The sequence below is a fragment of the Hoplias malabaricus genome, chromosome 17 (assembly GCF_029633855.1).
Source record: "Hoplias malabaricus isolate fHopMal1 chromosome 17, fHopMal1.hap1, whole genome shotgun sequence".
NCBI lineage: Eukaryota > Metazoa > Chordata > Actinopteri > Characiformes > Erythrinidae > Hoplias > Hoplias malabaricus.
This window is the reverse complement of record NC_089816.1, coordinates 10,699,946-10,772,034: the sequence shown is the minus strand read 5'-3', so window position 1 is coordinate 10,772,034 and position 72,089 is coordinate 10,699,946. Positions and strand designations below refer to the sequence as shown.

Below are 72,089 nucleotides of genomic sequence, written 5' to 3'. Positions count from 1 at the left end.
AAATACCAAATCTTACCTAGTGTCCCTTTAATCTAATGAGATTTTCTTACAGATAAATCTGTAACACTCTGGAGCACAACTTGAGTGATGAACTTTTGAAATTATAGCAGTGATGTTCTCCACAGATACCAAGTACAACATTACTCTCGTTCATTGAAACAGTCTGAAATGTAACAAGTAATAAGGGCTTTTATAGGTTCTAGAGGCATGTTAAGAGCTATAACATCAACAGGGGCTAGGTTTGACTGAATTTCTGATGTGTAAATGACAAGCATTATTTTGGAGCTCTCATTTCACAGACATCTTCAGATGCTTCAGTCATTTCCTTGTGTGTGTGCTAATGACAGGCTAATGAGAAGTGTGTGTGAGAGATAGAAGACTGTATTTACATAGTGAGATGTTATGCTGTATGTGGCAGCACTGGCCTGATGACTCATCAAGTGCTGCGTGAATTTTTGGACTCTTTTTTTTTTTTTTTTGCAGAACACAGCTTTTTTCTGACTTCCTGCCTGCTACATCTGCTCGTAATGCCCTTTGGGAATGCAGCTGGGCTGTGGCCTACACAGAACAATATAGATGACATGCAAGGAGAAAATATATATCACATTACTGTTGGAACACAACCTTCTGTCTTTATTTTAGATACTTTTTGTAATTTTTCACTTATCATTTATATCATTTAAATTTACCAGTCATTTGGTATATTCTGTATGCATTTCATGATAAATGGATCGATAGAAATGCTTCAAACAAGAATAAAGTCACTACATAGAATTACAGTATTCATAAAGAGCATTTTTCTTTCAATCTCTTCCTGACAATGGTACACAAGGATCCCAGATCCCAATCTGAACAAGCATCAGTGTGATGTGCTGGAAAAACACCAGATCCATGGAGGCCTCACCCCGCAACTTTACAGGACTTAGTGCTGCTAATGTTTTAGTGTCAAATACCACGTGACACCTTCAGAGGTATCGTAGAGTCCATGCCTTTACAAGACATAGCTGTTCCCAGTCCCTTAAGAGCTTCAAAGGCACTTTGCTCGCACAGCTGAGGATGAAGTCGGCAGCCTGTTTACTGAGCATCTCTGTGTATTTCTAAAAATATATATACACAATCAGGCAAAGCTCTGTCTGATTCACATACCAGCACAACACACACCTTACACGTCACCATATCAGTGACACTGTAGCCCTGAGAATGATGCAACACCAATATAATGCCTGCTCTGTGGTGGTCTTATAAGGGTCCTGACCACTGAAAAACAGGGTGAAAGGTGGCTAATTGTGCAGAGTTGAAGACAACAACAGGTGGACTACAGTTTGTAATTCTGGAACTACGAGGTGCATCTATATGGTCACTGGAAATGATAAAATGGAAAATGAGTGTAGAAATGAGGAGGTCAGATTAATGCTTTGGTTGATTAGTATATGTAGTCATATGTGTGTGTGTGTGTGTGTGTGTGTGTGTGTGTGGATGTGTTCCAGTCACAAGTGTCATTAGGCAAGGTTTGACTTGACTTTCCTTCCGTTTGTGTAGTTACTCTACTTAATGAAATTATGATTAAAAAGTTAATAATTTATACTTAATTGATGTTTTGACTGGAAATCATTTACAAGGCAGTGGGGTTTTTCTTTTCTTTTTTTTTTTTTTGGTACATTTCAGACATTACTGATTTCCCAAGTTATTATTCTAGACTAGACCCAATGTAAAGTGTAAAGTAGATTTGGAAAACACAAGTCCAGTTGTGCCAAAAATGCTTACAGTGATAAAAGAAAATAAATAAATAAAAAATACATGACACAGCATAACTGCATGAATAGCATGTAAGCCACACTCCGGTTACACATATCACAGAGTGGTTCATCAGAGGACCAGCTCAGATGTCCTCAGAATCTCCCAGATCTTCTGTGGGCTTTATGAGACGTGTGTAATATGGGCTGCAATAAGAGCACTGAGTCTACATTATGGCAGCTCTCAGCGCACAGCAGGCTTTTCTAATGAGTGTATTCCCTCGCTGCAGGGTGGACAAGAGAGTCTCCGATTCAGCAGAGTTCTCTTAGCTTGCAGCTTCTTCTGGCTGACTTCTGGCTCTCTCTCTCTCTCTCTCTCTCTCTCTCTCTCTCTCTCTCTCTCTCTCTCTCTCTCTCTCTCACCACTCAGATCTGTTTGATAGCATTTAGCAGGACAAGCAGATGTCAACTGGCACTGACCTTGCCAATTATCGCAACAACAGAGAGTTAATGACAGAATTCCTATTCACTGCTGCTGAGGAACCTTAAGTCTCCAACACCACTTCATCCCATGTCTGTACATTTTATCAATCTTGTGTCATACCAAATATGTTAATGTAGCTAGTTCAACATACTATTACACATAAGCTAGTTTACACTAAAATTAAGGAGGTGGAAAATATGTGATGTTGTTAACAAAACAGAATCATAGCAAACATTATTAAATAGCAGTAAACTGTGGCTACTATAGCTAAACCTTCAGTTAAAAATGAAGGAAATACATTCTACAATAATGCTAATTTCTGCTAGCACTATTATGAGTTTCTGGTGCTAGGTCAGCACTAAGCTAAAAAATAGAAGAGCTGGCTTGGCAAAATCTATAAATACTACTGAGGATTGGACAATTTTCTGTTTAAGAATTTAACCGTTTTGTTATCAACAAAATCCTGACTAAGCATGAGAGTAATAGTGCAATATTTATATTATATAAGTGCTTTTATTTTGTTTAAAATCAAAATACCTGATGTCTGCTTAAAAATAAATAATTGTTTTTATTTAATTTAATTATATTTTTTACAAAAAATGCTTTATTAATAAAATAATTAAAAAAATAATAATTAATACTTACCTGTCAGGTATTTGTGCAGTTTATGAAGTTACACTAAACTGTTTTTTGTTCACAGGTTCTATATATTATGTCTATTTATTATAATTATACACATACTTTGGTGTTAAAGGCAACATCTACAGTTGTGGGAAACTCTCATTTGTTTACATTCAGAAGCTGTTTCTAATCACTGTTTGAATTTCCACATAAATCATTTGTTACTGGAGTTGTTTAGCATTGTATCACTTTGGGTCTATGTATACTTTCATGCAAAAATAAGTCAATATTACCCATCTATGGAACAGAAATAGAGCAATAACCTCATGTTGGTTCATGGTTCATGCTTTTAATATTGGGAGGTCTGTTCATTGTCTTAAAATCCCCCATATTCCATATTGTTTTTCTGCCATAAGCCTAGCTTATAAGTCTGAAACCTTTTTTTTTTTTTTTTAAACCATGTATAGACAGTGGGTCTTCAAAAACACATTAGACTGGTTTTGAGCACACAAACAGACCGGAGAGCAGCAAGTGAGAGGAAACACTCAGAATTTAAAGAATATGAAAAGTGTTTTTTCATCAGTATTGTGGACATCACCTTTAAGTGCCACACCTGATGCACACAGAAAACATTCTGTGGCATGATTCATCAAGATAATGCAATGTACTGTCATATCGTCCATTTTTACAGAGGTCAGAATGATTTATTCACAGCTATTTCTGATTTCAAGGTCATAATCATGCTGGTAGATATTCTCCATGGTCTTTCCAAGGGTGTTAGAATTACACACACAAAATTCTGCATAAGAGCAATTTCTTTTCCATCCAGCTTTTTCAGTGACTGCTTTGTCCTTTCGATAAACGATGTTCCCAAAAGGTGCCAGTGATTTTATATTCCCTCTCAAAGAAACACTACTCACGCGTACCTCAGCTGCTTTGCAAAATACTGTATGTGCAGCTAAAATTACAAAAGGAGATATTTTTTAATAGAATAGCTCGAAGATAATGCATACTGATAAAAAAAAATTCTTAGTTTTTATCTCTGCTTTTTGCTAACAATTTTGTCCTTCTGGCCTCTATTTATGGAGGTTTCCAGCATACACATGAGTGGTTTATAGACGAGTTTGAAGTGGTCATTATGCAGAGCATGTCAGACAGCTAGGGGGAGAGAACCTACCTCAAGTGTAGCTATTCAAGTATCTCAGAGTCATGAGTGATGGGGGAAAATGGAAAAATGAGATCGACTGTACATTAGGTGCAGCGTCTGTAGTAATGCGGTTACTGTGCTGACTGTGCAGTTGATCTACATCCCTACCCTCTCCTGAGGTTTGGGTAATGAACAAAAATGAGATTGTGGATATAAGTGCCTGTAATGAGTTTTCTCCAGTGGGTTGCTGGGCACATTCCATGATTGGGTGAGGAGCGTCAAGTGGAACCACTGCTCCTGCGCATTGAGCCGGGCCAGTTGAGGAGGTTGAAGAGGATGCCCCCTGGATGCCTCCCACTGGAGGCATACCAGACACGGCTAACTGTGCGTAGGCCCTAGGATAGACTCACTACCCTCTGGCGAGATTATTTCTCCCAGCTAGTCTGGGAAAGCCTCGGGATCCCCCGGGATGAGCTGGTGGAAGTTACGAGGGACGAAGATGCCTGGGTTTCTTTACTTTCCCTGTTACCACTGCAACCCTAAGATTGATTCAGCACAAACGAAGATGATGATGATGACAACAATGATGATAACTAAAAGTGTACTGAGAATATAATTGCTGTAATCATTTGTTGTTGAGGATTATGTGTAATTATTATTATTTATATTTTTTTTGTTAAATATATTCATGCTTTTTTAAAGCTGAAAAATAGGTTAGTAGTAGGATATAAACGCACACTTCCCGTTGTGTTTAAAAGGCTAAAAAATCAGAATGCTATTAAATCAATCACCCCTCCTTACTGTGGATGTGGGATTGGTGCTATCAGCTCCATTGTCATGGGTCAGCACAGGAGCATCTACTAATCAATGATGGTAATGCAGAGGTCATGCAATGTCTGAACTCAGCACACAGTCAAATTCATTACTCCTCCACTTCCAGCATGAATTACTGAACGTTGTCAAATAATTCTCAAGTGTATTTATGCATCACAGTGAAGGTCGTTTCAGATACCGCCAAAACAAGGAGTCAGCTGATTTTGGATAGTTTTTTTACTCTTGGTAAGAAAGTACTTATCAATATTTTAATGTTAGTGTTACAATAGTACATTATACTGTGAAACAAATTAAAGGAATACAAGATTGTATTTTTAAAAAAATTACAGCTTTTAAATCATTGTGATTCTTCACAGACATGTAACAGGGAGAACAGAGCCGCTGTTGTTGCTAGTCCATGCTCAGCCTTGCAGAAATAGAACTATTACCACATCCCTAGCCCCACTTACCTAGTGATTTTAAATGGAGCTATAGATTCTTTTTTTAACCACAACATTAGAACAATATATATATTTATGAAAATGATTATTTAATATTTAATTTAAAGACTCACTCCCATAAGATTCATTATTTCATTCATTCTCTGTAACCGCTTATCCAGTTCAGGTTTGCAGTGGGTCCAGAGCCTAGCTGGAATCACTGGGCACAAGGCAGGAATACACCCTGGAGGGGGCAACACACACACTCATACCTACGGACACTTTTGTGCCAATCCACCTACAAACGTGTGTTTTTGGACTGTGGGAGGAAACCGGAGCACCCGGAGGAAACCCATGCAGACACAGGGAGAACACACCACCTCCTCACAGACAGTCACCCGGTGTGGGAATTGAACACACAACCTCCAGGTCCCTGGAGCTGTGTGACTGCAACACTACTTGCTGCGCCACCGTGCCACCCTACTCTCTGGTCCAGTTTACACTCCACATCGCGGTTGTTCTACATGGGAGTGGCCCTGTTTAAAATATGTTCAGAGATTTCTCTGACACATTCAGTTATATAGGAGCCAGTGTAATGTCTGTTTCATAAAGAATCACTGGAGAACATGACTCATGGAGTCTAAAATTCATAGTGTGCTACTGAGATTTACAGATTTTCCTTTAGAATTTACAGATTTTGCTTTAGAGAATGAGTAAGGTTTATCCTTTTCTTGGAAATAATGCACAACTTAAGTTGGGCACCTGAGGGGGATGTAATTGTATTCTTCCTAGACCAATAACACACACCGACTAGTCTGATGCATTATTCATGGGTATTCTCCGTGCTGTAGTTCAAATTAGAGGTCATCTTCTGGCCGAGAGCGAGGGGGAATTACGCCGGCTCACGGGAATAAAAATGTGGCTGGGCTGGGCAACAGCGTCATAAAACTTTCATTGTATTTACAAATCCATCCACACACTCCTGTTCCCTGACAAGCTGTTTTTCACAGCCTTCCATCTCCACTTACCTGCTGTAATCCATTTCACCTTTTAACAGTTTCCAGGTGTGCTCAATGATGGGTGACTATTCTGGAGCAGTATCTCTCTAAAGAACCCAGCAGGTCCACCCCAGTGCCACGGGCACATAATTAGCAGAAGTGGAGTGCTCCTTCTTGCTTCTATAATATAGATGCATTCTGTGATATTTTCCTCCAAGGACACTACATTTATGAATATTTGTAGCTACTTCAAGACACACCTACTGTAGGAACAGACATGCAATTGCACAAACGCAGCTTGAATAGTGGAATGGAACTTGTGACAGTGGAATGTGGTTTTCGCTGGTGTGATGAAACATCATATTTCTGCAAAGAACTGGATGCAAGAACTGCATTTTTGGTCCAGATATAATCATTTGACATTAGCACCTAATCTCACTACTGCTCTTATGACAGAACTCTTTCAACATATACTTTTTCTAGATGTATAAATATATTCCTGCAACAAAGGGGGGAAAACCACCATACTAGCCATAATTACAGAACAAACTTTAGGCCATACAGTGTCTATTACGGCCGAATCATACTTTTGTCCGTATAATGAAAGTGTCAGGGGATATCATGTTCTTTCCTGTACATGTACATTAATAATATTGCTGTAAAAATATACATGTACTGTAACTTTCAGTCTGAAAGTACAGTCTTTTAACTGAAGGGCTGTGCTGTTAACCACTGCACTTCCTCCCTCTGGTCCGTACACATACGTGATCCTTATTTGATCTTCACATAAGTGAGCATACTTTAAGAGTGTTGCTCAATATGTGTACTTATGTGCACGTATGGTCTTCTGTTCTTCCTTGTTGTCATCTTTCACTGTCCAAGTTACATTGTGACATTCAAAAGAGCAAACATCAAGAACGATTAAAGCACTTGCTCCACCCACAATAATGATGTATCAGTTTTTGAATTGCACAGCATTAACCTATGGTCTTCTCCAAGCTTGATGTTTACATTACAAAGAGGGCTGGAGGGCTCCAACACTTCCACCCACTTAGATAAAGTCAACAAACTGTGCACTTGTGAAGCAGGCTTCACTCATAAAATGACAAACCAGTACAAATTGGTAAACTGTGCAAAATGCAAATAAGAACAGAATGCAATGATGTGCAAATCCTTAAAATCTTTATTTATTTATTTATTTATTTATTAAACATTAAAATATATATATATATATATATATATATATATATATATATATATATATATATATATATATATATATATATATATATGTGTGTGTGTGTGTGTGTGTGTGTTTTAATTTGATGCGATGCAAGTTTCAAAAAGCACATTCTGTTTTCCTTTACATTATGCACTGTGTTCCAACTATTGTGGAAATGGGCTTTGTATTAACAATGACAAGGAAAATAGGCTACATTTTCAACAATAAATAAATGCAAATAAAAAATGTAATAAAATAATAAAGTCTCACAAAACAAGAAATAGCCACAGTTCATGTGAAAATGTGTTTTGATGTCAGTACCAACCAAACAAATGGCTAGAGTGAAAAGGTCCTCTCACTATTGTTTTTGTATATTTCAGTGTCAAGTGACTGACCTAAACCTACATCAGCATTTATAAATGCTAATTCCAAGTGTCAGTTGTCCTAGCAGTGACAAAATAACTGACAAAAGCAGCCTGACACTTCTTAGAATAAGCCCTCAAAGCAGTTTATATAGATTGTCATGCAAGGCTTTTTGAAGGTCTTCGTGTGGCCTTACCAGCGATGCCCTTCAGTAAAGTGTTACCTCCAAAGGTCCATACAGACCCATTAAAATGCCATGACACACAACTATAAAACTCAAGGATGCTGTGAGCTGGAGGCAAAAAAAAATCTTTGTTGGATGAGGTATGCTAATGCAGTTGATCAGTCTTCCAAAATGAAGGAGATTGTATAAGTTGGACCCCTCGTGTGAATATGAAGAAATGTGGCTTTTAATGTGATTGCTAGGGGCAGCTGCGCTATCACTCAAGGTTAAGGGTTCTTGCAGAGAGGGAGCCGTGTACTGCATTATGTGAAAGCATTTGTATGGCGATGCCAAGCATGCATCATGGCTGGCTGTACTGGTCTGAGGATCACCTGTTAAAATTCATGAGACAGGCAGGCTTCTGCCTCCCCCACCCCCTTATGTAAGAGATTATTGCTAAGTACTTCCTGCAGTAAGCTAAAATCTACTCCCAATATAGTACATGCCACAACTGCTTCTCCATGGCTCCCAAAAAAATTGTCATTGGCGGGTGCGAGATCGGGCAGTGCTCCAAATGCCATTTTTACCTCACGTCAACTCCTTTCACTGGCTGGAATGTGCATGGCTTTATTTTAATTAACACATGCATCCTCTGCTAGCAATGAAGACTCTACTTAGAGTTGAAAATATACATCGTAGACTGTTACGCAGCTTCCTTTAATCCTCCAGCAGAAATCATCCTTCACTTATCAAATAAACCAATGTATTTTATTTAGTCAAGACAGCCGTCTCTCGACTGGTAAATGATGCGGTATTTTGAACTGGCAACAGTTTTGGGAGCTGCTTGCAACGCAATCGCCCAGCAGAGGCTTCACCATAGTTCCAGAGGAATTTGTAGGGAAAGCCATAATCTCATACTGTCTTCTTCTAATGCATCACTCGGCATGACCTACATGTACTCTCTCTAATCATACTGAGCCAGGATGAGACGCAGAGAATGTGATCTTTCACTCTAAGACAGGTGGATTTACCACGCACTTCACAAATGCAAGACATTTTTCCCAAAGATAGAAACACCACACTGCATTCTAAAAGGAGTAGTTCTACCAAGAATGCAAGCTGCAAGCACGCTCAATAATGGCTTGAATATCTGCACTACACAGCGAAAACTTTTGTAGACACTTGATTATCCAACACTTCTTCTGCAATAAATGGAATTATTAGCTAGTTCTTGTACCTTTGCTGCAGAATCAGCTTCTTCAGGAAAAATCTTTGACAACGATGAACTGTTTAGACTTTTTGAACATATCTGTGAGGATCTGATCACACAACTCAAAGTCATTCTCAAGGTATGAGCTCCATAACTCCATAGAACACAGTTCCACTGCACCAAATCTCAAAGATAGTGGATGTTTTACCTCACTAGGTGATGCTTAGCACTGCTCCAGATATGGATTATCTCTTAAAATATCCTCAGATATATCTCTTTTGACTAATGACATGAAAATTAAATATATAAATCAGCTACTGCAAATATAGTTTGTGGTAGATGCATGTTGGAATACTAGTGTCTCCTTAAAAATGAATACAATTGTCACTGTCCAATGAAAAATGTCATTTCCATTTTTATCAGCAGCTGCTCTTCACATGATAAATCGGCCAATTGAAAAGTTCTAAAATTAATTGGAATGAAATAATTTGGCATTGACATTCACTAAAAAAATTAATAATGTTTTTCCTTCTCCTGCTAAGTCACTGTTTTACAGATACACGTTTTTTTTGGACAGTAACAATTTGTAAATTACTTTTCATTTCTCTGTCTAGCTCTCAAGGCTGTCTGTCTGTTTGATAAGGCTGATTAGTATAAAAACAGATCTAAAGTGCAATTAATTAGTGCTGCAGAGAGGAAAAAATTACATTTTGAAGCAAAAAAAAAAAATAATAATAAAATACTGTGGTCTCTGTGCAGTGGTCCTGTGAGTCCCAGTCACAGGTGTGTTCATTCAGCATGTATGATGCAGAGAGAGAGTGTATTCTCCCGTTGCCATGAAGGTGAGCACTGATGGGGGCTGCGAATGGGAGTTTCAATGCCAGTCATTGCTTCTGCAAAATTGCAGCTCAGTTTCCAGAGAACTCAGCTTTAATGATGCAGCTTTGAGTCCAATTTTGCTTCAAATTTGTTCACTCATTTACATGCATGATTTGATAGGCTTCTATAAAGGTGAATTAACTGAACTGTAGTTTTGTCTTCTAACAGCACTGCTCACAACATTTTCGCTGTGATACATATTTGACCAAAAATGTGGCTCAAAAATGTCTTCAGAGTTAAAAAGACGTACCTTTGCTAAAGTTAATTCTGGGAAAGCTTTAGCCCAGGTGCTGGGACATTCCTGTGAGGATGTGATGGCCTTCAGCCTCTAGCACAGGAGTGCCCAGGTGTGTGTGTTTTCATGCAAAATTGAATGTCTGTGTTCACAGTATGTGCATGTTAAAGCAGCTGAATTCATGAAATATACATTTTTGTCCATTTACCATAGTCAGTCCATAAGTGAGCATGTTCAGCTTTTTGAATTTGTCGTCATGTCTGCTGGGGATTTGACCTTCTGAAGATAAAGAGCACTCTGTGTGCTACTCTAAAGAACTTGGTACATTTTAGTGAGTGAAGTGTGGGCTCAGGTCAGACTCCAAATGTTATTTGTCTGGGAAATATCTGAACATCTGAAAAACACTGATTTCCAACGACCATTCGCTTAAATGCCCTTCCCCATGCACTTCATCTCACACAGCTGACACCCAGCCGGACACCTGACACAAACATTCCAAAGCCGCAGGTTCTGCTCCACAAACTCACTTTTTATGAACTACTGGCTAACCGTAACAGCACAGTGCGGCTTTAATAAAAACCCATGGCCAGACAGGCACCATCTGAGACAACATAAAACCATCTCATAAAGCAAAGACAGGCAAAGCCAATGTGGCTGACATTCAAAATTGGTTGGCTCTCCCGTGGTGTTCTTTATTTGCTGCAATCAATGACACCGGCTTATTAATGAAAACAACACCTTTACTGTCATTTCTGTAACTGGATTATTCTGTCATCGCAAGAGTTTTCTCTCTGTTGCATTTCACAGCAGTCAATCTTTTGCTGTTACTATGCACCAAATAATCTTGGACTGCACTATTGAGTATCTAAGCAGTATGTTTTCCTTTGTGTTATTTGGATTTCTTTCATTTGCTTTTTCTCGCAAAGCAATAGCATATGCGCTGAAACACTTTTTTAAATTTCAATGTGAAATGGAAGGATTGAAAAGCTGCAGGCTGCATAAGAGGAGACATCATTATTGTCAGCACAAAACCTGACATAACGGACCTATAGAAGTGGTCCAGAGTTCAGTGAATAAAACTCCATTTACATTTCTTATGTAAAAGTCACTTCTTGTGTCATAGATCATGGTTCATTCATTCATCTTCTTCATCTAATTTATCCTTCAGGGTTACGGTGTGTGGAGCCTACCCATAATCATTGGGCACAAGACAAGGACAGGATACCTGTCCCTCACAGAGCATCACACGCTTGTGTTTTTCAGTTGTAGGATGATACCAGAGCACCTGGAGAAAACATACACAAACACTGGGACTGAACCCAGGACCCCAGGGCCCTGGAGCTGAGTGTCAGCAACACTTCCTGTTGCACCAGTGTGACATCCAGGCTTTGTTTAGACAGCCACAATAAAAAAACGTCTTCCTTATTAGCAGGATTTATTTGTCAATGGAAACACAAACACTACACACAGGGCTCCTGTTTCGCCTTTTACCTCACTTAAATCATGTTTAAGCCATGAGCTGTGCTGTAGCATTCATTTTCTCCATTAAAGCTTGTGTCTGATGCTAAAGTGCTCCCTCAAGCTTGTACTCAGCATATTATATGATTACATGCAAATCTTTACACATTAATCTCTCTCCCAATAACACAAAGAAGTACTAGCATTTTAACTTTATTTTGATGATTATTTTTTTTATCTCTAGACAGAACGGATATAAATATAATTCTGTTGTGTTGATCTTACACTGATTCTTTTACATTAAAATATCCATTACTGCGACCAATGGATTAAGCATAAAAAATATGATGAAATCCATTATTAAAAGCCTCAGTCTTAAGAAGGGAGAGTGTGATTAATCGTGATTAATCACAGCAAATTGTGCAACTAGATTTTTTTTAATCAATCAACAGCCCTGATAAATGTGTTTCATAAATATAACTACTGGAGAGTGAAAAGTAATTTTACAACTTCAAACAGTGTTTACACACGACCCCTCATTTTACCTTTTTACATTTCAAAAACTGGGAAATTTGTTTTCATGTGTTATAAGCACCTTAAACCTGTAATAGACAAAGTCCCCTTTATTAAGAGCTATCCTCGGTTGCAATCAGCCTAGACGCTGCTTAAGTGTCTTAGCAGTAATTATGGAGTAAGACTTACACTCTGTTTTCTTACAAATGGATAATACTCTGATGATAGTTGCCTAAATACAAGGGGCAAATTCTATTATATGCAATTCTTGAAACAATGTAATTTTCACCATCAACACACTCTCCTTAAAACTGCTGCAAAGCAAAGTGCTCAGTGTTATATTAATTTAACACTGGGCAGTTTTAAGGTAAAGGTGCTGATAATTATGGTGTGTCAAAGATCTAATGGGAATAGTATTTTGGCCTGGAATTCAACACTGTTACTTCAGCACTGCAGGTGTTAATACACCACTGTAGCTGTTAATTCAACTCTCAAGGTGTTAAGCGCTACAGTGTTGGTTTAAGCCCGGCAGGACACTGTGAGTTCAGCTCTGGGTGTTTTGCTGTGTGTTCCATAGTGTGAAACTGCATCAGAAACAGCATCACGTTTCAACGGACAATTGAATTCAGTGAGAGGAGAAGTGCCCAGTCCCACTCTAGGTGCCCTCTCCAGGAGCTCGCTGTATTGATCGGCTCGGATAAATAAAACACAGGTGGCATGCACTGTATCCAGGCTCTGCACTTCTCCAGAGAAAAAAAAAAGCTTTCCTTTGGTCTTGCAAGTGGAGATTGTGGAGGATAGGTTTAATGTGATGAGATGAGCACTGACGGGGGCAGACTTATTAACCATGAATTTGAAACATCAAAACGATGAGATAGAAATAATCTGTTGTGTAAACTCCTCTCTTCTCAATGAAATATATATTTAAAATCATACAAGTCCGGATTTATTTTTATTGCATGTAGCACAGTGGAGCAACTTGCTGCCACACAGCTCCAGGGTCTGATTGTCTTGGGTTCTATCTTTGCCTCAGGTCAGTGTCTGTGAGGAGTTTGGTATGTTCTACCTGAGTTTGTGTGGGTTTTCTCTGTATTTTTTTCCTAATGTACAAACAGTAAAGAGTTAATGTGATATTTAGAAACAACCATTTCTAAAATTTGCCGATGAGTACATTTAATGCATATTTAAAATGTTACAAATAAACTTTTATATGGCAAAATGTCAAGTACATTATTAGGAAAAACATGTTGTACAGGTACAGGTGTGTTTACTAATGCAAAAAAAAAAAGTGGAAATGTGGATCCATCAGAATCTGTTTTATAGATATCATGTAGATATTTCAGAATAGAACTGTTTTAGAAAAAAAGAGGGCTGGATTTGGTGTGTGTGAAATCAAAGACTGCTTAAAAATGACAGTAAAATAGATTATTGTCTAATTATTTTTCCTCATTACAGTGCACTGAGTGTACCAGTGGGAGCCAGAGTTACCCCCAATTTTTCTGACCGTGTGTAAATGTAGGCTAAATTAAAATACTACTTATAAAGCCCGGTCCAGGCTTCTGGAAGCTGCCTGTGACAGGAGCACGTTGAGAAGTAATTGCTGAAGCTGCTGCATTGCTCTGGTGCTGCATGCTCGGCACGGAGAGCTGTGCGTTAATGGGGGAGCGCACCTCCAATCCGGAGACGCGGCGCCCGTCTCGAGCTCGGTGCGGACCAATGGCGGCGGCGCGGGGGTGTGTCCTGAAAGGTGAGCTGCTTTTTTGAGTTTAGTAAATGACTGCAGCACGGAGCGCGGAGGGCTTTGGCAGCGTTTACTCCGCGCTTCCGAGCGATGGAAGGAGCTCTGGGCTTCGCAGGTTGCGCCGCTTCGTGTTGGTGGCGGCGAATCTGAGCGGAGGATACGAAGAGCACAAACTCCGGACAATGGAAGTAGCTCCCTGCGGAGATAACGAGTCACCCCTGGGTAAGAACTACGTCGGAAATACGAGCACCTGCAGAAGCCCATCAGTCCGCGCCGGAGGGATCCCTGCGACTACGGGTGCCTGCCAAACCACGGCGGTTTTGTACCGGAATGCGTGTTTCTGAATACGTGAAGAAAGAATTAGTGCCGAGTCACGTAGGTAACAGTTAGCCTGTGGGCTGTGAATTTACCACAACTTCTTTGGAATTGCTCTAAGGAGGAGGAGGAGAATTGTTTGTTTCAAAGCGGACACAGAAGACACTTTGTGAAGGTGTGAATATTAGGCTGAAATCTCTGTTCAACATCTCCAGCTCTCCTCTGTCTCTCTCCCTCTTTCTGTCTGTCCCCTCCGCTCTGAACGTGAACTTGATCCTCGCTGTGTGCTGATCGATAACCACTGTCTGGAAATGGTCTCCTCTCTGTGGGTTTAAACTGTATTTTTCTTGTGTGTGGCTTACTTTGGGATCTGCTTTAACCGAAGATTACACCAGTCCCCACCTGGAAGTCTCACACGGAATTGTGGCCGGAGCTCCGGAACCTGCCAAAATGTGCAGACTAAACGCACTCGGGATTTATTTGTGGGAAACTATACTATTTTTCAGGTGAGTCTTTTTTCAGCCTTTTCCATAGTAAAAACAGTAGCCTCTTTACTTTGGGGCTTTGGGGCTATTGTTTCACATAAGACCAGTTTCTCAGCACAGATGGCGAAGTCTTGGCCTAGTCCACATTTACTTGTAAGGGCAGGTATTGTAGGGTACATGAACTTAAAGGGATTGTTTTGTAATATTTGCAGCCTGTAATTCCTGCAAATACTGATCCGCTGCAGTAGAGTCCCATAGATTCGGGACAACAGCGGCTACTAGTGGCCACAGAGAAACACATTCAGTTGAATATGAAGAATAGTACAATCAACAGGCTTATAGAACAAACACAAATATTCAGAACTGTGTAATGTGCAACGTCTATATTCATTTAAAACAGTGTAATATCTGTAAGTTTTGTGTTCTTCTCTTTGTGTTGAGGGATAAACCCATATCCTTGGCTTGGTGGTCTGCTTATGAAGAGCCCCTGAGAGAACGGGCGAGTTAACACTATTGTGTGTTATGTAATTGTATAGTGTTGTATGTCAGATTTGTAGATTGTGTTTTTATTTTATACTATTTTCACTTCGACTTTAATAAAATAATAATAATAATAATAATAATAAATCTTAAAATAAATAAGTAATAAAATAAATAAAATAAACAACCCCCCCCCCACACACACACACACAAAATATTATATGTATATATCTTTCAATAGTTAGCTTCTCCATATCAATAGTGCCATATTACACCACTGGCAGTTAATTAATTATGTTCCTGCAATGGAAATCCCATCTTTGTCCACTGCGTCTTATTACAGCACTTCCACCATATTTTCAATTCAGAGATGTTTTTTGACACAAAAGAGCAAAGCAAGTCTTTTCACACTGTGGCTTGCTGTAATTATTTTGTATTCTGCCTGCACCATTAGTTCATGAACCAGAGTCAGGGTATTGCAGCTTCAGCGTTTGTGCTGAACTTTGCAAGTTCTCTTAATTGATATCTCTTTCCAGGCCTCGGCCTGCACCCCAGACCTCATCTGACATGCAGACTTATTACCAAACATTGATTACTCTGTCCATGCCAATACCACTGATGAATACAGATTCTACACCAACAGGATTTTCTCCCCAATGTATTGCACTGTTCTCATTGTCGTTCATGTTTGGTTCCACATTATCCATGCTTGAGCTGCCATATGAGAGGTTGCCTTCTGTTTGAGGAGGGGGGATGTCAGTGGAGGGACTGAGGCATGTCTAATACTGAAGTACTGCCCATGCAGAAAAGAAACATGACATTATATCATCATACAGCAGTGCCATCTGTAAGAAGAGCCGGCAGTTTGTTTTGGACCAATTTGCTTTCACAGGTTTGAAATATTACTCTGTATAACTTATGCAAATAGTATATGGCTAAATAAATTCCAGTAAAACCCAGCTATGGACAGGGATTGTCTTTGTTGCTGATGTGGTCCCATTAAAACTAGCCTGGGCTTTTTCAATGCAACATACTGCAAAATATTTTTGCAGCGCATCATGAACAGACCTTTTCAGTCTTTCTTATAAGAGCTTCTTATATGCTTTTGGATTTGCACTTTTTTACTTGCTTCCTGGTTGAATGTGCCTTATCTTTGCAAATGGGAATAAATAGTGTTTAATGATGTCCTGCCGACCGGAACAGATAAATGCAAAAATTACTTTCTCAATGGAGCTGTTGAACTATATGACATATAAAAATAATTATTATGCTCCAGGTCTTAATAAATATATAAAATACAAGAGAAAACGTGTTCGTTATTTTTTAAATTGAATATAAATCAATCTAATGAGATATTTTCTTGGTGATTTTAGATTTGCCTCATCCATTCTTCCTCAAATTTCAGCATGTTGTAAGGGTCTGTTATTTTGCTTAAACAATGTTGAGAAAATGAAGATCCACAAATTCTGGAAACATGCATACATGCCCTCTCACGATTTTAAATCTCCAATTTTGGCCTCTCATGAAATTCACATAGAAAAACCTCTTGATGCCCTTGGGTCGGCCTTGAAAATACCAGGACATAGCCAGTTTTGCTGCTGCATGTGTTTTGACCTTGTGTCATAAAATAGGCCTTTAAAGCTCACCTTTGAAAACTAAAAGAGACGCACAAATGCACCCTAAGCAGTGATGTTTAGGAGTAATGGCCTCAGTATGTCTGGTCTGATCACAGGAGACCCTCTGTGGTAATTAGCCAGGCTCAGTCAGTAGCAGTGGACCAGCTCTCGCTTTCTGTCTCCTCAGCATTTTATCTGGACATAATTGTCTCTGGCATTACAAGCAGAAGGAACAAAAGAGAAGAATCTAAGCTCTAAGACCCAAAAGCCTTTCGTTAAAAAGTACATTGCCTACCACAGTGTGGTGTTATCCCTGTTACTATGGGCTTTTTTGACACTTCAAAGCCTTTATAATACAATATTGATTGACACCAACTGCAGCCGATTACATTTCAAATGAATCAACTTATTATCAATGAACTATCAATATTCCTCGTGTGAGAAAAACATGAATCAGCAGTGCGGTCCACTCCAGTCAGTGAAAATATAACTCGGTTTAAATTTTCAGAGCCCATTTTCTGGTTATTGAGAATTGGGGAATGTAGTGCAGAGAAACAGAAGCTTCCTTGAATAAAGGGTGGGTGATGAGGGAACAATTTATAACAATGGGAACTGAATGTATTTTGTGGATGCACAAGGTTTACTGCCAATATTATTATTATTATTATTATTATTATTTGTATTTTAATTTTAAGAAGAATTTGGAATGAACTAAAGGCAAAAATGAAAGAGCTGTAAAAGACCAGGAGGAACTGAAGTGCTTTTAGTATTTTAGAACTAGCATTAAATGTGGAACAGTAGAGAAAAAAACAATATAATATAAAAATTAAGGGAATAAAAGAAGATCAAAACTGAATCATCTGGTTGTTCTTAGTTATTACTTAAAAGATATGACAATACTTGGTATGTGCTGTAATATTATAATAAAAAACATTAAAAAAAAATTAATATCATGATATTATTGATATTCAGAATTGTTTACGTAATGACATCATGCAGTTACCCATAATACGGCATACATTTAAATGAGTCATTTAGCCACAGTGAAGTATGGTGGAAAGTTGTTCTGAGGTGGAGGAATTTGCTCCAAAAAAGTGAAGTGGCTTGTGGAGGTGTTTTGGTTATAAAATATCAGATGTACAATAAACCATGATATTATGTTACAAATGAAAGAAGTCTTTAATATTAGTAAGTTATATTTAATATAATTCATATTAACATAACATTGATTATGTAGTAGTAGTCTGTTTTTTCAGTGTTTTGTCATATCGCCAAAGATATCGTTACCACCAAAATACCCTGAAATATTGTCATATTATTTTAGGGCCGTATCGCCCACTCCTACTGCTATTGTTATATTTGACAATGTTTAAAACATTGCAGTGCTACTGCTTCAAAACATCTGCATTTGATTTGTTTTTCCACATTTATAACAGATATTGATATTGCCATTGGCCCACAATTCCCGTATTCCTTAATGATACACACAAATGTATATAAGCATGTAATTTACAATACAAACCTGTACTCTGTCATATCACCTACCACAAGCTAGAAAGAATATTACATCTACAAAGCCAAGGTATCAGGTTTATTTAATGCCGGCTCTCTCTCCTGTCCACTGAGCATGACTCTGGGTGAATGGTTTTGAGTGAGGAATTGCCAGAGGTAGCGGAGTATTTGAGCCAAAGAGGTCTTTGATTTTTCGAGAGTTACAAAATGCAAGGATAGGATCAATTAGGACTCGGTTCTTCAGAGGCTTTAAGAACATAATGAGCTACACTTAGGGCTAATGATTGGAGCTTCGCATTAAAGCACGCAAGTCTCTGGGTTGTTTGCATATTATTTTCTGGCAGGATGCACAGTCCTTTTTTACCCTGCTGCATCAGCACCCGCGTCAAGAGCTCACCACAGCTACAGCCAGCATCGATCTGAATTAATTAGAACAACAGTGCAGCTCTGATCTTTAAAATCTTTAATCACATTCTTAGGTTTGGTAGTCAGACTAAAGAATAGAATGCCTCTAACTAGCGGAGATAGTGGAAAAGCAGGACAAATCATCTGAAAATCCAATGATTTCACACTGTCACAAAGATTCCTTCAGCATAACGAGTTCATGTGAGGGAACTATAGGGGTTATAAATATGTGAAAGGGTCAGATGAACAACTGTCACACCAACCATGACTAATCTTGTTTCCAATGCAAGGCTGTGGTTATGTCCAGTACAACTGGAGTGGCCTTGTGTGGGTTCATTGTGTCTGTTTTTAACTGGGTCACTGTGTTTTTAACTTGCCATTTTTACATTTTACACATGTCTTTCCACTGTGAATAGAAGTAGATGAATGGTTTTCTCAAAATAATTATCCTTTAACAAATACTGTATCTATTTTTTTTCCTTTAACACGGCACACTTTTTTCAAATACTATATATTGTTTTCATAAATTAGTTACATAATTTGAAAAGGCCAGCTGTGTTTAAAGCTATGTACACTTAATGATAAATTGATCACATTTATTGGTCCAAAATACATAAGAGAATTCATAACAAAACTTAAAAAAAAAACATAAAAAAAGATATTTATGTATTATGTTTTTTTTTTACCTCTCATTGTAAAATGTCCTTGGGTGTGCGAATGGTGCTATATAAGTGTACCTTATTATAATTATTATTACTTTTATTATTATTATTATTACAATCCAGTTACTAGACATAAGCATTATTTTTCAGTTACTTAATTATAACTAACTTCTTATGGAATATTATCTCTTCTTGCATGTTTTGGTCTTGCATTTGATAAAAATAAGAAACGACCTGCATTTTATAGGCGAAATATCACACACATATAAAGCTAAATATAGCAAATGTTATGTGCCATTCATTACATTTTAAATTAATTGGTGAAACAATCTGATATATTTAAGTTGTTGAGATGTTAAAAAACAGTGGTCATGAATTTTAAATGTTAATGTAGTGTGAGTGCAGGTTGTGTGCGGTCATGAGTATAGTCCACAAAAACAGTGGCACTAAGCATGCATTAACAGTGCTTAGTCACCTCGAAGGACAATATGGATTTACAGTTAAGAGGTTATAGGTCTACATTGTGAACTTGAATGGGGATGGGTCTGGGACACTAGACCTCACAGTTGAGCCTTCCAGAGGTTTCATGGTTGTAGCTCAGTGAAACACAAAGGGAAGTGCCTGCCTGAAGATCCCTATGTGCAAGCTGAGCCCCATGTGTAACCTTAGTCATTAGGTGCAGGATGTTAGTCATCGTAATCTATGTATTGTCACTAGTTGGGTTTCCATCCAAAGCATCTATCCAATAAAGAAATATGGGCAGAAAAAATGAGCTGTGTTTCCATGCACTACACTTTTGCGAATAAATTCCAGATGATGTCGGCTCAGTGATAAAGGGTGGTATCAAAATGAAAGAGAGTCCTGGGTTTTTAAGTAAATAAAAAAAAAAAAGCTTTATTTAATATTTATTTTTGGGACATCTGTGTCACTTTAAATTAATGCTGTGTGGTCTGTTGCTCTTTTGCTTTGTATGTGTACAATAATATACACATGCTCTAAAATAAGACATTTGTGTGGCGCTGGTGTGAGAACAGGGTGGTCCTAACACATGGAGAGGAGAGATGAGAAATTGTGGGGGAGTCTGTTAAAAGCCTGTAATCACAGGGTCAGTCTGGGGCTCCAGTGGGGTGCGGTGCTGCATGCGCAGTTGGTACAAACCAGCTGAAACCTCGTCATTTATTCAAAAAACACTTTCTATTACTCTTTTTTTGTGCATTTGCTTTAGAAATAGTCAAACCTTTCTGCCGTGTCCAAGTGTGAAAAACTCATTTAACGATATTTCTATGTTTCTACAAATTTTGAGCCTGTTCCATTTCGTTTTGTTCCCCCTGTAATTTCATAATTTGCAAAAACTTGGTGGATGGAAAACCCGCTACTCCTCTGTGGGGAGTTTGGTGTGTTGTCCATATGGCTGCATGGGCTTTTCAAGAATGTTGTTGTTTACTTCTTAACTTCAATGATGCAGACATTTGGGGGAACTTAATTTATTTTAAAGAAATCTACTTTAAAGTGGACAAATGCCCCTTTTTCCAACCTTAACCTTAACCTAGTTGCCTGGGGTCTTAAAGAAACATCTATGAAATGCCTTGGGTTAAAATACTATGTGGATCAAACAATATAGCACCATTCTCCCCATCTAAACAGCCCTGTTCAGAACATCCAGTTCATTTAAATGAGAATGAACCACAGTTCAGTGCAAGAGCCCAGGAGCGAGGAGCAGAAGCCCTGTATATGAGTAATTTCCCCTTGATTCTTTTCTGTTCTCAGTTTCTCCATATTTAATCAGTATTTTTATTTCTTGGGATGCATTGTGTTTGTTTTGCGCCATTTAAAGGCTGCTCCAGTGATTGTAGAGACTGAGGAGGTGGGACAGTGTCTTCACACTCCTTTAGATGCAGTACAAAATTAGAGCAAGGCAGGTCATAATTTTACTGGGATATTTTATTTCAGAATTTGTGCCCCAGAGCCCCAAATTAATGTGTGAACCAACTGTAAAGGTGACATTTTGTTCCAGGATATGTCCCCTTTCAAAACATTGTTGTGTTGGTTTACACGAACGTGTTTATGAAAACCCATGCAAAAACACCAACTAAGATATTTAATTGATCAAGATACTCATAGAAATATTTAAAACAACAATGTCTTGCATATGCACTCCCTTCAGTGATTTCAATAGAAACAATATACCAAAAAATCCTGATATTAATTATCTATTATATACCGTCCACATTCAGTAATAAATATGGCATAATTCTGTGTAGGTGAAGAGCTAGTGTAGTGTCTGATTGGCATGGAACTCCTGCAGTTTGCCACACCAGTAAATGTTAATGAGCTGTAAGCCTAATGATGTGTGGAACAGGATAAGGCTGACTGCTGGTTAACTGAGAACTGAGATGAGCGCTGATTCTACAGAAGTCAAAGGAACAAAAAAAGGTAGAGCACCAAAACACAGAGAAAATGGACAGAAAAAAGGATAAATGGAAGGGTTCAGCGTGAGCTACAGACTAAGAGGGTTCATTCTCAAGGACGTAGAGCTAATCAATATACCCCTATGGCTATGTTATGATTATTGGTGTCCTTTTCCAGCATTGATTCTGCAACCAGCAAAACTGTCCTTTGGGCCAATTAATTGAAATCATTTTCTTAGGGGTGGATATGTGTCTGTCTCTCTCTGTGCCCGTGCACTTACGCTCAACATGAAAACACTGTCTGGGGAGGAAGGCCATCATTGAACAGCAGCTGTGTGAACTGGAGTACTGACCTTTAGATTAGACAGGAGAGTGAGAGACAGGATCAGTACACAGAGAAAGAGAGCAGTGGTGCGGAAGACCAGGTGACATACACTCCCTTTATACTCTATATTGATTTTATTATAGAACTTTTAGCTTGTATTCATTTCAAAGGGACCATTCTCCCCATTGACTGTTTTTTCTAGAGCTATCTATTCATAATTTCAATAGTCAGCTAAATGGTTGTAACACCCTTGGTTGGACAGTTAGTTTGTTTTAAACAGTGTACATGTTCACACCTCTCCAAAGCTGCAGTTGGACTGTAATTGGCGATTCCCTGAATAAGTTCACCTGGACTGAAGGTATTGTATATGTAGCCTATCAGTGGAGTTATGAAGGCATAGCATGAATACATTCCACATAAAAAATGTAGATATTTTGAATTTGCAAGGATGATTTCAGAAGTGCTTGTAAACGTTTGTTTTTTGTATAAATCATTAAATTCCAAACAAAACTTTTTTTTAATTTCTATTAAATGTTTTTATATTAAGGAAATCATTTCATTAGGTGTTTGTGTCACATGATATACTTGCTTGATTTTTGTCAGCTTTTTCACAAGTTAACACATCCCCTGGGGTCTTAATGGAAACATATTTTGACCCAAAATAACTATTCTCCCCTGTAAAAACAGCTCAGTTCAGAATGACATTTTTCAGCTCCTGTTCCTTTAAATCTGAATGAGCAACTGTTTACTCCAACACTGGCTGACAGCAGCAAGAATAGAAGAAGCAGGACCTCTCCATTTTCAGTTTCTCTTAGTTCTCCACACTCACTGTGTTTACTTGGCTCTGTTTGACCTCATTTTTGTGCCCTCACATTAAAAACAAGTCCAGTGGTATGAGTAGGGATACTGTTTTCTGACTTCGGGCAGTCTACATAAAACTGACCGGTTTGTCTTATTTCACTCTTTACGTGGTGGTATGTATGTATGTGTATCCCTTTTTGAATATTTGATGAATACTCAAATCTGAAGCCCAATTTATAGTTCTGTGTCGAACCAGAAATGTAACAATGCATTGCATTGATGCAGACAGCAATGTATTTGATTGGTCAGTAGTCGGATGGGCATTGTTAAAACTGATCCAAAAACGTACAGAAACAAGAACTCCTCCACACGAGACTGCAGACAGCAGCAAATTTCAGGACGAGAGATTTCCTCAGACAGTGTGTGGTTGTCATGGATGAATTAAAAGGTTAAACAAAGGAAATATTTAGGTTTATAATACTAATAATACTGCATAGTGTAGAGAATGATGTTTGAGATTCAGCCCTAGTGGTGTGGCAGTGTAATTACAGAGCAATGCAGACACTAACGCAGAAGTATAAACACATATAAGTACAGTATAAGTACAGCTCTTGCATCGAGTCAACGCAGAAATATAAATAGGTCTTAAGACTTACCTAAGTCATACCTTCAATAGATAGTCTAGATGCCTTACAGCTTTGTTAGACATCTTAGAAAAACGTACAGTTCTGCTGCTTACAACTGCATGTTGTTTGGAACAATGGGGTAACTGATGGGGTGGAAGTCTGTTGCATTGTCATGCTAAATTATAGCAGGCTTAAATATTTCTGTTACTTTCTACCTGTAAAACAGTGAACACTCCAATATATTCTATAGTCCAAAGTGTTCTAATACTACACATTATTTATTTACTGGTCTTTTTTGTCTGTGGTTTGTTTTTCCTAATAGTGCAGTAGTCCATTATTTGTATGACTACATTTTTCAATAAATATTTTAACAGCTTACTGAATAGGATCAAATGTTGTAGTTCACCATGTTAAAACACCGATACAGATCCGATAATGCCATTGAGACAGTATTAGTCTCTGCTTTCTGCACATGGGACAAAAGTATTTTTATTCAACTGGTGAAATAATTGTGTAATGAACCTGTCTTCCTCTCTGTCTCTCTCTGTCTTATTCTTCAGCTTGGCAGCATCCCAGCAAGCCGCAGCGAGGAAAGCTGCCTCTCCCATGCCCCCTTCAGAATTCTTGGACAAGCTCATGGGAAAAGTGTCTGGTTACGATGCAAGAATCAGACCTAATTTTAAAGGTAGGTACCAGCCACCAGGACACCGCTGGATAATGCAGGAATGTAGCCAAGCAATGTCTGGAAAAAAAGGGGGAACTGATTAGATTTTGGAAATGTGTCTTTAAGAGCTGGGGATTCGGTCCAAATTACATATTGAAGTAAGTGCATTTCAACCATTGATCACTGGTCAAGAAAAAGCCACGGAAGCAAGTGATCAATTGTGCTATTGATCCAAAATGTCTGCGCCATCTGCTGAAATGCTCAAGCTTTACTGGGTTTGCCTCCAGAAAACAAGGTATCATTCTCCAGAATATTAAAAAAAAATGCATTCCATCAGCTCTCTGCAGTGCCTGTTCAAAGTCTGAATCGCACTCCTAAAGAAATACTCCAAAATCACATCTGCATGTGAACAGAGCAGCGAGCTATATCCATGACTCAATGCAGCAAAGCATGACATAATATTCGCATTTGAAACTGGATTTTTTTTCTTTTATTCGCTAATGAAAAAGATTATCTTTGTGCTGAATCTGTGCTGAAGCTTTTTGAAAGAGGCTGTTTTCTAAGCTGGCTACATTCCTGTCTGAGGCTTAGAAGCCGGTGTCAGTATCCTGACCGTATGTCTGTGGTGGTTCTCAAATTTGGATTCAGTGTTTGATGTGAAATGTACGCTGACAGTGTTAGAAATGGCCTGATCCCAAAACTTGAACCAATGAAAGATACATGTCAGAGGTTTCCATTTCCAGCAGTCTTCAGCACTGCTAATCATGTCTTACTGAACATTCCCAATTACTTATCACATTATTAAAGAATTCAAATTAAATCAAAATAATACAAATAACATTGAGCCCGATTAAATGCATTTGTATCATCATATGAAATTGTATGTTCTAGGCCACGTGATGGTAAATCGGTATGCTTTACTCTAATACAAATAAATAAATAAATGAATTGATAATAAAAAATAAAACTAATTTCAGAATGTCTCAGAATTGGAACATTCATAAGGTTAAAGAGAAATGCTCAGCTTAATTTCTTTTATTAATGCTTTTTTGCACATTGTTGCTGTTGGATAAAACCTTGAATTTCAGATATGAAAAATAAAACCTTCAGTATATGTTAATATTTTACCATTTTATATAGTTAACATATACATCTATATCTATTCTACAGGAAATAGATACACAATGTACAGGGCTATTTCATAAGATCAAATGGCACCAAAATATAAAAATGAAGGGGGCTCCCCTGTGGTGCAATGGTCTAAATGTTGGGCCTGTCATTGACAGATTGCCGGTATTGCTGGTTCAATCCCTGGTGATGCCTCAGCCATCCAAAGCAAGGAGTCCCAATAGAGCACAATGGGCTTTCCTCTCTGGGTGGGTAGGATGGCCCCATCTCCCTTCATCACAGTATGCATTAGCCAGCATCGGGGCTGATGTTGGCTGATGTGACAGATTTGGGCAGATGGCGTTCTCCTGCAGTGTGATGAGGACCAGGGCTGTTGTATTAGGGGCAGTTTTAAAGGAAGCAGTGACGGGTATCATGTCTTCAAGGAATCGTTTGCTCACCTTCAGCCTCACCAACTTTTGGCACTATGTGATCAGGGGAGTCCTAGCTAACTTGGGTATATATAAAAATAATAATAAAAATTATGATGGAAATGGCAGGTTTTGTTCTTACAGCAACAACTTTGAAGTTATGTCAACTGCAATTTTAAGGAATTCCAACTAATGAAGGCTGAGTAAAATAGGCTCACCCACTAATGTAGCAATAAACTCTGGCCAGCTGAAGAGATGCTAATGTAGAAAAGGATTGTTAGATGTGTATGACACACTCTGAGACGGTGGAGGTAGGTAATGATGCTGTGGTGGTGAGAGAATGTTTCCGGTGACTGTCCACTCTGTTCAACCTACCAGAATGCTCAGCAGTGAAAGCCCTCCCTGGTTCCATGATGATGGGCCTCTTAACCTTGCTCGTGGCAAAGGTTGCCGTTTTTTGTTCTGTATGCAGAAATGTTCCGCTACATCGAAAGTTAACACTGTTAGCATTTGGTAAATGCTTTCTGACATTTCATTTGTGCAAAGCTCCACTGTTAAATACTGTAAACTCTGTTCTACTACAATAGTTGTATCTTTGTTTTATTACCTGAACTGTCATTCATTAATTTTGGGCTGAAATAGTAGGAGCACCCTCAATTACATAGGTGTCAACTTGTCCGGTTCACATGAAAGCTCCAATTAATATCCACAGTTCAACTGCACCTGGATTTGATTCCTATGTTGGTTTTACTGAACCACTTTCTCTCCATCCTTCTCTTATTCTCTTATATATTTCATGTTTTTTACTTACATTGTGTGAAAAAATCCTGGTGAACAGCCCAACATAAATTCTACAGAATTGCAACTTACATTGAAAGTAATGACTGTTTCTTAGCTGTTGGATACACTTATTGTTTCTGTCAAAAAAAGAAAAGTGTGTTTAAATGAGAGAAACAATATAATGTGTGTGTATATAATCACTGTCCAAAGAGAAAATTGTATAAAACATCTCCAAAACAGTAACTTTATGGGAGACAGCAGAAACTTTCTTAAATTTCAATGGAAGTCAGTGTTAAAAAAGATTATATTCCAAGTTATTCCAAGATATAGCATTTCTATTGGTCCATTCATCATGAAATCATGTGTTCAAATAATGTATCCCCATTATTGTCAAATTTTGGTTTGTTACATATTTTTCTTTGTACATCAAAAATATGTTAATACACATTTCATTTATGGTTGCAGTGATAAATTCCCCATGATAAGCAAAATTAGAGCTGCATAAACAGCTGTTGATGAATATTTTACCGTCAGTAACGTTATTTATTTTTATGAATGACTATATACAGCTTTTTCGAAGTTAACTCTTCTACAGGAGATTGACACCTATGTGATTATGATGATTTAGTACTATTTATTTTATTTAAAATTTGAGTACAGTTTGAAAACATTGGATGTGGTCATCATTGTCTGACAAAAGCTCTGGCCTCTCCAGCCTGACCTTACAACACAGTGGAATTAACGTCATAGTCTAAGAGCCAGGAGGCAGCCTGTGGTCACATGACCCGAGATTATGAAATTCAACGGTTCGTCATGGCTGTCAGGTCAGCAGTGTGGGAGCACATTGAGCCGGAAGCTCCTGCCTCTTGCTCCTCTGCCATAAAGCACAGTAATGGAATTCATGTGGCGAGGGCCTGACACTGTATCTTCCTCTGAAACTGGAAGGATGTCCTCAGCCCGACTCAGCCTGAACCAAGCTTTACTCCCAAACAAACACCATCTAACCTGAGAAGACATTTGTCTCCAGCTCTCTGAGGGAGCACACCTCGGCAGTGGCACCTCTCTTGCTTATTTGGTGCCATAGCAGGCAGTGGGGAGGGAGGGGATATGAGGATGTATAAGAAATGCCTGAAGCTACGAATGTGCCAGCATGAGAAGAAACTACACTGATCATGACTGGGACCCACAGTGGGGAAATCCATCACAATCTTTCAGCAGGACTACAATTGAAATGGAAAAAAAAATCATATCTTGGCATATATGGGCAAGTCCATGAAGTGAGGACCATGGTTCTTACTCTCCATGTCCTATTATTTGCTCATTTCTACTGCCCAATACATCCTCAACAAAAACATTAATGAGAATTTGTAACCCCTTGAACTCTTAAACAATGTCACTCACTTAAATATATTAATTAATTTGCTAACTGAATAACAACTTCTATGAAGGTAATATTTATGATGTAGTTATGGTTGTAAATCTCACCTCATATAATAAATTGAGGTTTCAAATATTACACTGGCTTAATTTAATTGGAATATTTAACTTATCTGAATTTATATTTATAAATACACAAAATCTGCATATTGAGCAGATATAGGTGTGGTTTCCCAGACTGGGATTAAGCCTAATCTATCAACAATCTATCCATTGATTTATTAACTATATGTATATTAGGTTTGTGTTTTGTTTTTAATTGGTTCTCTTACCTTTGACAGCACTTAATATATAAATCATATTTAGTTTTTTGGCCAACCTGTGTGGCTATTTTATGATGTAAATGCCATGAGCCAAGTATTTGAATGTTGCTGCGACAGCTAAAAATGTCAAGGCATAAATATGCATGACTCATTTTATTGGCTGAAAAGCTGGTCACCTCTTACCTTCAATGCAGCACTTTATTTGATTTATGTAATATAAATAGTCTACTGTTTTCTGTTTAAGACGACACTTTAAAGAACAAATAATGCTATTTATGTTTCAGTTATGTCTAATGGAAAGAACAGGAAATTTGTTCATGTGTTAATTTACTCACACACTCGGGTTAAAGTATGCTGCTCATTTAAAGAAGCAATTGTCCAATTGCACTGTTTAAAAATATATATAAATAATAAAAAAACAAACATAGTGAGCCATAAAGCTCACGACGGACGCATTCCTATAATAGAATGAAGATAGATAAAATCTTATACTGTGTTTGACGTTGGAATGACCTTTTTTTTTCTTTTTATAATGTAAACTATTAAATTATATATTTAAATTTAAAACTTAAAATATTTCAAACTTATTTTAATGGATTCCTGCATGTGTAGGCCCACTTGTGAGTTTAAGGGGTTAAAACTTTGCTGAAAGACTTTTTTTTGTTTTCTCTCCCTTTCTTTCTTTTCTTACACAGTGCTTGTTGACAGCTGCAGGTGCTGTAATATAAAATGAATTGTGAAGTGGGAGTGTGCAGCAGTGTTCAGGAGTGGGTCTGAACCCCACAAACAGACACCGCTCCCCCCACCCATCTCTCTCATGTACATACACACACACACACACACACACACAACGGGAGTTTTGCTGTGTTGATGAGTGCTGTGCAGTGCAGCTGTGGCTCAGCTTTTCACGGTAACCTTGTCCTTCCTCGACAGCCATGAGGTGCAACACATCCTCAAATATCACAATATCACCAGCATGGGCTGCTTTAGCCCTGCTGCAGTCACACCACCCAGCCCTCTCCACATTCTCCTACAAGCTGCCAGCGGCCATTACAGTGATGATCAGTGTAACGCTTTAACTTTGCACTTGAATGGGTTCTTTTAGACAGGTGTACCTCTGTAAATATACAGTCTGCTGCGGTATATTTACTGGCTGCTTTTCTTCTTTTGGATGTTCTGTATATCTACGTTGCCTCGTTGCATTTCCTCCCCTTCCATGTCTTAACATGAAGAGAAGATAAATGAATTGCTGGTGGAACTTAATATTAATTATTGTGTTATCTGCAGCTGATAATGGGACTTTAATAGGATTGATAAGGTTTCCCTAATGAGTGCGAGTGTAGCATTCACATAAAACTGTAATGGTGAACATACATATCTGAGTGGCTTGTGGAGGAAATCTTGCTGTTGATTGTTTACAACTATGTTTAAGAATGATATATTACTTGTAAAAGTGTAAATAAATTGGATGTGTAAAGAGTAAGACGTCTAACCCCAGAAAGTCAATGACAATGATAAAACTCTATAGCTATTTATAATGAACTCTTAGGCCTGTACTGCATGTGGTTGTCTTATGGAAACAATGGCTTTTTGGCTGAATACAAAGTCATTGTTTTCCTATATTTTTGAAAAAACTGAAAGCTTTATATGTAAAACTATGAAATTATTTTAATGCAGTTTGCTTTTCTTTGTTTTTTCTTTCCCCCCCACATAACACTTGCAGCTGGTCTCCTGAAGGGCTCTTCGATATTTAAAACAGCCACTTAGTTATATTTTAGGAAATTATTTACAATATTTTTACATTATAAAAAAGAACAATATCAATTGTATTGGTTTTTAAATTGCAACAGCATGCAGCAATGGAACTGTAATCTGCAATGCATGTATTTTCTAAAATATATTTTACAGCTAATATTTTTTATCAATATTTTCTAAAGTAATCCCAGATTACAATCTCATTGTTCAAATAGCTAGATATTTTCAATGAGAATATACTAAAAAGTGTTAATGCTTTTATATTTTATGTAAATAAAGACTATATATAGATCAGTTAGGTTTCTAGGCTTTTGCAAGAAGACACACACTTGCTGATACAGAAAATAACTGATTAACAATGCAGTTAAATGTAATTAATTATTATCATTAATAACGTAGAGTTCTGCCGATTAAAATGTACCTGCGATGGATTCTCTCCTTTCAAATCACACAGTCTTTCATTATACCTTGCAGAACATTGGGAAATGGTTTGAACAGTATTTTTGGTGTCAAACAGAGCGTCACCAAGTTGCAGCAGGAATATTGTTGTTTTCCCCAGAGCAGTGAAAACTTAGAGCTACTGCAGGCTGAGAGGGAGAGATTCTGCGTCGACATTTTGTACACATTTATACTCATTTTACAGATTGCTCTGTGTCTCCCAGGGCTACAGGAACTATGAAGCATGGGAAATGCGTTCTATAACTGCTCAAATTTGAAATCAGTGGTGCGACACCACTGCAATTTACCTCTGTGTACTCAAGGGCACAAGATTAGAACATAGACCTAGTTCACATTTAAACTGGCAAATTTCTGAGTTGTTAGTCCCACCAGTGTACACATCTATTTAATTTCAAAATTGAGCTGAGAAATGCTTGAGTAGATTCTGCATTTGTCTTTAGATTTATACTCTGAATGTCCTGTGGATGTGTGTGCTCTATACGGAAGTTCAAATTTATAAATCATGCCTCAGTTCTTTCATTCCAAACTCTGGGTTTAGTAAAATTCATATAATGGCAGTCTAAATAATGTTGTATTAAAATATGTTTTATTTAATAGTGTCTCTCTGATTGATTAGTTACTTTCCCAATTTGACTGGTCTCTCAGAAGATTTGACAGAGGCATAGCAAAATATTTCTTTGTTCTGCAAATGTCTGTGGCAAGACAAGAAACATAATGGAAAACACCTTCTGAGAAATCAGTCAGGAACAATCTGGCTAAATAGGCTTCACAAATTTATCTTGCATAATATAAGAAGTATGGGGAGGGAATATATGCCCTGCATCTGACTTCACACAGTGCAAAGGGCTGCTAACATTTTCATAAGTTCAAAAAAAAAAAAAAGAATGAATAAAAATTGTTTTGTTATAAAAAACAATTTGTATTTGTCCTTTAATATAAATACAAGTTCTGTTTAACCAGTTGCTAGTTATCTATTTGAAACAAAGCAAAAAGATTGTGATGTTTGTAATTGTCCATTATCTATTACAATGCTTTAACAAAAGCGCACTCCAAGCTGGGTCAGAGGTGCTGAGGCTTGAATAGTTCATATAGATCCTCCTTATAAAGGATAAGCTTCTTTGGATGTGCAGGATTACTCCAGCACTGGGGATTGGGGGTCACGTCAAGAGATAGAAGGAAAAATGCCTGGCATTACAGAGCTTAAGTCACCTGTCTCCAACAGTTCATGTTTACGCCAAGTAATTGCGCTTCATTTTACAAGTGAGTTCCCGTGGCATGTAACACAGACAGATTACTCCAGTCAATGAGAATCTTTCATCCGGACACATTCTCATTGCTCACCAGGCACATAATGATGATTTTGCCTCACAGATGCACAGTACGTTTCCTGAGAGCAGGACAGTGTGTGTGTGTGTGTGTGTGTGTGTGTGTGCGTGTGTAAGTGAGAATCTGTGCCTATAGAAAATCCTCCTATAACATCCAGTATAATCCTTTTTGCTGAACAGGGACTCTAAGATGTTTCTAAAACTGTTGTGTGGTATTATCCATTCCACCGTGCTTAATGACATTTAGTCTCAACAAAAAATTCATTGTTATTCTTTTAGCCATATTAATCCTTTTGATTCCTAACACTGAGGATAAAGTGCGCTCATTACCTGGTGCTGTTCCGTATATGTGGTAATAAAGAGAGCACCCTCAGTACCAACTGGTAACAAGCTTTTTTTTTTTTTTTTTTTTCTATTGGGGAAAAAACAATGAATTTGTTTCTTAAACCGAAAGTCACTGAACTGAAATATGTATTGTTGTCTGCATAAGATACATAAGGGAAAATGCCACAAATTATACATCACACACTGTAACGAAGCACTGTATGAGCAAGGCATTCTCTCCTATTTCAAGTAAGTTCCCATTCCTTTTGTATGGCCCTGTCCTGCAATCTGTTGGGAGTAGATACAATCAACGGAAAGCAAAGGAGCCTTAAGGAAAGGATTAAGGAAATTGGTTTTCTTCAATTTACCACAGAAAAATGAAAAAAGGAAAAAAAAAGTAAAAGCTAAGTGAAGCCAGTTTGACATGTAGTCTTTGCATTTTCCCTTCTCTCTAGTGTATTGCATCTCTTAGTGCATTTTGCTAACCCACCTTTGCCTCCCATAATGAAATCTGCATTGCAACCCCCCTCCCCTCCTCACCCCTCCTTTCATTTCTATGCATCCTGCCCGCTGACCTTCTGGACAGATAAGTGCATCCTTCCTACCTGCTCTTGCCTTTAGTATGTTGGCCCCAGTCTTTCCCTGCCATACACTTTGAAGCCCAAGTGTTGGCAAGTAAAACTAATCGAAGGAATTGAGCCATGCTTCTATTTTATATTTTATTTTTTTTAATCTGTTGTTGTTTCTTCAGAGGAAATAACAACTTAATATTATTGTTGTTAGAATACTATGTGTTTAATCCTGATCTTTTTTTTATTAGACCCACAAGGCTCCAAATCGGATGGTACTCACAAGAAAGGTACTTTCTTTTTTTTCAATCCAGGAATAAGCAAGCTTAGTGATGATGCACCTGGAGCAATGTCCCATTAATACATCTAAGGCAGCAACTAGATTATATGCTGTGTTTGGCTAAATGGGTTAATGCAGTACATGCAGTGTGCTGATGTGTTTCTAGATCATTCTCTCTTTATAATGTGTTTATGAGAGACAGATTGTTTGTGTGGTGTTGAAGAAGAAAGTAAAAACACTTATTCTACTGTCAACATTATAACAGGAAAAAGCTTGTTTAACCTGTTCTGTTTATCTAGATGTTTCTCGGTTTTTAAAAAAGCTTTGCATTTATTTGTATGTTTAGTACAGTGGAGCTAATTTGAAGTGTGTAAATGATTCTTGGTTTAGTCAGTTGTTGAGAAGTCTGGAATCACTTGCTGATTTTTTTATTTTATTGTTTTATTTTTTAATGAACAGTAAGAACTTAGTGGCTATTCACCTAATAATGCTTTTAGATGTTTTTGGTCATTCTTTAATAATTTTATAATTATAAAATGAAAATGTAATGCAATTATTTATTTATTTAACTTTTTGTTTCTACGGCTTCATTTGTCTGGACACAGATGAATTTGCTTAAGAAACATTTAGCATTTTCTAAATTACTCAGTAAGTGATTCCAAACTTTTGAATGCTAGTTTAGTTTGATTGATAAACCTTTTTAACTGGCACAAAACCTTGCCATTATCTACAGACCACTATCAATATTTAAAATGGTTCTTCACACTTTCACATCTCCATTACCCACATGGTTACACAACGGCCCTTCTCATGTGGTTTAGCTGCCTAGATCCTTTTAAGCAGCCTTAAGATTTGGACTGTGTAATGATATGTTTATTAAATGTCACAGATTTTGGCTTTTTTATGTTAATTAATTTAAATGAGCCAGCTAAAAAACAAAAACATTTTCATTGTATATTGTAAGAGTATAGCAATGTCAGATGTTCTTGTTCTTTTATTCTGCAAAGCAGGATTTCTCAGTTAGCCAAATATCTTACACCCAAAGTTGAGGACTGTCCAATAGTAATGTCCTTCAGCTCTTTTCCTGTTGGACAGGTTTGACATTGGGCTTAAGTCATCAGGCAAAACTAAGAATTTCTTCTTTGTGGGATACCCTCCTGATGAGGCTGTGTGGGTGATTTGATTCATGAGTCCCAATGATAAATCAAGCCAGTCTTTAACCTAATATTATCAAAGTATTTTCCAAGTGCAATTTGTTATTTTGTCCGCATCCTGCAGACCTGTTAGATATGGTATACGCATTGAATTACTTCTAGCTCAGTGTTATAAAAACCTTTATTTGTCAGCTGATTCTGTTAAACTCAGTAACTCTGTGGATAATGGTCTTTTGGATGTTTTGCTCTGGAATTACGCTGTAGTTTCTGGTGCTGCATTGAGCTGCTAAGCTCTGTTTTAGAGCTAACTCAGAATATTTTTTTTGCCCTTATGTCTCAAGAGGGTAGACTAGGTGTTATTGTTGGACCACTGATCTTCCTGCATAGCTGGATTAACAAAATGTTCACCCTTAACTAAGACCAGCCAGAGGAGTGAGCAATACACTGCTGTAAATGTTCCACAATACACATTTTATTGCTTATTAAGTGGTCTTTGTTCCAGGTACTGAATATACATCTTCAGATTCATAACTAAATAAGCCTCTTGTCTGTGGAGATAAAAAAAAATCTCAAAGCAATTAATGTGTTTGAACCAAGGCTAAACTTGTATGTGACATTACTGAATGTTAATAATAAAGACGGCAGGTGAATAATTACTCTGTATTTTTGGTTCACATTTTCATAATGTTATCCACTTTACAGTTTTACCTTGTGCTGTGATTACCTTTGTGGCACTGAAAAGGGTAAATGCCTTGGTGTCTGTTCTGAAGCAGCAGAGCGTCAGTCATAGTGCTACATAAAAACAGTGCCCTGTAGAGAAAGCCATGCATATCAACCCAAAGCATCACAATGCCATCTCTAAAGTTTAGAGCTCTATTACCTACAAAGGGCACTGCGTAGGAGGCCATTTTAAAAAAATGTTTAAATCTGTTGTTTGGTTTTATGGAGAAGTGTTTGCTCTGTTGGTTGGTTTTATGGAGAAGTGTTTGGTCTGTTGGTTGGTTTTTTTTTAAGGAAGTGTTTGGTCTATTGGTTAGTTTTATGGTTAAGTGACTGGTCTGTTTGTTGGTTTTATGGAGAAGTGTCTGGTCTGTTTGTTGGTTTTATGGAGAAGTGTCTGGTCTGTTTGTTGGTTTTATGGAGAAGTGTCTGGTCTGTTTGTTGGTTTTATGGAGAAGTGTTTGCTCTGTTGGTTGGTTTTATGGAGAAGTGTTTGTTGGTTTTATGGAGAAATGTCTGGTCTGTTTGTTGGTTTTATGGAGAAGTGTTTGCTCTGTTGGTTGGTTTTATGGAGAAGTGTTTGTTGGTTTTATGGAGAAATGTCTGGTCTGTTTGTTGGTTTTATGGAGAAGTGTTTGCTGTATTGGTTGGTTTTATGGAGAAGTGTTTGGTCTGTTGGTTGGTTTTATGGAGAAGTGTTTGGTCTGTTGGTTGGTTTTATGGAGAAGTGTTTGCTCTGTTGGTTGGTTTTATGGAGAAGTGTTTGCTCTGTTGGTTGGTTTTATGGAGAAGTGTTTGCTCTGTTGGTTGATTTTATGGAGAAGTGTTTGCTCTGTTTGTTGGTTTTATGGAGAAGTGTTTGCTCGGTTTGTTGGTTTTATGAAGAAGTGTTTGCTCGGTTTGTTGGTTTTATGAAGAAGTGTTTGGTCTGTTGGTTGGTTTTATGGAGAAGTGTTTGCTCTGTTGGTTGGTTTTATGGAGAAGTGTTTGCTCTGTTGGTTGATTTTATGGAGAAGTCTTTGGTCTGTTTGTTGGTTTTATGGAGAAGTCTTTGGTCTGTTTGTTGGTTTTATGGAGAAGTGTTTGGTCTGTTGGTTGGTTTTATGGAGAAGTGTTTGCTCTGTTGGTTGGTTTTATGGAGAAGGGTTTGCTCTGTTGGTTGGTTTTATGGAGAAGTCTTTGGTCTGTTTGTTGGTTTTATGGAGAAGTGTTTGTTTGTTGGTTTTATGGAGAAGTGTTTGGTCTGTTGGTTGGTTTTATGGAGAAGTATCTGGTCTGTTGGTTGGTTTTATGGAGAAATGTCTGGTCTGTTGGTTGGTTTTATGGAGAAGGGTTTGGTCTGTTGGTTGGTTTTATGGAGAAGTGTTTGGTCTGTTTCTTGGTTTTATGGAAAAGTATTTGGTCTGTTTGTTGGTTTTATGGAGAAGTGTTTGGTCTGTTTGTTGGTTTTATGGAGAAGTGTTTGGTCTGTTTGTTGGTTTTATGGAGAAGTGTTTGCTCTGTTGGTTTTTAAAGTGTTTTCAGCCTGGCTCCTGGATGCAGAATTCATGTGTTGTGCTATGCTTTTTTTTATTAATGTTCCAAATTCTCAAATGAAGAGGAGCGGTATCCACAAATTTCCTTATAGAGAATTATTCATTATCCAGCCTGTAATATTCATTTTCCCTCAAAAAGATTAGAGCATGTTTTTAATATTCTCTAATGCCCTCACAATTGTTAAATAAATTATATTGTGGGTTGGTTTGTTTTCATATGAGCTTGAAAATGCCGGTTAAGGTAAAAGTTAAAATTTTACTAATTTCCCATGCACCATTAAGATAGGGTTTTGTTTAGTTTTGTTTTTATTTTCTCTCTTTTCTGTAAAGTTACTATTGTGGGATATATGGGACTTTCCAGGCACCATATATGTCTTTAATACCTTCCAGTATCTCCGTAAATTGCCATGTGTTTTCTGGGGTTTAGAATACTGATCCATTGATAAAATTATTATTATTTTATTAGTTTTTATTTCTTATTGGTTATCAATATTAATACACATTTATTGTCATTTTTGAATATTGTGAAATGCATCGGACCATATTTTAGAAGTTTTAGAAAGGAATATAAACAGCTGTAAAAATCCCCTGAAATTACGCTGTGCACCACAATACAACAGAGTACACTGAAGTGCTGCTGGTATAGAACAGGGCTGACAGCCAGTCTTATGGTCAGAGTCACATCACCAGTAACTGGCAGGCAATTTAAAGCCACACCATTTCTATTGGGAATGTTCCAGTACTGTCACAAAGTGCCACATAGAAACAGAGTAAAGAGTTGAAACCTACTTCCAAAATCAGAAAATCCTGTCTTATGTAAAGGTAGTAAAGTGTGTGTGTGTATATATATATATATATATATATATATATATATATATATTCGAACACGAACATTGGAAATCTCATTAAAATGACACCTGTGAAGTGTTAGGACAGCAAGTGAACAGTCAGATCTTGAAGTTGAGGTGTTGGAAACTAGATCTGAACAACTTTGACAAGGGTCAGATTGGGATAGCCAATGTTTTACTGAGAGCATCTCCAAACCTGCAGGGTCTTGTGGGGTCCAAAGTCATGGGCACTCATGGCTCATTAATGTTGTGTGTGTGAGGGCAAGTCTGTCTAGTCTGATCCCACAGAAGAGTAGAATAAATTGCAATGTCCTGTAGGCTGGACAAGATGGGCTAGCCCTCATTTCCCACATGCATCAATGAGCCTTGAGCACCCATTTCCATGTTGCCAGTTGTCTTTTTGTCAGTTGACCAGTTTTCCTTCTTAGGACACTTTCGGTGGGTACCAACTACTGCATACTGGGATAACCTCACAGGACCTGTGGCTCAGATTCTTATGCTTGCCTATTTTTATGGCTTCAGAAACATCCATTTCAAGAACTGACTTTGTTTCCTGCCTAATCAATGGTATCCCTTGACAGGCGTCAGTGTGCCGAGGTAATCAGTGTTATTCCCTTCTCTTGTCAGTAATTTTAATCTTGTTGCTGGATGGTGTATACATTAAAAGCAGGTTCTGAATTTGGAAGTAGAATTGATCACTTTGTGTATATTTCTTTTAGGTATTTGACCCTAATGGACACACTCACATAATCTGCTCATTTATTTACCATTTTACTGTTTTCTAAGTGTTAAAGCCCAAAATAAAATAAAACAACAATGCATCATTGCACGATAATATTTATTATACATTGATAACCAGCTGGCGGCACAGTGGCGCAGCAGGTAGTGTCGCAGTCACACAGCTCCAGGGGCCTGGAGGTTGTGGATTCGATTCCCGCTCCGGGTGATTGTCTGTGAGGAGTTGGTGTGTTCTCCCTGTGTCTGCGTGGGTTTCCTCCGGGTGCTCCGGTTTCCTCCCACAGTCCAAAAACACACGTTGGTAGGTGGATTGGCGACTCAAAAAAGTGTCCGTAGGTGTGAGTGAATGTGTCTGTGTGTCTGTGATGCCCTGACTGGCGCCCCCTCCAGGGTGTATTCCTGCCTTGCACCCAATGATTCCAGGTAGGCTCTGGACCCACCGCGACCCTGAACTAGATAAGCGGTTACAGATAATGAATGAATGAATGATAACCAGCTTAAGGCCTGGGAATGTTCTTGCTGATGGTGATGCTGACACATAAACACAGTACTACATCTGCCTGGGTAACCTCTAGAGAGAAATGTGATATTTAATTTATAGAGTCTAGAAACATTTGAAAAAAACAAAACACAAATATTATAATGCAGTTGCTTAGTGTCACTTTAAAGTTCAGCTCTTCTCTAATGCATGATATGTCATGAAATATCAGTTTGAAATATTGGTCAAAAGGGTAAATTCTAAGCAAAACCTGCTGACATTAACATGATTTCATATCCTTCTGAATCTTTAGAATTTGTTCCCGTAATCGTGCCAGAATTGCTGCCTATTTTTTATCTCTATATTTTGAATGCACAGAGGTCCATTTGAGTCCATTTGAAGATAACAAACCACGAATAGAACCCCAGTGTAGAGACCTGCTCCAGGTTGTTGACCACTGTGTCCTATCCATCCAAGCTTAGAGGGAAAAAAAGCTAACCTCGTAATCCAGTATAATCACGCTGCAGTCAACTGCTTCTCTATCCTGGTGTGTGTGCTGCAGCCCTGCTATTGATTTATGTCCCTCTCCATGCACACTCCTCCAAGGCTGTCATGTCCCCCCGTCACTCAGTGCTAGCCTTAAGGGCAGGAAGGGATTCTGGTAATTTAGCAGACTGTCATTACTTATAGGCATGTGACGGTGCAAGCTCAGACACTCTAGGTCTTTGTCTGTCTCTCTCTGTCTGTCTCTCTCACTCTCTTTCTCTCTCTCTCTCTCTCTCTCTCTCTCTCTCTCTCTCTCTCTCTCTCTCTCTCTCTCTCTCTGTCTCTCTCTCTCTCTCTGTGTGTCTGTCTGTGTGAAACCTTGCACTCCACCACGACCCAGCCCACCGCTGCCAGGCTCTTATGAATTTTAATACCATCCTTCTAATGGTGAGGGTCGCCTCTAGCTGAATGAAACATACCGTGATGGATGGTAGGCCTGCATTCTAGTCTCCTTCTCATTTGAATATTGTTGTGGTTTAAGCAGGCAAACTTATATTGAGTACAGTGCAATGTAGAAGTATTTAGGTGATTAGGCTTCTAAAAAAAAAAAAGAAAAGAGTAGTACATACTAATGACGTTCTCTTTATTCAGATGCATTGTTGGAGCTTGTGTTTTTTGTTTTTGTGTATTTTGGGGCTTCTTGTTTGTTTGTTACTTTTAAATTAGGTGTGTTTAATGTTCTGCTGCTGATTTGGAATTTGTTTTACATGTACATACACTATATTGCCAAAAGTATTCACTCACCCATCCAAATAATTGAATTTATTATTGAATTATGTTAATACATTACCTGTTTTATTTAAAGCCAGTAAAGGAAAATATTTGAATTTAAGTTGAAGGTGTACCAGCAATAATGTTTTTCTCTTTGTTGTATTTGTTTGGTCAGACCGTTGCTCTGAGGACACCATTAGGTTCTTTGGTAGATTGGCAGATTTTTAGGTATATCAATGTTTTCTCAGTAAAGGCGCTTTTACAGCTACACATTTCCAACATATCGTTTCAAACCCATGGTGTCGAGGTGTCCTCAAGCTGGGAGGATGGATGGATACATTAGTTGTACTGGGACTTTGATTTTTTTTCTATTTGTTTTATTTTATGAACATAAATTTTGGAATATTCTGATTTCTTCCTTTCTGGAGGTGTATGATCTTATTTGAATCAATGGTCTCTGTCTCATTTACAAGTGGTAGATACAGCTGTATTTTATTATTATTATTATTATTATTATTATTATTATTATTATATATATTTTTATTACTGTTATGTTGGGATTATAGAGCTTTTTAGAGAAGCTGTTCTGAACTTTTCTTTTACTCATGTGTGCATTAAAGCCAGTTTTGTTTAGTTCACACTGGGGAGTTGTAAAGCTATCGACCATGACAGTGTGGAAATCTGTAGAATATTACTCTAGCAAATCTCCTATGTTAACACCAAAGCCCCTGCTTGCTGATGCTGGGGAGAAAAAGGATATTATATTATTTGTCTTCCTTTTTTTTCTTCTTTGCCTGCACAAGTGTATGCCCACCAGGGCTGTTCACAAATTCAGTACGAAAGTTATCTCTTCGTCAGATCAAGAAGGAGCTTGACGTCCGTTTTTTCTTCTGTGTTACTGTAGCTTCTATATTAAGACACAATTTGATTAAAAACTCTGTGGCAGTAGACTCACTAGGAGTCAACTCAGACATTTCTGCATGAAGAGCAGCAGAGGGCCCTTGACATTTACTCCACTGTTGACACACAATGTCATACACTTGTAGAGGAGGACTGAAGAGCACTTTGACTTCCCCTTTTCTTCACCGAGGGCAGAATCTGTAGTGCTCCACTTGTCTGTGTGTGTGGGCAGTATACTGTATATTAGTGCAATAAAAAGTGAAGTCGCCTTGCCAACACCTTATAGATACAGCCCGAGCAATATGAATATTTAATAGGCCCCAAGCATTGTGTTTCTGCTGAGAGCAGCTGAGTTTTTAGCCTAAGCAATATCATTAAGATTTCTTTATTTATATGGAGCATTTTCATCAGTGGCACTCCACTTATCAGAGAGGCATCTTGAGTGCCTGTTGATTGTAATAAATTTGTTCACTTTGTTTTCTGAAGGGTGTCATGTGGGGATGTGTCTTGGGCACAATGGCTTTAAAGGGCCCTTATGCTCTGTTTATTTTCATTTTTTCTTCTAGGGACAAATTAACAGATATTTCTGTTCATATTTTCAACATGACCACTTCCAAACTATATTGCTATTTAACAGCCTCTTTTTATCATGTGTCTTAAAAACTGGCATATGTAGATGAGCTCTGTTCTGATTGGCTGCCTTGGGTTGTGCCTCATTCTAGGTTTAAGCTGAAAAACCCAGATCACTTTAACATGCATAGGTTTTACAAAGCCACAGTAAGCTGAATACACAGATATATGTTAACACATTGGTTGTGTGAGATCACAAAACATGTATCAAATGGATTGTAATAATGTCAATATTTAAATAGTACATTTTGAAACTTGCTCAGTTTGCATACTACCTTGGTTATTTTAGCACAGAAAATTCACTTTTCAAATTCACTTTTCACATAGAAAATTCCATTAAGCTCAGGCCCTTTTAAAGGGATGGATGGGAGTTGGTTTGAAATCAGTCTCAAAGTCCTTGCTGCCAGCAGTGTTGCTGATGACTTGGCTGAGGCAGTGTGGTCTGAAAGCATTGGCTATAAACGAGTCACCATGCCTGTGTGTTGCAGTGCTGGTTAATAAAATAGTGAATTGCTCTCTAGGCACGCTGCTCTCTCCTCTGCATTTGCATCTGTGGGCAAACCTGTAATTTGTCTAGAACCTGTGAAGGTTATATTCCCCCAGGGGAAGCCAGAAAAGTGATATATTGCCTTAAGTGACAAAATAATCTCGGTAATGAATCTTTGAATGTCTCCATGCAGCTTTTTAAGAAAGGAATTGTCTCAGCTCGCTGATAGCCACCATAGAAGTAGCTTTGAGAAACTGGTCTCTCCCGGTTCGGCTATTTCCAGGGGAGATAGAGTAGCCTTATCCGTGTCATGTTTATGATGGTGCAGTATACAGAAGCGCAGTGAAACGTGTGGAGCTTCTTAACTACTTCATTTTCTTCACAGAATGTGTGGGGTGGTATGGTGCCGAAACGAGCTTGTGATTCACTAAGACAGAGCAGATGAGCAACAACTGTAGACTTGCGCCAGCTTTTGCGGCCCTTTCTAATGCGTCGTGTTCCAGAGTGCTTTGTTTGCAGGGCCCAGAAGATCATTTGGTCAAATCCTTTTAAATCATTGTGGGCAATGAGTCACTGTGGTCTGACAGTTAATGAGCACCGTCTCTCTCCCTCGCTCTGTTCCTGATTGGATGGTCCGGTAGATGAACTGTAGTAGCAGCGGGGACATTAGATCTCCCTATAGCACTGCGTCACATGCAGCCACGAATGTCAACTCCAGACAAATTATTCCAAGCAGTGTGTTACCCAGGGGATAGAGAACACCAACCAAGTAAGGATAAGATACCACACAAATTGGCCTTAAAGGAATATTCCAGTTCTTTTCAAAAACCAATTCTGATGTATCACATGTATATCATAGTCGAATACCACAGATGTAAGCTCAAATTGTTCCTCGTCACTTAGAAAAAAAAAAGAAAATAAATTGACTCAGTTGGCCTTAGCATGCGCCCATTAGTTTCTTTTATTGTGTATGTGCAACCATTACCATTAGAGCCAGATTACGGCCTGAGAGCTCTAGTTCAAGTATGATCTTAAAAATCTGTCTAAACCTGACTCAACATGAACCACATCATCACGTTCTTAGTCTAAAGTCCAGCCAAGTTCAGCAAAATTCCAACTAAGCTAAACTAAAATCCCCTTATAGGAAAACATCTTCTAAAAATGGCATTTCAGTGTAGCAACAACCATATACACACAAGAAAAACTAAATAAATACAGTAAAAAAAAAAGTATATAATTAATAAACTCTAATAAACAGTGCATGGATCAAAAGAAAATTCATAGTACAAGCCTTGTCAGTGAACTTTGTAAAAACAAAAATAAAACAATCATTTGTTAGTAATAATCAAGGTAAAATGATTTGCGGTCATACTGCCCAGCACTGTATAATCCTGCTGTAAACCTGGAGTTCTATTAAAAAAACATATTCAGAATAATATAATAATGTATAAAACAATAAGAATTATTTAGAAATTGGTTCTACATTGTGTCAGTAGCATGACTCCACTGTGCCAGATTGAGAATGTTTTAATGTAATGAATGTAGGAAGAAAAAATAAATCAAGGAGATAAACCAGAGCAGGAGCAAAGCAGGGCAATTGCAAAAGCATTCCTTGACAATGTGCTGATGCTGATTTATGCAACTTAGTTTGGAAATAAACTGTGTCTTATGAAATAAAGTGCCCCGATCAAGCATGACTGTGTCTTTTTATTTAGTTTTTGTCCTATAATGAAAAAGTTTAGGCTGCATACCAAGATAACTTCCCCTGGGTTTACATTTATATCGTAGATGAAATTTGCAGGACTGATAAAAACTGCACTGTTGTGTTTCTCTACAGTAATATACTTATTCAGCATGGTGAGATGCTCCATGGCTTGGACAGTGGGCAGAAAGTGTTGCAATTTCAACAGGGCTGTTTAACAGGCCTGTGCGTGACTGTGTGGGAAGAATGAAGCAGTGTGACGGAGTTTCTGAGGTTGTAAGCATTGTGTCACTATATCCCCTCTGTTTTATACCACAGTACAGAAATTATGGCTTTTTTTCCAGCCGCAAACAGAGATTATTTTATATTCAAGCCCTACTTTCTCCTTGAGAGAATTTATTATTGATTAATTTCTTTTTTTTTCTTTGTAATATTGTTGGCAATCTTGGCAATGATAAAATAGACATGGACCTCACGACTGAAGTAAAGAGAATGACTTGCTTGTTTGCAGCATTGTCCTCCCAGATTTCATTGAAAGTCTTTTCCTGCCATGGTCTAATCTTATTAATGCTTGTACTAGCAGGTATTCTTGTCCACTGAGGAGGGTCACCTCAACATTGCATTATTTTCTCTAACCTTGAGGCCGTCCTCTGAGAGGAATTTTTTTAAGCTCATCTGTTAACAAAGTATCTTACCTCATCTGAAAATACTGTCTTTATTTTTAGGGAAAGCATATTTAGCCAATGTCACTATGGTTAATTATGCGTTTCAAGGGTAATGACTGTGGTCATAGTTTGAGATGTAAATGGGATTGTGATTAATTTTGCATGTCTTAATTTACCAAAAGATGACAAACAGGTAAGTTATGATCATTTTAAGTTTTAGTGTTAAAAATACCATGACATATTCTGACCAGATTGGGCTAGTTTGGTTTTCATAGCTTGAGTAGTATTATGTCTTACTTGAAAAACTGATGACTAAAAGTTACCTTTTTTTTTCCCCCTAGGTCCCCCTGTGAATGTTACATGCAACATTTTTATTAACAGTTTTGGATCCATTGCTGAAACAACAATGGTGAGCCTAATGATAATTTATTGACATGCAACTTAAACCTACAAAACAGCCATTAGTACAAGTTATTGATTTATTAGCAGAATGTTACGGTTAACCGAAAAGCTTTCAGTTTTTTAAAGAAATCTTCTGTCCTGTTTTCCATACTTCCAGAGTTCACGCAGAGAAGCATAAGATAAGCTTTTACCAGTCTGTATGCCTTTGAAAGCCTTTGCCTATAGGCTGCAGTGTCACATTGATGTTCTATTGAATGTTTGATTAAACGCGCACAGTGAGTGAGTGTGTTTTCACACTCAAATACAAGTGCTGACTCTGCTTTGCCCTGAGATACCAGCACTTTTGATTCACACGCAGTCCGACATCTAAACTGAACACAAAACACCCTGTATTACTTAAGGGCACCATGGAAGGTGATGAAAGATGCCTGCTGATATCTATTCACACCCTTTCTAGGGCCTTTTACAGTCCTTTCTAACCTTCTCTAGGAGGCCTACACAAGTGTCTCATATGCCAGCCCCTGCCCAGGGACTGCTGCTGCCTGCAGGAGCAGCTCATGCAGAACATTTGCAGCGTTTCCCTCTCCTTTTCTCCTCCACAGCAAGTGGAATTGATCCGAATAGCCAGTGCTCACAGTCACAGCAGTGAGAGAGGGCTGGCCGATAGAGTGGGGGTGAGGCATCTGCAACCAGAATGACGTCGATAAATCTTTAGTGCTTATAAGGCTGCTGAGAACAATGTTTCATGCCGTAATGATCCGCCCAGCTACGGCTACTGTTGGGACCGGCAGTCCCCCTCGGACCAAGCCTGTCCTAATTGTTTACGTCGCTTGGAAGGTACGGTGCCCAGGGGAGTGGCAAGTGGCTATTTAATTAGCTCACCAGCTCTTCATTTTCTAGAGAATGTTAGGGAGTGAGCGCATAAATCCAAGAAAATCTGCCGTTTGTTAGTGGAAGTTAGACTCTTACAAACTTTTTTTTTTTAATATGTCGCCGTCAAGTAAGGATATGGCCTTGGGCTTGAATCACATTGTGTGGGCTGTTGTCATAAATCAGTGAGTTTAGCCTGGAGAAATCATAGAGGGAAATATGAAATCTTTTTTTTCCCTCTTCCCCCCTTTACTCTGCACTGATGAATGTGTATCCACTCTCTTGCTTGTTTGCTAGCTCATTCTGTTGGAAAATAGCTATGTCTTCGGAGGGTGGCCCTTTGCTTTAGGCATTCTGTTCTCTGTCCAGACATTGGCTGCAATAATAGATGTCAGATAGCCATAGCTGACTAGAGACAACGATTTACAACTACCTAAGAAGCTTGCGGTAATCTAGCATGTTCTTATAACAATACAGAAAATGGAACAGGCAAGCAGAGCACCAAGGAAATCACCCGAGGCCGTAACATTATAGGAAATGTGTATCACTAGCTTGCTGTGAACTTCACTGCTATATTTCCAGTTAGACATGGATTATTTATTATAAAGAACTTGATTGTTATTTTACAGTGGGCATGGGTTGTTTATTAAAAGAAGAAAATATTGACATGTTGAAATCAATAGAGACTGGCTGTGCTGTAGTGATTGTTCTTTTCAAAGACATAAATCTAATAACCTGAAACAGATGATTCTCATCCGTCAAAATGTTTGAAATCTGCCTGACTGACGGGTCACCCCGCATTAATATAATCGCCATGAAATGTCGTGGCTGATTGCCATCGCAAAGGTCACCTGGTATATTTCCTCCTACACTGATAAGTCATCCAGAGGTGCATTACTGCCCAGACAGTTTAATGATCTCCCAGAAATGATAGAACCCTTTTTTTAGAGCAATTGACAGTCACGACTTTCAGTCACGATTTTGGTGGCGAACTGGTGTTGTCTTTATGGGCTCTGTTTTTAATGCAGCTCTCATTTTGTCAGCCTGTCTCTACAAATGACAACTGTTCTACATTTATGTCTGGAAAGAAATCCTCTGACTCATTTAAATAACATGTACAAAAATGACACAAGTGCAAAATAATAAAATATTGGCTTACTGCACAAAGTAGGGTTCACCAATTTTTGTAATTTTTTTGAGCTGATACGATAACCGATAATTAGCACCTTGTAGTAGCTGATACCGATATTAATGACCTATAATTTTATCTCTTTGTAATTTAAGCAAATTCTCATTTTATTAAAGTAAAACAACTTCTTTTTATCATAAATTGTCATCGGACAAACCTTTTCTTCAGTATTTGTACGTTTCTGTACTTTTTAATTTTATCTTTTAATTATATTATTTGTAATTCACTTATATTTTTATCATAGATTTACAGCTGGTTCCGCATGCATGGTTTCTAGAGGGGTGCTAATTAATGCAGCACTGGGTTTGTTTTGGAGAGTGAGGGAGAGAGCGTCATAAAGCGGCTTGTGTTTCAGTAATAAATTCAGACGCTGAATGACTCTATATCTATTTTCCTGTGTTTTATACAAGAAGGGCTCCTGAACTGTGGTGACTGAGAGTATCTTTCTGTCGTGTTTTGTGTGTGTGTGTGTGTGTGTTTACACTGCTATCTGTGTGTGCCTGTACTGAGCGTCGCTGATATTTTAAATTAGATTTCACCGCATCAGTAATATATCAGCCGCCGATATATCGCGCATCACTAGCACAAAGGCAGCAAAATGCAAATGAGTCACGAAAGTAGTTGATTGTGTGCTGTGTACAGTCTAAATCACAGTTCAGGGTGATTTTCTGTGGGTACTTGGACAAATATTGAATACTTTCACAAAAAAAGCATTATGAAAGATAAATGAGCAATAAAGTGATTGTGTGTGTGGGGGGGGGGGGGGGTGTTTGTGAGAGCATTTGAGTACTGCTATGGAAGAACCCATTTTAATTCTCATTAGTGCTGAACCAAAACCTGAGGAAGTCAAATCCGAGCCAAGACTTAGTAGTAGCTGGGACTGAGATAAGATTTCATATTTTTAAAGAACATATAGAACATGGCCCTGTGAAGGACTGGCACCCCCTCCAGGGTGTATTCCTGCCTTGCGCCCAATGATTCCAGGTAGGCTCTAGACCCACCGTGACCCTGAACTGGATAAGCGCTTACAGATAATGAATGAATGAATGAATATAGACCAGGTTATAATATAATAAAATAAAATCAATAGTTATGTTGGCAGGAAATGTGTCAGGCCTTCTGTTCTGCTCCTGAAGAGCTAAACAATGAAAAGGGTGGGTGGGGGTGAAGGAGATAAATATATTTAGCTTGGACACTTTTTAGCTTCCAATTTCAGAATTTTTAATCATTTTTATTTCCCCAATCAAATGTTATCAGTGAAATAAGACAGGTGTGGTAGATTATTAATAGTAGGGCTGAAGCAACTAATTAAAAAATCTATACAAATAAATTACAAAAAAATGTGGACAACAAATTTCATTATCAATTAGTTGGTCTATTACTTCTACTGTTATTACCATAGGCTATCGGAGACACATTCTGGACTGTTTATATTTTTAGATCACCAGAATCTACACCTGAGTTTCTGGGCTTCTTTTAATTCTGAAATACGGTTAGCGGGAGCAAGGAAACTTGGTGTGTATAAGAAAGCGAGCAGAGAGACAAAACAAGAACAAAACAATGTGAAAGTGATTTGACAGTTATTTCGTTTATTTTTCTCCTTTTAAAGTCTTGAGTTTATTTACACTGCACATGAGCTCGTTTGTCTCCCAAATGCCAGTGGGAGTCTATATGTGTCTATCTAGGTCCTGCTTAATGTAACCCAGGTACCTTAGCGTCATCTTAGCACTTAACCCAGAACAAGTGACATGTTAATATTTTTGCTCTGTAATATAAATTCCTAGAAATATGTAGGTGTAATGGGTGGGAGTGTTCCTCTGTATCACCAGCATGCTGCAGTTATACATAATTTTTCAAATATTTGTAAATATTACATTTTTAAACAATGCCATGTATTGTAAAAAATGTGTTGGCTAATACAAAACTGCATTTTGTATTTTCATTTATGTACAGTTCATTATTTTAGCATTACTTTTTGTTTATTTATTTATATGCCTGTTCAAATGATGTGCTAATTTCTAGTTGTTTTTTTAAATTTCAATATTTTATTTAAAATATGTAAATGTATTTGAAATGCTTTGATAAATGTTAGTTATATGCATATTTTAATATAAATCCCACTAACCGATTAATTGAAAATATATCTGATTATAAGATTAATCGATTAGAAAAAAATAATTGTTTGAATCTCTAATTAAATGTAGCTGTAAACTTTAAATACAAGCATAGTTATTATGTGTCATATTGCAGTATAGCAGTATCATCTGTTATGTCATTTAGACCGTGTCGTACATCTCTACGACACAAGTAGAACGTGCTGGACAACAGAAGCAGTGTCTGCTGGTAGAGCTGATATTAGCAGAGATGTTAGCTTTCCTCTCACCTCTGCTTTTTTGACATTGCTGTGCTTGTGTGTCACAGGATTACAGAGTGAACATTTTCCTGAGACAGCAGTGGAATGACCCGCGACTGGCCTACAGCGAATACCCCGACGACTCGCTTGACCTGGACCCTTCCATGTTGGACTCCATTTGGAAGCCTGATCTCTTCTTTGCCAATGAGAAGGGAGCCAATTTCCATGAGGTCACCACTGACAACAAGCTACTGCGGATCTCCAAAAATGGGAATGTGTTATACAGCATAAGGTGACAAACTTTGTATTACCACGATCTGATAGAATTTATAGATGGGATAATTCTGCCTGTGTACTTAGGCATTACGTATCACTAGGGACTTATTTATTTGTTGTATCCTGTTTCATTTTTTATTATGAAACTCAGTCAAATAAATAGCAGCCTATGTATTTATTCAAATAAAAAAAAAAAGCAAATATTCAATTCCAATTTCCAAATTGATTTTAGATCTCATCTGTCCTGCAGCGCAGCGTTAAACAGAGCTCAAAGGACAGGAGGATAATAAATAGCTTTGTGTAGGATCCAGAGCTTCCTCATCTCTTAACTTGACACCATCAAATGAACCCTTCAGTGCAGTTTGGTCTCGGCTGTGAACTCCCTCCAAATTGCACCAGGCACTGCGCACACTTTGATTGAAAATCACTTGTAAATAAATGTTGTCCTGCTGTAGCGATGTTATCACAGAGTGTGTGGAACAAATATTTGTGAAGTGCTCTGCCACACACTAATTTCTGGATCTAAACTAGGTGTAGGCAAAAAGTAAATTATGCAAAGAAATAAAATAATTTATGTAGTAATTAAAGGGCCTTTTTCCCAGACATGGTTTTAGCCTAGTTTTGGACTAAAATTTATTTTCTGTGGTGAATAACCACTGGACATTCGTATGCTATTCTCAGTGAAATGTAGAGAAATGCTGCTGAAATAATGAATTGTGCTGAATAAAATCTTATAATTCATATTATAAGAAATACATATGTGTTTACATTGAAATGGATGTTTTTGTATTGACAGTTTCATTCTGTTGGATTCTGTGATTTGTTGTGTAACGTATTGTGTAATTGCATTGAAATACTTCATGAGTACAGCAGACAAATGTCTTAAATCTAATGATTACTTGGGATTCAGGAAACAATTTTTTAAAGAAATAGTTCTGTGCAGTTTACCTATTGTCCCAGATGGCCGCCAACAAAAAAGGGCGGGTGGAAGTGATACAAAGTTAAGGAAGCAAACCTGGGACACCAAACCAACATTGGCTAATCGACAATATCTGTGATAATTGTAACACAGCATGAATTACATTCTTCACTTGACCATTTCAGTAACAATACTTCAAAATTTGGTTTGGTATAGTCTGACCTGCTATGTTTACCTGTGTTGCTTTTGTTCTTAACAGGATAACACTGGTTCTAGCCTGCCCTATGGACCTGAAGAATTTCCCTATGGATGTGCAGACCTGCATTATGCAGCTGGAGAGCTGTAAGTACGCCCTGCTCCACACAGTCAGCCAGCCAGGATTTATTCACTGCCTCAGAGATGGATGCTTTGCTGGCTCGTAGGAAGAGATGAAGAGTGCAGTGATTTAAGTCCTGCCTTCAAGTAGATCCAGCAGTCAGTGGGGAGAAGCTGGAGACTCAGGCTCCTGCCCGCTCCTGCCCTTACTCTTATAGATTTTTATTTAGTTATTGTTCTCAGGGGTGTGACACATTCAAGCTATTCAGTACTTAGCACACAGAAGTAATGTCAGGCATTGTTCAGAGTGATTGGTTATGCAAAGCTTGTTCTCTAGTTTCTTGGCTTTAATCATTTTTAGTCAGCAGCTGCATATAAACAAGGAGCTGATTGGATATCACCCCTATATACTGCTACCTTCATTTTATTTTATTTTTTCCCATTGTCTGCAGTGTAATTTTCTGTCCCTTCCAGCTTATGCAGAAACCACAGAAAGAACAAAATACTCTGATAAATAACTACATTCACATACAGTGATGCTATGCTTGTTTTATTGCTCACCCTTAACTATCCCCTCTTTTCTAACAGTTGGCTACACAATGAATGACCTGATATTCGAGTGGGATGAGAAGGGGGCAGTGCAGGTGGCTGATGGACTGACATTACCCCAGTTTATCCTGAAGGAGGAGAAAGACTTGCGCTACTGCACCAAGCACTACAACACAGGTCAGCTGTTCTCACACACTTATGAGGTGCCTCTGCTATTTCTGACGTGCAGAACCAGCACAGCCCCCAATGCTCACACAAACTGGGGCTGTGCGTATACCATATACCACACGTGGACATACACCACTATCACAATTGTATTGGTATGGGTTTCATTTAGATTGCATGCCTTGTGATGTGTTCGTTTAAACAACAACAAATGATTAAAATTGTGAATCATTATTAATCAAATTATTTTCAGAGCTTAAGTTTCACTGGATAAGATTTTGATCTGGGCTGGGAAAACATGTTGATATGTGATCTGATATGTGCTGCACATGAGTCTCCAGCAAAGGCTCAGAGTGTCAGAGAAACAGCCACATTTTAAAGGTTTGATGTGAAATTTGTCAGACGCTTTACAGACAACAACAAACATTTTTGTGCTGTCTCACACATTGCTCAAAAAAGAAACTCCAGCTTTTTAGACTGGGTACATAAGGATTTGAGAGGATTTACATGCAAAATTACCATTATACTAATGAAAATACAATGACAGCAGTAGATAATTCACTTAAATCCTAAGAAGACATGGTCTTTAGGATACTCTTCTGAAGCAGAACTGTTACTAAATGCTCTTCCGCATGGTACAGGCCATTACACAGTTCCATCAGAGAGGTTTCCAAGTCCCAGAAAGTTTCCTAATACTGCTTTTACATTTGATTAATCATATTTATCCTATTTTTTCTCATTTGTCCAATGAATATACGCATATTTGTGTATGTAAATAGAGTCAGTGGCTCCAAATTCTCTGTAACTGTAGCACTCAGAGACCCACTTTCTCACAAGTAGATGCAGACCTTTATATACACACAAAGAGATGTTTGTGTCTGCACCATTGATACACAGGTAAAGTTTTTTTTCACACAAAAAACACACTTCTAAACACAATTAGCATATAAACATTCTCTTTCTCTCTCTCTCTCTCTCTCTCTCTCTCTCTCACTCACACACACACACAGTACAGTGAGTGTTTTGAGCTGATAATAGTGTGTGACTGCTGCATAGAAGTGTTTTGGCTATGCTCTGTTTCTCCTTCATGGTCGTTCATTTGGGCTGAAAACCATCTGTCCGGTCATCCTCGCCAGTCAGGATTTGTTACCCTCCAGATAAAGTGGGAAAAGGGGCTGAAGGCCAGTCTAGTCAGGATCTAAAATAGAACAGGCCACAGCAGAAGGAGCGAGGGAATGGAGTTCTGTTGTTTTCCTCGGGAATTAAGAGGTGCAGTGTGTGGTAGAAGATGAAGGTCATCTGGGTGATTGTGTGTGTGCTTTCATGTGTAAAATGCAGTCACACATGGCTGTATCAGTCTGGTGAGCCATATTTGGCCTATGAGAAAGCATGCAGTTTATTTTACAAACATTCTTGACATCACCACATCAAATAAATTGAATGCTCAAATTCCTTTTTCGGTCAATTCATTCAAATACCATATCTGAAACGCTTTTCCATTCGCCAAATCAAATCCAGGCAATTCGGCCCAGCTTGACACCACTCAAGTGATAGAGCTAGCTGTCGGGGAGTGTGCACGTGTCTGTATATCTACCCCTCTGTCTCCGTCTGTCTGTATGTGAGGAGCTGAATATCGAGGCTGGCTGCACTCTCTCACTCGCCACAAACGCAGTCTCACGCGTAATGAAACAGATTAGAATAAGCCGTACGAGTGGACGCATTCAGAATACATTCACTCCAATATTGCACCTAACTTCCTTCATATTTTCCTTTTGTTTGTGTTTCCCTTTGTTGTTCTGTCCCATTATGTCTTGGTCCCCTGATGTGGTCAGAGTAACCGTAGGAATGATTATTCTGCACAGTCAAAATGATGCAGTTTTATGTATGTATATTATTTGTGTTCGTCCATCCCCGCCCTCACCCCCCAAATTTCATGCTAGTTTATGTTTTATTTACACAGTGCAACAAGGCTGGGAGGGTGAATGCTAGTGCATGCCTCTTTTGAGACATATGAAGCACCACCTCATCTGTTCAACTGGCACTAATGCAGTGTTCCTGGCCACTTCATCACACTTTGAGGAGAACACTAACTGTTAATTCTGTTGTGTTAGCAAAAAGACACTCATGCTGGCTTGCATTGCAAATTGGACTGCTCTGTTCTTGGACTCCTGGACGTGGATGACTGTCATGTTGCTGGCATCAAATTCAAAATTAGCATGTATATAAAAAAATAATAATAATTTCTCAGTATCAGCATTAGAAATATTGTATTTGTATTTTCAATTAAAAATAAATTTAGGGTTTAAATGATTTGCATATCACTGCATTCTGTTTTCATTTACATTTTACTCAGCATCTCATTTTTTCTGGAAACAGTGTGTATATTCTTCCAAATCCTTTTGGCTACTTTAGCCTTGTATATCTTTTTGTACTTGAAGTAGCATATGTGGGATACCAACATGTCCTGGGTGATTGACTACATTTGGATTAAAGGGACAGTTGTGTTAAACTCACTTTTCCCTGAGTTATTCTTTTAATGTGTTGCTAATCTCTGATTTATTAGCCACAGTTGGTTTTGATTTACTGAGTCTCTGCTGGCCTGGGCACAAAAATCTATTTTGTTTGTCTTTGTTTTCTCCTAATCCCCCACCCCCCAGTGGGTCCCTGTGGAGCAGCTGGAGCGTAGATGTAATTTTAATTATTGTGCTCGATGTTGTAGTGCCACAATTGTGTCTTCTGCTCACGTAATTGTTTACAGTCCTCTGTGATTATCATCTGTAGCACGTTTTAGCATTCTGTTCACTTGTTTGTTGTGCTCGGCTGACATTAGCTTTATGTGGGTTTTAAGAACACAGAACACTCAAAAAATGTCTATGTTTAGCATGAAATTCATTATAAGCAAGTACTGTTTGTTCTTTGAGGAAATACTTAAATAAATCATGCTCATGAACACGCGGCACGGTGGCGCAGCAGGTAGTGTCGCAGTCACACAGCTCCAGGGGCCTGGAGGTTGTGGGTTCGATTCCCGCTCCGGGTGACTGTCTGTGAGGAGTTGGTGTGTTCTCCCCGTGTCCGCGTGGGTTTCCTCCGGGTGCTCCGGTTTCCTCCCACAGTCCAAAAAACACACGTTGCAGGTGGATTGGCGACTCGAAAGTGTCCGTAGGTGTGAGTGTGTGAGTGAATGTGTGTGTGTCTGTGTTGCCCTGTGAAGGACTGGCGTCCCCTCCAGGGTGTATTCCTGCCTTGCGCCCGATGATTCCAGGTAGGCTCTGGACCCCCCGCGACCCTAAAAAAAATTGGATAAGCGGTTACAGATAATGGATGGATGGATGGATGCTCATGAACACAAATGATACTAATACATGTTGTGCAGACTGTAGTTAGCTACAAAACAAATAGAAAAACTTTATTAAATTCCTGTCCATGTGCCTGAAGGGAATTATTATTAATATATATATATATTGCCCTTGCTGTGTTTACTGTATAGCATTTTATACATTTTTATAATATGAATTGCATTTTTACTTGTTTTCTGTATTATACTGAATGAATAAAAATAATAAACATAAAAGGTGGCCTGTTGAGGAAAAAAAAAGATTTTAACTCAAAGTCAACTAGATGTATTGACTGTAATTTCATGTTTTTTTATTTCAGGGAAGTTCACATGCATAGAGGCTCGCTTCCATCTGGAGCGGCAGATGGGTTATTACCTGATTCAGATGTACATCCCCAGCTTGCTGATTGTCATCTTGTCATGGGTGTCCTTCTGGATCAACATGGACGCCGCCCCTGCTCGCGTGGGCCTGGGCATCACCACCGTGCTGACCATGACCACTCAGAGCTCAGGGTCCAGGGCCTCTCTGCCTAAGGTCAGCCTGGTCAACAGACAAAACATTTAACTCTCAACCTCTGCCTTCTGCTGTTTCAACTTCTCACTATTTCTGTTCATCTGTCTCTATCTTTCTCTCGAGCGTTTCAGACACACTGTTGGATTTAATTGTATTCATAGAGCACTAATGCTACAAGATTACAGGGGAAGCTGATAAATCTTTTGATTATTAACGTAATACCCAATTTTATGCTGTTCTTTTTTCTCAATCAGTTCAGAAATCTTTTCAGGACTTTTGTTTTTATTAAAATGCACTCTTCTGCTATTTGAAGTTTTGTGGTGACAGGTTTACAAAAAAAAAAACAGGTTTAGTTGTGCAGTGCACGGTAGTGTCCTCCTGCTTTACATATTGTACCTTAATTTATTACATTTTTAAAATCAGCTGCACACAAATAACACTGAGATCACCATGACATTCATTGCATTGAATACTTCCTGCATTACCATATATTTAATAAAGATCACAGATAGAAGACAAATTTGGAATAATTATGTCTCACTTTGGGCCCTTATGGCCCAATTAAGGCACTGGCAAATGTAGTGCGGGCCAGACGTGAGCCAAATATCATGAGACCTAGGTTACAGCATGTGTTGTGTGGGCCAGGTGTGAGCTAAATATTGATTTTTTTTGCCCAGAGATGTGCCACAACACACCTGATATCTGGCCCATATAAGATGGACCTGTGGCTGAGCTGGAGCAGCGCCATACACCTTTCATCAACACCAAGGCCAAATGTGGGCCATAAAATAACTGCCTATGTGCGAATTCTGAGCCAAACATTCAGTGCTTTCTGGGAACGGTTTGATTTTTTTTTTTTTTTTTTTTTTCCTCTTCTTCTTTTCTGTTCACTGAACAACTGGAAGGTGAATTTGAATTCAGCTCTGGTAATCTAATTTAAGTGATATCACTTCTCAGAGACTGCGGTGGTATATCTGTTGCATTGATTATAAGCCTTGAAATGAAATTGATTTTCTAATTAAATCTGCCTACACTCATCTCAGCAGCATGCAATGACCTTTTTGTACATTTATGTTCTGATTTTGCATAATGTTGTTGGGACAGATGTTCCATTAAATATGAAATGTGCAGTGTGTGATTAAAGGTTTACTATGGGGACAGTCTAATAATCTAATAATCATCTACTTGAACTATGTAAAAGGTTTACTGTTTGGATTATGCAAATGTAAACTTTATTGCAAAAAGTTTGTGGACATCTGATAATTCTTCTGAAGTCAGTTAGGACTTTGTTTCCCCGTCTGCTGCATTAACTACAAATTCTGCTCTTCTGGGAAAACTTTAGGCTAAATGTTGGTATTTTACTTTGATGTTGGATTCATTTTGGAAAAACATCACTCCAACTCATCCTGAAAGTTTTGCATGGTGCTTTGCGACTCCAGAGAACACTTTGCACTGCTCCACAGCCCAACACTGTGGGGTTTATGCCCTTATAACCTATGTTTGGCAGTGAGCGTGGTAACTTTAGGCATGTGCAGGTGCTCCAGAGTTTCAGATCATTTTAAGGGGGATGTTTAAACATTTGGAAAATATACTGTATGTGGCCATGACCCATAACTTTCAGATCAAATTTTTTTCTTATTCAAATTTGAAATGGAATGACTGTGGATTTTAAACAGCAGTATGTCATTAAAACTGATGCTAAAATGCCTGTAAAAACTGACCTAATGCCTGTAGCAGATGAACAGATTTCTCAGGATGGCAAGGAATATTTTCTCTATACATAGCTCTCTTTCTCTCTCTCGCTCTTGCTTGCTCATGTTCTCTTTTTTTTTTTTGGCCGGCATTGAGAGAATTAATTGCAACTTTGTGTGATCTGCTATCCCTCTATAATTATATCCTGTAATGCTCTTAGTATAGTAGACATTAAGAGATTTGTGTGCTCTAAAAATTTGAAGCATGCCTCTAAGCCCATGTTGCTGTCACAATAATCATTGTTTGCCCCAGACAAGAGGTGGTGCATACATACTGTATTTGGTATTTAGAGATGAGGAGCTTATTTGCTGCATTGGTGCTGGCCATAGATAGAAACAGCCCCTTTCCTTATGGCATTCATTATACTGCTTCCCCTTTTGTCCAGCCAAATTTATCACACACACACACCGTCAGTTCATCAGGATTCTGGTCATTTGTGTTTGTGCTCTCTCTCTAACTCTCTCTCTCTTCTCTCTCACTCTCACATTTACTTGCTATCTCCCTTTTTTCCCTTCACAACCAAGAGAGTGATGCATGATGATTTTTTTTTTAAAGGAAGATTCATTTTGGAATCAGAATCTGATCTTGTATTAGGTGTTTTATTATAGTCTCACATCAGATAAATGAAAGAGGAATTTGAAGTAGAGCATCTGGGCTTGAAAGGGAATGTATTACCAGCAGGCCAGCCATTATCTATCTATTTCTCTATTAGGGCTGTCCCGAATACCACTGTATTGCTTCAGCCGGGATATTCGGTGAATATTCAAATATTCGGGAAGTGGGTTGTTATATATTGTTGTCATTAAAAAAAAAATCTGATTCCGACCCCTGCTAATATCCCTCTCTCCAGGCTGTGCTGTGGCTCACAGTATGGCATCTCTCACTACCTATGCGCGCTAACCTGCTAACTAAATGCCTCGATATTTCTTGTGGAGATGATGTTCGCTAGGGTTCGGTGAAAAATATGGCGTAATACATCGTGCAGAGGCTTCACTCGTCATGCCATGAATAATACAATATACAAAATTAATAAAATATAAATATGTTCCAAATATTCACAATTCAGATAAATATTTAAGGTCCTTGATTTGGCTGAGTATGAATATCCACCAAACAGGCAAGTCTTTTGCCAAACAGACTGAATACCACCTTTTGACATAATTCAGGCTGAATGTTTCCACAGATAACTGCTGATAAGCAGGTTCAGATTCTATTGCAATTTATTGACACAATACAATCCCTATACAAGAGCATTTCCAATAGATTGGGACACTCTAGAGCAGCTGTTCATGAGCCAAATGTCAGCGTGCTCACTGCCAAGTGTTGTCTACTGAGGTCTAAAACCTTTCTTGCTTGACCGGTGACCAAATGCAATCCAGTCCTCATAACAATGTTTCAACATCTAGTGATATCGCAACAAAGTGGGGACACACTCTGTGTTTAAATTCACTTGAATTCAGGCGAATTACTAGATGAGCAGGTGTCATTTAATACTGGAATAAAAATGCAGTTGCAATGGGAACACGTGAAACATTATCATATAAACATAAGCTTGAACAAAAGCATCCCTGACATCTCTTGCCATTATAAATCCAAAAAGCAATATCAGATGCCGTCTCTTTTCTTTTAGGTGTTTAAAATACTTCCTCTGATCTCATCTGCATTCTCTGAATATGGAACTTCTGGGCTCAAGCAATGTGCATAGCCCATGGCCGACAATTGTAGATGATCGAATTAAATCATTTTTATGTCTTAGATGATAATTTTATGTCTCATTTTTCAGCATGAATGAAACCTAATACATATTTTGCTACTATTTTGGCAAACTGTTATATCTCATCTAGTCATGCACAAGAACTAAGCTCATGAAAAATCAGGAGCAGTGATTAATTTAAAAATCCCTATGTTTAATTCAGTAATGCCTTGTCCCATGAGTCAGGTTGATGGGGGCTCAATGTTTCTTCCTACTTCTATGTCTGAAGAAAGGCCTCTGAGGGTTTTTTGATTAAAATGGGCATATTGTAAGACTTTCCCAGCTGGCAACTTTTGGACCCTTTAGCTGAAGAGTTTGTGACTCATCAGTGAACCTCAGGCCAGAGAATGATTCAACAGCTATGTTTTTCTCCACACATTCCTCACTGCCAACCCTGTCTCCATCTGCCCTGCTGCAGGTCTCCTACGTGAAAGCCATTGACATCTGGATGGCCGTGTGCCTCCTGTTTGTCTTCTCTGCTCTGCTGGAGTACGCCGCCGTCAACTTCATCGCCCGCCAGCACAAGGAACTGCTGCGCTTCCAGAGGAGGAGACGGCACCTCAAGGTGAGCACACTCTTTTATGCACATAAGCCAAAATAAAAATACAAGACACACTCACTCTGCCAAAGGGAGAAAACAAGCAAGCCTCTTGCACAATCTCTGACATTGTGAAATTCATATTGTGGATTTTCAAAGCAACATCATCTTCTGTATTGAAAAAATTATAAATATTAATTTGTTTCATATGCAAATACACACATTTATAATTAACTATACATAACCCAGACATAGATTTTTTTTATATCCAAATTCACATTGTCATATTTATTTAGTCAAGCACACACACACACACACACACACACCCCAGTCATGCTGTTAACTTACATACACACTTAGTCCATGTTCACACACTGCTTAATATTCCGCTTTGTTAAATATTCACTTTGTTAAATTTTCAGAGCCTCTGTGGTTTAATGTTTGCATTTAGCAGAACAAAACACACAGAGTTAATATTTCATCAGGGAGAGTGCTGAGGATAATTAGATTCTGGACGGAACAGCAGCCTGTGGAGCAGCGCTGCTCCATGGCAATTTAGTGCGAAGCACCCAATTTCATAACATCAGCTTTAAGCCATGCTTAGACACAGAGGACTAGGATAAAGAGCTGTTCAGTTTAAGATGAGAACATCCTGACAAGCATTTTAACCAGGTAGGATCCTGGAACTGTATAATCTCACAGCAGGGCCATCCTTGTTCGCTTTTAAACAAAAATAGTAGACAGGGATGTCCCAAACCGTTTCTTCTACTTCTACAACTGTGGTATATGTTATATTTCCAATGTTGTATCTACAAATAGTAATTTGTTTCTAAGGGTTAAGTAGAATACGCTTTGTTTGTATGGAATTTTAAATGTTTCTGTTGGTTCTACAATTATAGCCATGATATTAAAATTTGGCTGGATCAGCTTTGATCTTGATCCCTAGAATCAAATTATAACATAGAGTAGATGCTAGATAACCCTAATAATTACAATAAGCACTCTATCATATGGTGGCACGGTGGCGCAGCAGGTAGTGTCGCAGTCACACAGCTCCAGGGGCCTGGAGGTTGTGGGTTCGATTCCAGCTCCGGGTCACTATCTGTGAGGAGTTGGTGTGTTCTCCCCGTGTCTGCGTGGGTTTCCTCCGGGTGCTCCGGTTTCCTCCCACAGTCCAAAAACACACGTTGCAGGTGGATTGGCGACTCGAAAATGTCCGTAGGTGTGAGTGAATGTGTGTGTGTGTGTCTGTGTTGCCCTGTGAAGGACTGGCGTCCCCTCCAGGGTGTATTCCCGCCTTGCGCCCAATGATTCCAGGTAGGCTCTGGACCCCCCGCGACCCTAAATTGGATAAGCGGTTACAGATAATGGATGGATGGACTCTATCATATTCACTACTGTTATGTATGTGAAACATATTCAATCTTATTAAATGGAATATGTCTGATTAAAAAAAGGTGGTGAAGGTTGAAACAAAACCATTCCAATTGGTCCCAGTGCAGAGTGTTTTGCTGTGACAGGTGATTTACAGTCATTCCCACTGTAAAAGAAAAAAAAAAAGCTCAAAATAAATCCTGAATCCCATTGTTGTAATCCCCAGCCCAATAGGTGCACAAAGATTAGTGTCATCTTCCCCCAGGTCTCTCCAGGTAAATCCAACACACAGAAATCAACTCGGCTCATGCTGATAGCACCCTCCTCCATTCAGCATCCCAGAGCAGACAGCACAGCCTGCAAATCCAACTGTTTGGCATGAATGCCCCGAATTCATCTGTCCACTATGGAACGCAACCTCATGAATAAGTTTGTAGGATTATTGCTAGACCACAGTTTAAAATATTTGCTTGCATTTTGGCATAACTGCAGACTTGGTTTTGGGCTTGTGGTGGAGCTAAATACTGAGACAGTTTAAACTCCATGTGATTATTTAAACTCGACAGCATTTATTTCACATTTTACATTTTCAAAACTCCCATCAGATGAATTAGCTGTTGAGTTCAGAAAACACTGGCTTAGACACATTGTTTCTTCAAATACTAAGTTTGATCATAAATAAATAAATAAATAAATATGTGACCACTTATGCCTGCATAGAAAAGGCAATTACATTAAGTTCATTGTTTTGAGAGAAACTCCATCCTGTCATGACAGGATTTATTGCACCAAAAAGGGCAGCATATGTCGTTTGTCGTTTAGCTGAATCCACAAATACAATTCAAGTTTAAATACGCCTAAGGGAAAACCAAAACATGCCGTCATAATTTTTTTTGTAATTATTAGTATAATTTTCAGAGTTGATTTTGAGGTAAAGGAAGATTAGGAAACAAGGCCCTCATAAGAGACAGGAATGAATCAGTAAATCGGTTTTAAAACGTTTGAATGCTCATTTTTAATTTTTTTTATATTCTATTGAAAATGTTACACAAATATTATGATATTGGGATCACAACTCAAATATGATGAATTGTGCAGCCTGAGTCTAGCCCACTACACCTCAGCGCTAGCAATGAGGGAGAAAATGGCTGCCTCTTCGGAGTGCAGTATCGCAGAGCTCCGGTGGGACACGGAGGGCTGATCAATGTTTAGCAGGCTGAGCGCTAGCAGCAGGGCTGCTGCAGTATCACAGCCCCAGCTAATGAAGCTCTCTGGCCATGGTGATCCACAGCTGGGCTCTGACCCTCCATCCTGCCTCACAGGGGCCATCACTCAGCCTCCACTGCAGCCCAGCGCTGTCACTGCCCCACACTCCACAATAAAACAATTCCCCATGCATCGGCACACCAGCTTATTGACCCCCTCCTCCTGTGCCTGTGTGTACTAGGCAGACAAAGAGCAGAAGCAGGATTCCCCCTGCTGGACAGCACAGAGACGGATGGTCAGAAGTGGAAAGATTCTTCAGAGGAACGTATTTTATTGTAGTTGGGTCAGATAACAAAAACTAAATAAGCAGAACAGCAGCAGTGCGTCTATTCCAAAGTAGTAGGGACTCGATGCAATTACAACTTGCTGCTTCTACGTTTTAATAAAGAGATCCATAATTGGCAAATTGGCACAGTAAACGTATATAGTCTTATTTTAGTAGATTTCTGTATATAATAAAAGAATAACAAACACAGTTAACTCCCAAGGTAATCACTCAGTAAAGATAAATCCATGTCCAAACTCCAAAGTTTTTTAATGCTGCAGCTTTTAATTTCCCATCAGTGTTATTCATCACCAGGAGATACTTCAGAGATTATGTAGATGTACAAATACATTTGCATAAGAAACAGGAAGGCTGAAGGAATGTGTGTGTGTGGAAGGGTGGGGTGAAACCATTATTAGGATTGTTTTTTTTTATTATTATTAAAAGATAAAAGAAATATGGGACTTTGAGCCACCATAAAACACCTGGTAGTATATCAGAACTGCCATTGTCAGGTAAACAAAGCTTTCATCTTTTTTACAGACAGGAGGAAATCTATCTCTACTTTTGTTTGAAATCTTTATCCATTCTTCCAGTGTAAGAAAACACTGCTGGTCCATTGGTTAAAATGGATGTGAAGCTTTTCAGAAGCCGTCAGTGAGAAAATGAAATGGTACACAAGCATAATCTACAAATCAAGGAAGCTGGTTGTGTTCTCAGAACAATGGACTGCTCAGACTTCAACATCATTGAATGAATTGTAAGCAGCAAACAGGGGAACTAGCTTCTCTCCTGAAAAATGCATTTCTTAAAAATCAACACACACAGTTAATGTCACATAGCTTTTTTACAGTCTGAATCTTGTCTGAATTTCTAAATATTTTTATGTGTAAAAAAAAGTGCAAATGCGTGTTTGATTTCCTGACTCTTCCTTTAGGTACTGTTTTACTGTGAGTTCAGCATTTGCTCTAACTGCAAACAGCCAGAGCTGGAAACAATAGGATGATACGGCACAGAGCATAACCCACAGCCGGAGATTCAGACTGCATTGTTTCTGTTTTTATGTACTTTGTTCTTTAATACAACACTGGATAGGCCCTTACTCTTTGCGCCTGTCCAAAGCTCTATGAATAACCAGAATAACCTGAAACACCGCAACATCTTGACTGCAGATGCAGTTGCTCTGTGTAAATGAACAGGAATGGATTAGGGAGTAGCTTACTGATGGAGATTAATCAGCTCGTTATGGCTGATTGCTGCCTGGGTGGATCACTCACAAGAGACGGACTCCCCTCTCAGCCCAGACGCACCCTTCCAACCGTGAGAATGGCTGATAAGAGTGAGGATTATCTATGTAAATAAGCAGAGAGAGAGATAACCAAGCCACTTTTAGGGGTTGTGCTGCGGTTGTGTCCTCAGGTGGAACTTGCAGGACAATGTGGATGCCTCACGGAGGGTGTGTGATGGTGTGTGTTGTAGCCTGAATCACTAAGAGCGTGTAATAATAAGTGGAAAAGGATTAAGTTTTGTGAGCTGAAGGGCAAAACAAGTGATGCCAGAGTGATGTTCTCTCTTGAAGTTTGGTGGGAGTTTGATGGTTTTGTGTGGGGTTTTTTTTCTGCTCATATTTTTGTTTACAATGTAGTTAAAATAAATCTGAATCACTGACTGTGATCAATCTGACTGGCGTTCAGATTGAACTATTTAAAGCAAATAAGTCCTCCTTAAACATAATTTCTGGGGGGAAAAAGCCTTTTTACTCTTTGCGTAATGCAGACATATTATTTGTTGTTCTGGATTGTAAATGAATTCCAGTCATACACAAAGCCACACACACAGAAGATAGAAATCTCAAAGGCAAGTGATGCTATGGAAATGTAGTGCATTGAAATGGAATACAGGCAGAGGGTACAAAGATAAATGGAAACATGTAATGCATCATCCGGGCCCTGATGCCGATAATGCTAAAAGGTGACATTCAGAAAACAAGCCGCTCTAAGAGGTGCACCCAGCATCTGGACTCAGTATTATATGCAAAAATATTTGGTATATGAGAGATAAAAGCCCAGGCTTGCTGTCACATAGTGAGCTGTTTAATATGTGACATTAATCATGAGAGCTTGACGGAGGCTGTGGATGCATCATTCGCGAGCAAAAAGCCTTGATGGATGAAAGAGCCGAGAGGTGTGTCGCCATGCCGATGAAATGCTGGAGTGAGCTGCATTCTGATGGCCACCCGAAGGGGGACTGTTTTTCACTAGAAAACACTTAAGGACACGGATTGGTGTTTCCCACTGATGTTTTCTTTCTTTTTATTTATTTTTTTATTATTATTTTTACTTTTTTATTTTATTTAGCCTGAGCCAGCAAGCATCCAGTGGTTACACCTCCATCCATGTTTTCAGGGACAATAACTGTCTTCTATCTTTCATTTATTTAATCATTTTAGAGCTCACATTCTGTGACTAAACTGACGGTTATTCCAATGGGTCTTCTGAAATCAAGAGATTTACATTACATTAGATAGTCAAATATTGCTATGAAGATTTGATATATGCAATATTATATATATGAATTATACACATATTATTGTTATTGTGTTTGTTTTTAAATAATGCTACACTTAAATGTGTATTTGTAGAAGATGTTTTATTATATCTTATTTAAAAACCTGTTGTTTAAATTTTTGCACACGACTGCACACTGCACACTTTCTTTCGTGAGCCTGAGCGAAGCAGGGTAACAGTGGCTGGCACTCTGTGGTGTGTGGTAATGGCAGCGTTTTAATTAGAGAAGGAGGTAATGAATCAGGCAGAGCTAGAGCTGGAGCGGGCGGGGCGGGGGGACAAGGGTGGGGGGATGACGCAGAGCTGCAGCCTCGCAGCATTCGCTCCTCTTTGCTGCTCCACGTCACGTCCCCACGCCACCACATTAATCATATGGCAGCAAGAATAAAGTGGAGCATCTGTAATACTTACAAATTGTGAGCGTGTACCACGCTGAAGGACGTGCCAAGGTCACAGCACCCCAGCGTTTTAGAGGGTGCTGTGTACTAAAGAGGGGCGATAAAGATTGGCTGAAGCATTTCTTTCATTCAAGCTGATACATACACACACACAAGCACACAAACGCGTCCGAACGTGTTCTTCCATTTACTCCCGCATGCATTAACAGTTATAAATGGGATGGCAAAAAGACAAGGACAGAAGGAGGACAGAAGTGTCTAAAAATGGAGCCATGTAAAGAAAATGGCTGCTCTCTTGCTAAACAGAAGCTACCTCTCCCCCTGTGTCTGTATTCACAGTAGCAGAGGTACATTTGCAAGAAGGTGATTTGATGCAGCTGCAGTAGGCAAAATTGTAGTGTATCTAAAATGAAAATGTAATTTATTAAGGCTGTGGCTAATCCTACATATTGAAAACAGGACTGAGTTGCAGGGCTTAAAAATGCAGTCATGTTCATGAGTCACTCTCAACAAAAGAGAACACATCAGTTTTCCCTCCAAACAGTGCAAAATACAGAATTTGAAGGGGGAAAATGAATGCCTTAGTAGTAACTAGGAGTTCTGAGAATTAAATTAATGTTCAAATCTCAGAGACAGTCTACATTTTAAATACAAGTTAATGTCCAGTCATTTACTGTGGGAAGGCAGCTCAACACTGAATCTTGAAGGATGTGGCACTATAATGAAACAAAAATAGACATAAAGAAGGAACATGCTAAACAATCACAGAAGCTGTTCTCAGACTGTTAAGCTTTAAGTGGAAATGAATTTGCCCCTTGCCAGATATCATGCATTCCACTGCTCTGGATTTCTGCTTTTGCATGGATGGTTATGCTGAAGTATCGATGAATTCTTCAAATTAATTAATCTGTGTTTACTTTGATTCTGCATTCATTATCTCAGAGTCTAGAACATGCTCAGTGTTGAATAAGAGTAGGTTAAAGCGGTGAGGTCATTCCATTAACTCACCCGAAAAACCGTTACCTCTGCCTGCACCCTGCGCTCTCCCAGAGCTGCTATGTCAATAATTAATTCCCATAAACTGCTGTAATCTGAATAAAGCCTCACAATGTGGTAGATACGGCTCATAGATCAGGCCAACAGAATTGAGAGAGTCTGAGAAATGGCACATGGGGTTGCTCTTTCAATTGTGTTTAAGGCTAACAGGCACAGGTTAGTACTCAGCGTATAGCCGTTTAGACCCCTAACAGATGGTGACAGTCAAATTACATTCAGATGAGAAAGTGCCATGAATAATCACAGCTATGGACATAAGGTTAAAAGGCTCCCCAAATATAGCTGGTATTTATTTTATACTATGTATCATTAATATTATAATCTTATTTTAATAATAATAATGACAGCAGTAGCCTTTGGTAAGGATTATTACAATATTGATAGCGCCACATCCCCCGAAATGAAAATAGGACACATGAAAACATTTGGTATAGTTAGAAACAATTGGAACAGAACACATTCGATGGTAATGTGCACTCAGGGTGCTAACTATTTGCAACTATTTTTCTGTGCAATACAGAAAAAATGACAGCTCAGGTGACAGACAAATTCTAAAATCCTCCCATGTCTATAACATTACAGATCATAGTATGTTTGCCCATTTATGCACACCCGTGTGTGTTTCAGGAGGACGAGGCAGGAGAAGGCCGTTTCAGCTTTGCAGCGTATGGCATGGGTCCAGCATGCCTGCAGGCCAAGGACGGCATGGCCATCAAGGGCAACAACAATAACGCCCCCAGCTCTAGCATCCCGCCAGAGAAGACCGTGGAGGAGATGCGCAAACTCTTCATCAGCCGCGCCAAGCGCATCGACACGGTGTCCCGCGTGGCCTTCCCCCTCGTCTTCCTCATTTTTAACATTTTCTATTGGATCATTTACAAGATCATTCGCAGTGAGGATGTTCACAAGCAGTAAAAAATGAAAAAAGGTCCAGCAAGAAGGGGAGTCCTGACCGAAAAAGCCGCCGCTGTCGCTGCCCAACGTCCTCTCCCGCCAACCACAGAGCCCACCTCCTCACCTCAGCTCTCACTGGCTTTCAGTGGCAAGTCCATGGCAGAGGTATTTACTGAAATTCATTTTCCTTTTTGTTTTTTTATTTTTTTTTTCTCTTCCCCCAGCCCTTGTTCTCCTAAATAATCTGGACCTGTGCAATAGCAATGCAGTAAAATGCATGATATATGAATGTGGCAATATATTTACTAAAAAAGAAAAAAAATATAAATGACTATTGAATAAATATTAGACTTTTAAAGACACATATGAACTTCTGAACAGACGGATGAAATCCGGGTTGTGCTCTTATGAGACACTTTTTTTTGGCAACTTGAAGACATCATGCATTATGAAAGAGAGACATGCAGCAGTGTAAAGTCATTTATTTGAAAAACAAAACAAAGTTCTTTTGAGGAGTTTATGGAAAGGGAATGGAAAAGTTACAGGTTATGACACAGATTGGTGCTTCCATTAATATGTAATGCAAACAGATACATTCATGAATGGCGATGTCATGATGAATTCCTTTCATGATGTCAAATTACTGACGGAAGCTTGACGAGTGCAAGTCAATATTGTTTATAACAAGCTGTGGTCAATATGTTCTCTATCTGTGCGTAGACATTGTTTTCTGTTGTTTTATTCTGTCATTTACTCATGTGCCAAGTGAACAGCATATTGCTGTAACATTTTCCTCAGCTTTTGGGGTCAACAGAAAAAATAAAAAAATCCCCTGCACCCCTCCATTGCTTTATTATACTCTATGGAATTGCTCTGTACTTAACGAGAGAGAGACACATTTAAAGATGTATTTCGCTCTTAACTCCATTGTTTTGCATTTACTTTACCTTAAAATAAAAAACGACATGAACAGACTGAAAATGGGAACAAAAAAAGAAAACCAGAAAAAGTGATCATTCCCTTCCCCTGATCAGTTTCGTGTTTTATGAATCAACCTCAGAAAAGTCTTATTTTTATAAGCAGCCAGTGCCATCATACACTTAAAATATATTTAACAGCAAAATATATTTAACAGCCAAATGTGTATTACTATGTGTTTTAACTATAAAACAAGCTATGTATTGTGCAGCAGAGTGAATCATTTGCTATGTATTTAAACAATGATTGAGTTCATGTCATGCTTTGATGGAGTTTGTCCTCATCTGGCTTCTCTATGCAAGAAAAATATATGCAATTTTTTTCATTTCTTACCATAAAAAAAGAAAAATGTCCGTATGATTAATTTGTACAAGTGGCCAATAGCATTCACATTGCCATACTCTGTATGTCTGTCGTATTTCATTATTTGTTTATTTATATACTTGACAAATAGCACTCCATTCGTTCTAAAACCCAACTATGCATGGCAAGGCTGGCTTCTTCATGTGGTGCACATTGTTGTTTAGCAATTTTTCACTTTTCTAACACTTCGTTTTGACTTCCTGAGATACACACAAGCGTAAGACTATGTTTTCAGCGAGAGGCTGTGTGAATGATGACCTGTTACCATTTGTAGAGTGTTTCATTTCTTGCCAAATTGTGTTTATCCACTTGATTTGTTTTCTGAGCCAAAGAGTAATCGTGTTAAAATATTGCCATTGCCTTTCAGGTTTGGAAATGTGTACCTGATGTAAGATGCTTCACCTGTTTATGAGAAATATGCAGACTTTTTATATCTTTTTGTGTGTGTGTGTGTGTGTGTGTGTATGTTCATCATGTGTAAAAGTCCTTTCCTGATAACATTTTCATATTTTCTAATCACTTTGTTATACACAATCATATCGCATAGATACAATTAAGAAGGAATTAAGAAGGGGATGAAAAGGCTAACGGCATAGGGTTTTTATAACATCTGCATAGAATAACATTTAAAAAGCTAGAATTCAGCATTTATGAACAGCTTATGTCAGTATTCAGAGGAAATTTTAAAAAAAAACAATGTATCAACATAAATGCTATGAGCCACCGTTACCCTGTAATGTGTAGATTGGGAGCTTGTTTCAGGTATATGAAAAATGTCCTCCGGCCAAAATTATATGAGAGATGTCAGTGTAGTTTGAGGACATCAGCATTTTTCATAGAACTGATCTATCATGGAATAATGGAGAGCCACCAGCTTATAAGTTCCATTACTATGGATATATGATTTACAACTTCTACAGTGGGTATAGCTGTCCATCCTCTTAGAAAGGGTTCCTCTCTATAGTTTAAGAGTGTTTACGTCAGAAGAATTATGTTAAAAACTTAAAACATGTCACATTATCTTGTGATTACTGACACAAACTTCATAAATACTTCAGTATCTATATATAAATGTTTTTTTAATGTTACTCAGTGCTTATACTGGTGTCCCTATGTTGTCAGCCTTCAGATAAAGTGCTATCTATAGCCAAATTAGTGATTAATAATCACTGATGAATTGTTGTATTTTGATGGGTTCTTTTAATGTGAGATAGCCCACACTTGCTCATATTTTATGTTGTAAGTTCATCTGTAGGGGTGTGATGAACTTTAAAAAGCATTTTGCATGTCCCTGAAATAGGCTTGTGCTATATATGAAGGGCTATTTGAAATTATTGGGACAGGTACTGTCCAGATTAATTTACTTTATTAAACATTAAAATATAAGTTCATCCATTACGACGATGCGTAATATACATGAATGTGTACTGCATTAAAGTGGGGTAATCGTACTGCAGACCCAGTGGGCCACAAAAATGCAGCGTTTAGTGCTTCCCCACGTCTGAACAGGCCGCTAAGCTTTATGAAATGCTTGGTAATGGGAATGAGAGTTTAATCTGTTTTGTTGAAACAGGAAAATCCTAAACTGTGAGTTTCTGTTCTCCAAGAGTCAAAAACTGAGATTCTTTCTTTTTTTTCATTACAGTCCTATTTGTACAAATATGACATGGAACATGCTTTGTAACTACCTATTTGTACTTGTCTGTTCCTATTATTGTGTTGTTAACCACAGCAACATTATTATTAGCCATTGATTACAGCGATCAGAGATTCATGAATAAGCCCCAACACTGGCAGCTGGAATATTAGTGGCATGATGTAGGTTTTGATCTTGACCTCAATTATATCACAGATCACGGTCATTTCCCTCATTCATCAAAGTGTTCATGCTCTCATCCATTCCAATGAAGGGATGTGTTCTAGTCGAACTGATAGAGGCACTGATAGAGTTGTGTATTGTACTTTTTCGGAATTTGCAATCTTGCTTTTTACATTTAATGCTAATTTTCTGACAGAAATCTGAACTTTTGACACGTGATGGTTTGTAAAACCAGTGCGGTTCAGTGTTGCTGTTCCACAAATTCCCCTCAATGATGAACGCTGCTTTAGAGCCACCTACTGTAACCATGCTGCTGTATTGTCCTCTGTGTGTATGGCCACAGCCGGACCCCCGCCGTCCCCCTCCCATTGTCTCCCAACCACTCGCTGCAGTATTAGAGACTGGAGGAACCTGGAGCAATCCACGTTCATACAATGCTAATACTGAGCCAGGAAGAGGACAACCGCGAACCTTTATGAGGCAAACAAACGATCACGCAAAGAAATGTTTGCATCAGCTCCTTATGTTTTCGGCTTTATGAGGCATGACCTGTTTTCTTTACTTCTGTGATTTTTTTTTTCTTTTTTCTGTTTCCTAATGTCATTTGTTTCTCTCATTCTCTTGTCCACTATCCAAGAAATGAAACAATTTGCTGAGTGACCGCAGGCATGGCTGTTTCACATGACCTCTGTACACAAAACTGTGGAGGAAGGTTTTGTTTTTTGCACAAGGTGGTATGGCCTTAATTTATTTATGTATTTATTTAATTATTTATTGAAATGTATTTTTTTGTTTACTTGTTTATATTGTGTATTTGGCACAAAGTGCACCTCTTAATTTGCTAATTCTCATAAACCCAAGAGTGCACTTCCAAGCATTGAAAATTTCACCAGAGGTTTTTTTGTTTGTTTTGTTTGTTTGTTTTATTTCTAAATCTGAAACATTAAATATTTTGCATGAGTATTAAATTACAATGGCAGATATTTTTGGCTTGTACAGAAATGTGAGCAATTTGAAGAAAAAAGGAATGTACCATTTCTGCTGTATCTGTATATAATTAAATATTTATTGAAATATGTCATTATGCTAAAGCTAATTCTACTATTAAAGGTTTTCTGAACAAAAACTTTCTTGAGAGTTGTAGGAGTTTGTACATTTTCTGTTTCTGGGATCTGTAATTAAAAAAAATGGGGGTGGGGGCATTCCAGAAAACAATAAAGCAGCCCCCATTGAGTCATGGTCATTAAAGACTCAGGAAACGAAGCCTTGATATTTAAAGGAGAGCTCTGAAAATGTCTCCAATCTTCTGTTTAATTCATTGTTTGACATGTAAACAAAGGGATTTAAAGAGGATAGCAGTGAAACAAGGCATGGTGCATTCCATGAGAGAATCTTTGAAACTTTTCCTACCCTCTTCACTGTGATCAACATTAACTTGGTGTAGATTTCATTAGAGCAAAGAATTTAACTTAAAACAAAACCAATGGCTTTGTTTACAGCTTAATTATCACTTAATTATGTTAAAGCTTTACAAAATGGCAAAATTCCTCTAATGAATTCAGCATTAGCTACTTTCCTATTCCAGTTTTTCATTGTATTGTCGGAAGGTAATTTATAAAATGTTTGCAGACGATAGCCCATGTAAAATGTGGTGGAATATTTAGAATAAACACATTCTCATTCCACTGTTTCATTAAAGCCAAGTGCTCCAGTCCTGTTGCTGTGGGCTACAGGAACACAGGACGTATATATTTTGGTCACACTGTCATCATTTTTGAGCAGTGTGCCGCAGGCTCAACACAAGCAGCGAGGTCTCAGCTTATTACTCTGCTGCATCTTCCTCTGTTTTCATCATTTAACCTCCTGATCCTGCCCGCATCGGACTGACCGCACATACTGTCCTGTTCCTTTTAGACTTGAGACTGAATTATACAAAGCCTTTACATTAATCCCTTTGACTTGTAAACATTGCCGAAAGAATCTGTCATTTTTGCAAACAATATTCATGAACGTGAAT

At 38.4% G+C, this 72,089-nt stretch overlaps 1 protein-coding gene across 3 annotated transcripts; it reads left to right on the top strand.

Annotated features, from left to right (window-relative positions):
- The first annotated feature begins 14,082 nt into the window (after positions 1-14,082).
- glra1 (glycine receptor, alpha 1) lies at positions 14,083-71,145 on the top strand. 3 transcript variants are annotated; one of them, XM_066649488.1, is made up of 11 exons: positions 14,083-14,510; positions 14,731-14,841; positions 24,216-24,340; positions 33,021-33,059; positions 44,505-44,572; positions 49,046-49,269; positions 50,432-50,514; positions 51,076-51,213; positions 54,856-55,070; positions 58,973-59,119; positions 66,646-71,145. In XM_066649488.1, the coding sequence occupies exons 2-11, from the start codon at positions 14,786-14,788 to the stop codon at positions 66,931-66,933; spliced, it is 1,383 nt and encodes a 460-aa protein (XP_066505585.1). In that variant the 5' UTR covers positions 14,083-14,510; positions 14,731-14,785; the 3' UTR covers positions 66,934-71,145. The 3 variants fall into 3 exon arrangements, with proteins under 3 accessions (XP_066505585.1, XP_066505584.1, XP_066505586.1); XM_066649487.1 differs by having other exon boundaries at positions 14,721-14,841; XM_066649489.1 differs by lacking the exon at positions 33,021-33,059 and having other exon boundaries at positions 14,083-14,841.
- Positions 71,146-72,089: the final 944 nt, after the last annotated feature.

Coding starts and splice junctions, on each gene's coding strand:
- glra1 (XM_066649488.1), top strand. CDS start 14,786: ATGTGCAGACTAAACGCACTCGGGATTTATTTGTGGGAAACTATACTA. Junction 24,341..33,020: donor AATCAGACCTAATTTTAAAG/GTAGGTACCAGC, acceptor TTTTTTTATTAG/ACCCACAAGGCTCCAAATCG. Junction 55,071..58,972: donor CCAGGGCCTCTCTGCCTAAG/GTCAGCCTGGTC, acceptor GCCCTGCTGCAG/GTCTCCTACGTGAAAGCCAT.